Raw genomic sequence first — 72,089 nt, 5'->3', positions numbered from 1 at the left:
AATTCCAGGTAACTTCAGTCACACAATTGAAGCAGTTGAAGCTAGCATGGTTCTTCTAAATAGTTGTTCACATCTGTGGTCAGACACCTTTTGCTGTGCAGTAATTGTAATGTATGCAACTTTATAGCATAGTAATGCTGCTTGAAGCAATTATGCTAGACAGTGGTCTTCCAGAAATTTTGGTAATTATGGTGGTCTGTTGGTCCCCGAAGTGTAAAACAACTGACCCGTAGTGCTTGGGACTGTGCTTGATGAGAAGCTTTGTCATTAAAAAATGAGAATTTAGCGTATGAACTCGTGGTCTGGACAAGTGGTACTAATTTGTGAGCTTACGACATTTTTCAATGGGAGTATGTACTTTGGCACAGTGAGTTGATGCTATATAATACTCTCCCTTCATGCAGACTGACAATGAAAATTTCTGTTTGAGGACATTGTTGTAACAAAATAATACAATTTAACTTGGTAATACTCAGTAATATTGCAATTTTTTTTCTTGTTTGCGTTTTATAGGTTATCATTGATTAGTCAACAGACTGTTTTCTTTTATTATGTAGGTTTTTCTGAATGGCACATCATACAGGAGAACTTTTACACTTACAGTTGTATCCAAATAATTGTTGATTTAACTGTAAAAGATGCTGTAATTTTAACTGCTAAATGCACAGCAGATTTTTATACTTTATTTTCAGATATTTATACAGGTCTTTGCAGTTTCTTATTTGGTATAATCTTTCATACATCAATAGAAGAAAAATAATCAATCAATGCATTTTCATTGAAACAAGTTTTAAAAATGCATGCTTTAGAAAAAAACCCTCAAAAGCTCAGTATTTTGAAATCTGATTCAGGAAGCCATTGAAATTCACTTAAATGTATAGACTCCTTAATTTTAGCACAGTTTTATGTTCCACAGAATGAATTATTCATTATGGAAGTTCCGTGGCCAATTTTACTTGAGAAATTATACTGACAATAAATGTGCTTTTTTTTTCCTTCCTGTCAGGCTTTGTGAGCCAAAGAAAGATTTAATTGCCCGAGTAGTGAAAATAATTGGGAAGAGAAAAGCTATTGAACTGCTTATGGAAACAGCTGAAGTGGAACAAAATGGTGGACTGTTCATAGTGGTAAGAAAAATGTGATTTTTGTGGGGCAGGGGACACAGACAACTTTTTACTTGTAGAATATTTACATAGTACTATGGCACAGCTTCATGTTGGACAGGTTCTCCCAGAGTTTCATAGCCTTCCCTCACCATGAAACTAATGTAACCTTCCAGCGGGATTTGAGTAAATAATGAGATTAATAAACCTGGAAAATGCCCCACTTTTTGTACTGAGATAAGTATCTGATTTGCAGTTATAACATTGTATCTGTTACTCTGCCTCTCCTTGGGAGTCTCCCTGACAGACCTAAGAGAGAAGGATTATGAAGCTTGAATAAAAGCTTCTAATGTTAGAATCCAGGTGAAGCCTCTGGCACGTTTCTTCAGTAAGTCAGGTGGATGCTTGACGGCACTGACTGTTCTGCTGGGTTAATCAGCATGCCATTAGAGGTCAACACACTCAGTAGTGAGCGTTTCTAATGTGATGTTTGAAGAGTAACTTTCAAAAGGGAAGCTGTTAGCTGTGTTAGAGAATCATTGGCTTGTGTATCAGTAGAGTAAAACTGAGTACTGATTTCTGTTATAAATCATGGTAAAAGTCCTGTACTTAATGGTTAGGTTATCAATTTCTTGGTATGTTTTTGTTTTTAAATCATGAGCCTCAGTGCAAAAGTTCTGCAGAAAAAATAATTGGAAGGGAACTAGTAAGTACTTTGAGGCATTTGTTTATAAATTACATCTTTTAAGTTCCATCACTGGAAGTAGAGAGGAGGGGGAAAAAGAGGGGGGGGGTAAAAAAAAAACTAACAAAAAACCAAACCAAAAACAGAACAAAGAAAAAAACCACCTCCCCCTACACCCCTCCAAAAGCAACAACTGTCCATCTAGCGACTTGTCTTAGAAGCAGTCTATTGTCTTGAAAGATTAAAGTGCTTATTAAAGTGTTTACCAAGGAGATGAAAGGACACAACTTCAGGTGGCACAGGTTCCTTTGGCTGTATATCAGAGTATGCCATTTGAAAGGCAGATCGTACTGTTTTTCTTGGTTGGGATTTTGTGTTGATAGGATGATAAAAGTATGTGGTGTCTGCTGTTTCAAGAATATATTTGAAAATTTACCTTCTCCATTCATAGAACTTTCAGATTGTATTTTACTTTGTTATTTAGCAGAAAAGTGTCACATTTAATAAATACTGGAGCAGTGGAGTAACAGTTCAACTTGATATACTATGAATGCCAATTGAATCATAGTGTGATAATTAGTGCTTATGATTTACAGAGGTTTTGAAGCTGGGTCCCTTCATGCTTCGGTATGGTACATTGCGCGACCGTTGTTACACTCAAAGCTGCTGAAGCACGGAACTACTGTGTTGTGGGGAGAAACGTTAAAGTACATATTGTATTTCATGTGCGTTAGGCAGAAATGCAAAATCCTGCAGTGTGCAAATAAATTGTAGAACTGCTGAGCCCAATTGGAAAAAAAAAAAGAGATGTATGTAATTTTGTGAAATTAATTTTTGACATTTTGCTGGGATTATGTTAGGAATATTTAACCTTAGCATATACATTACGCAGATAGTTGTGAGAGTAGTTACAATACTATTTGTGTTTTGTTTCTTTACTTAACACAGCAGAACTTAATTTTTTTAATTCTATCTCAATACAACGCATTGTCTTAGATGGTATTTTATCAACAGTTACATATTAAGCTTGCTATTACTAATTTACTCTTTCCCTATTAAGAATGGAACTAGGAGAAGAACACCAGGGGGTGTTTATTTAAACCTGCTGAAGAACACACCTAGCATCAAAGAAGAACAAATCAAGGTAAAATTGTCAAGAACACAAATGATTGTCCAAAATAAGTTTGTTTGGGTTTTTTTCTACTACAAATGTTATGATTGACAGTCTCTTATAACTTCTAGCACATTTAACTCTATATTCTAAAGAAACCAACTTTTCCCATTCAAAATATAAGTAAAGAACCCACAAAAAAAATGATTAATTGCTATTCACCCTAGATAGAGAGAACACCTTTTACATATTGCCAGTCACAAAAACCTATTGAGGATGGTGAGACTGTAGAGTGAAGAGATAACCATTAGATTTTCCTAAATTTGTATACACTTTACAGCAATGATATCTGCAGTTGTGTTTCTCCCTTTGGAGCTCTGCGTCACTATGTATGGATTGAATGGTGTTCTTTTAATAGAATATTTTTGTCCTATATAGCTCCAGCTGTAGCAACAGGCAATATTTCCCATAAAGTCAGATACTGTTTTGAACCTAGCCTGAATTGCTCCCTGGCCTCATTTGTGGTGCTCACCGAATTAGTTTTGTCAGGTTGTAAATATTATATTGTCTTTCCTTTTGGGGTATGAAATAGGCTGAGGTGCTATTTTCTTCCATCAATTTAAACAACTTTGGGTTTTGCGTGTTATTTGCTGCTTTGTTATTTTTTTAAAAGAAACTTGGTAATTTTGCTTGTAGGTGGCTACAGCTCCGTTAACCATATTAGGATCTTGTACTGGGTTTCGAGAAACAAATCAACATAAATTGTGATTCTGTTTTATCTTTAAAAACAAACAAACAACCTTTCATAGCTTACAGTGGTCACAAAGTTGCAAGTTGGGCCACTTTACCCCATTACAAAAAAAAAAAAAAATTCTTTTCTACCCCTTTTCAAAAAAATTGTTCTTCTACCCTTCTTCCATGCCCTTGTAATTGTGTGTCTCATTCTTCTCTTGCGGATACTGGGAAGTGTTTAATGATGCAGCAGTTTTCACTCAATGAATCTGACTGATGATAAAAGACATCATTTGTCATACAAACCTGTGGGAAAAGTATATGTAATCCTGTCATCATGGAGGTTGTCATGTTTACAACTGTCACAGATTTGCATATCCTTAGCACTTGACTTGCAGCCTTTGGGGAGGAAAAAAAGCATTAATGTTTTCTGTAGACAATTTATGTTTTTTAAAAAATGAGCAGGGAAAGAAAGGCATGTAGCAGCATTTAGCTCTGCTACATGATATTCTCCCCCTTGAAATATTGGGGCATCATGCCCCACTCAGAAGAAAGGGAAGGGAGTGACTCAGATTCGCAAATCCCTGGCAGTGTGGACTAACATGAGACAACTCTCAAGGTCCATACAAAAACATTTATTAGATTTCCAGTGATTAATATATGTCTTAAGTAGGTCCACGATAATTGGTTAGGTATATAACAAATTATGGCAAGCGGTAAAACAAATTATGGCAAGCAGAACTTAGCAACAGATAAACAATGATTTATGGCAAGTGGTAAGGTATGCCTTGCATTACTTAACCTTTAAAGAAAAAAGAAACAGAGGGATAGAAAAGAAGAGACAGAGCAAGAGAGAGAGATTAAAAGATCACTGGTCCTGGTTCCAGCGTTGATCCAGCCAACTGGTGTCTCTGGTTCATAGAAGCACTCCTCCAAGGATCCCCCTTTGTGGTACTTATTTTCCCCCTTTTATGCTTGCAGTATCAGTATGACCCGCCCCACTGTTATGGTGCTCAGTTTTCTCCTAGGTGACATGTAGCGTGATTTGATTGGAGAGACACATGCTACAGTCATATATGTTTAGCATGATCTCAGTAATCTTCATTAGCATGTGCAGGGGTGTCAACTTTTAAGATGCATTTTGCAGATAATGAGGCAAAGGTCATCACTGGGCATAGTAGACCAGTGGGACTGTGTTTGACTACAGAGACTCTTGTTATCTTGTCCTTGCTGATGAAAAGTGGCGCTGTCCTGTTTCGCTCCTCCAGATTCAGGCAGCTTTCTTTCCCACCTGAGTAAGCAGGTGTCAGCCTTATCAGTTCTTTGAGCTTAAGGCCTGCATTATTCACCCCGTGGCTATAGCTATATTTCAGGGTACTTGTGTTTGAGACATTGTTCAGTGACACTCTGAGGGACTCCTTCTCCGTTTCATCTCTCACCATTTGTTTCGGGGAATTTGCAAGTTGGCTTTTACAGGGAGAACAGTCATATTTTGCAGTTAAGAAGATGTTAATGGGGTTCACAAATGTTTGACAGTAAAGATCATGATACCTGGACTCAAATTTCAATTGTGGACGAAAGTTTTCTCAAGTTGCCGTAGAACCTTTCATCATATTTTCTCTACAGGTCCCTCTGTATGGTAGCACAATCCTCTGGTCTACCAGCCATTCCTCCCAGTTTTGTATCATCAGCAAATTTGAAATTAAAATTTAGTGATACTTATTTACATATACTTTGAGATTGCTGGAAAATTGTTAGAAAATTATTTATGGGACATTTTCCGTAACTGCAGTCTATCTTCATACTTGTACTGTCAGTGGTATGTATCTTAGTTAAATGTTATTGAACAGTGTTTGTAATAATTATTTCTTTTTTTACTTCTTTATGTTTTATTTAGGACATACTAGTAAATGTTTGTTTGTTTGTTTTCTTTCAAGGAAATATTCTATCTGGAAAACCAAAAGGAGTATGAAAACAGAAAAGCTGCTAAGAAGAGGAGAATACAAGTTCTAGGAAAAAAGATGAAAAAAGCCATTAAAGGGCTTAACCTGCAAGAATATGATGATGCATCTCGTGAGACTTTCGCTAGTGATACAAACGAGGCTCTGGCTTCCCTGGATGATCTACAGGAGGTGCATCATGAGGCAAAGATGGAACCTGAAGATACTATTGAAATTGATAATGCTCATGATTTGGAGATCTTCTAGTTACTAATGTGCTTGATAACAAAGTCTCTGTAAAACATATTAAATGAGCCTTTCTTATAATCCCATGGCTTCTTGTTTTCATAAGATGCCGAAACATGGGAAATATTTGATGCTGAAGAAGACAATATAATTCTTAGCTAAATTTAACAGCATGAAATATGTTAATTGTCCTATTATTTTTTTGCTGAGTCCTCAAAAACTGTTTTAGATTTTTCTGGATAACAGCTTTGCATCACCATGTTTGTTCCTTAGGAACTTTTTTTTAGCCACTCGTTAGCTTTAGAAATATAAGCTATGTTTTAACCAAAATCATAATTTTACATTTGCTGAAGCTGACAAAGTCATCAAGTGAGCAATGCTCCTCATTACAGTTGAACAGAAAAAACAGTATAAAGTTAGTTGTTAAAGTTATTAAAGGTTGTACGTTCTTAGTATGGCGGCCAGTTGACAAGAATAGTGGTGTTTATAGGATTAAGACCTATAAAAAGAGACTGGTTTGTGAAATTAATTTCAATGGTCAGTGATCTTTTGAATAACAACCTTGTAAATAAGCACTGTTGAGTAATTTATGTTTCAAATTTCTGCAGCAGTTTAATCCTTCATATTCTAATGGTGGCTTGAGCTTCCTACCTGTTCTGTCCGGACTTTTTCCATTATTAGATGCACACTCAACTTAAACAGATCTTTTGTTTGAAAACAGATACAACTGAATGCTTTCTGAGTTAAGTAGCGAGATTTTACTAATCTGTGTTCCCCTCAAGGGTCTGTAGACTCTACGTGCAGGTATAAACCCGCTACCTTGCAATTCTTGTTTCCATGCTGCTTCTCATGTGTGTGATAGGATAAAGTAACGTGCGGCTTGCAGAAGTTCTAAAGTTTTTCTATGCTGACTCTTAACAACAGTATGCAAAAGATGATTTTTTTTTTTTTTTTACCTAAGGGAGAAGACTGTTGTGTGATTTGTAAGTTCAGTTGAATGTTATTAGTATAACCGAAGAACATATCTGACACTGATCTGTATGTCTAAAATACTTTGTCACTAATAAGTTGTGTTTTCTGTGATTAGACACTATTTTCCAGTGTAAAATATTTCTGAAATACCAATGAGCGAATTCACTTTCAAACCCAGCAACAAACTTCTGCATATAAATTTTGTTCACCTGGAGTCCTTGGATTTCAGAAGCAAAGCATATCGCTAAAACATATAATGAAGTTGTACTATTGAACAATTCAGTACTGTCAAGAGCTGGTATTTAAAGGACAGCAACCTTTGAAGAAAGAGTTCTTAAACCTATAGCACATTCCATTATATGCTTTATTAGATTTAATTAGAGTTTTGACTTTTCTGCATTTCTCTGTTCATGCGCCAGAGCTCCCTGTTGTTAAGAAGTTACTGATCAGGTGTGAAGCATGCCTTTGCATGCAGTTGCTCTTGCTGAAATAACAAGATTTTTATTTATTCATTGACTTTCTTAACAAACCTATGATGGTCAGAGTACTAAATTGATAAATCATGTAAGGGAAACGGGATTTTGTACTATTTAATTAGTTTGGGACTGTACCATTTGATCCTAGTTTGGGGAACTGCTTGGGAACGTCTTAATTTTCTGGATAGAATCAGCAAATTTTAATGGTGGTTTAAGTAATTTTTTATTGTTATATAATTTGCTGCTAATAATTTCTAATAATTTCTAAATGTAATATTTTTAATGTTAATTTCCCAGGTAAGGAGCACTGAAACAATGTATAAAGTCTTCTCCTTAAGAAATGGAAGATGATACAGAGTGCCTGTTCCTTCCTTCCGGTGTCTGACTAACTAGCCTTTGCTTATCTTCTGGTTTTTCCTCTCTTTTTCTATTTTCTTGGGCTTTTCCCAAGGGTCCTTACAAAAAGAAGCCTGTTCAAAATGGTGAGCAATTAGTCTTCATTCCTGCTACACCAGCAATTTCTTTCCTTACCTTTGGTGTAAAAAAGATTGCATTAAGCAGCACCATTTTTTCCGTAGCACTGTAGTAGCCGCAGTTGAGCTTTGGTTTGTTAGCGGAGTCGCAGGGCTGATCCTTCTCACTCTGCAGCCTGGCACAGGCCCCTGTCCTCTTCTGTGGGGTGCATCTTCTTGTGCTGTGGGTGGTGGTGGCAGCCTGGCAGTGGCCACATCATGAGTCCGTGAGTTCTTGTGTCAGCAGGCCTTGGGTTGAGCATGAGCAGCACTGGAGCTGAGGAGCTAAGGACTTTGGAAACTGGTGTGGTAGTCACCAGTTTCCATAGGGACTGATGCAGGTGTGCAAGGGTGAGAAAGAACAGGCTGTGACATTCCTGCATGTCACTATAGATCTGGCTCTTTTCCTCTGTATCTGACTGAGGTTGCCGGAAGGTGAGAAGGATACAGTGGTGGTCATTTTCATCTTCCTCATCAAAGTTTTGCTTTCCTCCTTTACTTTCTTCCCCCAAAACTACTGCAAGAGTAGGAAGCATGGGTAAGGCTAGACGTTATCTCACTCAGCTCCCGCATATTCAATTTGTTTACTCTGTCCTGACCTGATACTTGCAGAGATAGCAGCTCTGTAGTGCTTGTTAGTCAACTATGGCTTGCCCCCGAACTGGATTGTGTGGCCTGTGTTTCATCTGGGAACAGATATGCCTGGCTGTTCAGATTTTGGTAGCTGAGGTTTTACAGACAAAAACACAAATATAAGGGTTGGGTTTTGTGTTCTTAAGTTTCTCTGATGGGCAGGGGTGATAGAGGCATCATCTTTATTGCAAATGTAGGCTGCTTACCGCTGGGACAAATAACACCCACTATCCCATGAGCTATAGCAGCATAATAAGCCATCTCTGTCGTGCCTGAAGCAGACAGTGAAAATAAGGGAAACATGCTCTGGTTTGAAAACACAAAGCTTGTTTCTAACCAAAGATGTTTTTCTTCCTTGTATCCCAAATTCAAATAAGAAAACAGTGCTTTTTGGTATCACAGAGAAAATTAATGAATTATTCAGTTTTATAGTGGATCACAAAAGCATCACTTTAGGTATAATTACAATATTGCAGATTCTCCTTCCCTTTCCAAGTAGAAGATATCATTAAAATGTTTTTATGTCCTCCAGGCTTATTAACTGCTATTTTTCAAAATCCTCAAGCAAGCATGGAATGACCCAGTGCTTACTGTGATGCCTTGGAAAGACAATATGAAGAATAATTAGAATTTAAAGGTAGTGATGGTGAGATGAGAAAGTGGTTTTGTACTGTATGCAGCTTAATAGTTGTCCCATATTCCCCAAGCAGTCCCCAGCAGCACCTCGTATTGAATCCAGTTCAAAGTATCAAGCCATACAGCAATGCTTTACTATTCTCTCTGCACCATTGTCATAGTGCTACCAGGAGATTTTATCCTGAAGCTTATTACCGTCTAAAATATGTCTAAATCTTTTATTATGTTCTTCTTTATTTTGACCATAATTTTTTAAAGTGTGACTGTGACTCCATTGTTATGTTATAAGAAACAGCTAGAGACACATCCTTGGCACATGGAATTGCCAACTTCTGTTCATTCTACAGATTTGTTAAGGACTGTGTCATTTCTGAAAGATCTACAAGGAGCCAAAGAGGGAGAGGAAGGGGAAAACAGCAATAACAAGGTATAAAGGTAATGGGAAAAGTGAATGAAAAGGAGATGACTACATTAATTATGACAATCACTGTTACGGAGAAGTTTAATTCCTTGTAGTTTGTCAAGAGTTAAGGTGTGGAGTGGTAGACTGGGTAAGAAAGAAAATTATGAGTTTTTTCAAAAGATGGGGTTTTTTTAATCTATCATAAAACCTTGCTATGACAGTCCTCATTACTTATCCCCTTAACTGCTGCTGGAGTTTTGTCACTGAAAAGTCTGCCAGAGGCACTTTTTTAAAGCTCAGTTTAGTGGGTATGGTCTTACTTGGCATACCACTCCTGTAGCTGATTCTTCCTGGTCAGGAGTGTGTCAAAGACACAAGTGTATTTCTGAACTACTGTGGTACTTCAGTGGTTCTGGGAATATCCAGTCTTAGAGCCTTTCTATCATAGTTTTTTTTTAAGGGATTCAAGAACCTGGCAGAGACAATGATTGCCATCTCCTAGGACCACTTCTTGGATTCAGCAGGCAGCTGGAGACCATGTTGCACAGTGGCAACCTTCACAGCAACTTTGGCCTCATGATAATTTGGACTTACTGCATCCTGTCTCATTCGTGACCTGCCAGGCCCTAGGAAGTTCTGTCAGAACAAAGCTTCCCAATATTTAGAAAGGACATATTTGAAGCTTTCTCATCTCCTTATCTGCAGCATTGATAGATGCCACTTTTTCAGAGCTGTGGAAGGAGGAAGGAACATTCAACTGTGGTAGATTTAATATGGCCAAGCCAAACTCATTTCTAGAATCACGAACATCCAAACCTAAATACTGACAAGAAAAAGTAATACCTACCTGAAGTTATAACATACACTCTACATACAAGTTAGGTATTCCAGATAGTACCTTTTAGGTGATTTATTTTTTAATTTTTTTTTTTGCTTGAGCAGAGAGGTTATTTTTTCAGATATTGGAAAAAAAAAAAAGGCAAACCAACATTTTTGTGTCATTAATTAAATAAAGAAAAATCTTATCTTGAAAACTTTCACCCAGAAATAATTTTATTTTTTTCCCTTGAAGCTCGCTTGTGGTTCAGTATGTCAGCATTCTTTTTTAAAACATTATCCCTTTGAAAGATATTCTCATTTTTCCCCAGAAGTTGCACTTCTTTAATTTGCCCCCTGAATTTTACATTTGTTCTATCAGGTTTTTTTCAAATGATAGTAAGTAATTATTTTATATTTGTTGTTTAGTTACCACTGATGAGTTTTGCATTGACAGCCTTCAACCACTGGTATGTCTTTATTCAGCATGCAGAACTTGCTGAAATATATATTGGGGCTCTGGAAGACAGTTTCTTCTTGGAGCACCTGGAAAGACTTTGCCATAGAGATGAAAGAAATAGCCTCCAAGAATAAAATAAATGCCTTGGGAAATGTTAATTGCTGACATCCTCATCCATTCTCATGTTTCCAGATACTGGGCAGCTGTGATTGCTCTTGCATGCAGAAAACTCATGACCTGCTTTTTCCTCTTATAAACAAGCTGGAACAGTATAGCATGTGATGTTTAAATGGCATACAAAGTCGCACCAAACTGTTGTGTGGACTATTTTCTTTATAGAGAAAAGTTAAAAAAAAAAAAAAACCAAAAAAAAAACCAACCACCTTGCTTTGATGTTGACCTGCTGTCCTTGATAAAGAATATGAAAACCCAGAATTTTTTAGACTCAAGATGTTGGTGGAAAAGCAGGATGTCCATGTAGATGTACAAGAGATAGGTAGCAGCCCAGTCCTATGTTGTCTACTTCTTATAAAGTCTGGTAGCTTTCTTCTGTTCCTCCTACATCTACTGGAAATGACCCTATTAATTTTTTTTCTTGTCTTTCTGGGGATATTATTCTGATCCACTTCATTTTGTTTTCATTGGATTGTTTAAGCAGTACTCCTTTTTCTCTGCCTAACAAACATAAATAAAACACTCCTGACTCCTCTGTAGCAGGGATAAATTATTCCCAGGCTTGTCACAGGCCATTGGGGGAAACTGTGCTGAAGACCTAACTGAAGAATAAGCTGAAGTAAATGAAGGTGTAAAAAAATAAACTCCACAAATGACAGCAGTTGGTTCCAGCCATCCAAATGCCTTCCCTGTAAAGCTGTCAGCCCCAACCAGATGCATGCATCAAAGAAGAGGTGTCATTTAGTTTTCTCTTGCTATTCTCTTGCCAACTCCTCATTGTGCGAATACCAAATTGTCAAGCTGGGTGGGAAATCTAAGGAAAAAATCTTTAATTTTGCAAAGGTTTGAGTATTGTATAAGTTTTCCAGAAAGTGTTTTTAATATCCTGGATACCTGTTTGACTTTCGCCTTCCGTGATACAAGTCAGTTTGTCTATTGTGGCATTTGTCTAGATACTTTATTATTGTCTTTTAAAATATGATACACTAAAGCTTTATTTTAGGTTACTCTCTTGAAAAATGCGTTTTATTCCAAGTTACTGTATCTTCATAGTCTGTTTTGTATTGGATTAACTCTATTAATGGACAGAAGCTGGCTTCAAGGCTGTAGGTACTTATTAATAGAAATATAAAATTGCCATGGAAACAAATGAGAGCAAGGTCTTTGAAGATTTCTACTAAATACTGTCATTTTAGTTTCATGCACATAGAAACAGTGATCGTCAAATAGCGTTATCATAGAATGGTTTAGATCGGAAGGAACGTTAAAGATCATCTAGTTCTAGCCCGCCTGCCATGGGCAGGGACACCTCCCGCTAGACCAGATTGCTCAAAGCCCTATCCAACCTGGCCTTGAACACCTCCAGGGATGGGGCATTCACAACTTCTCTGGGCAACCTGCTCCAGTGCCTCACCACCCTCGGAGTGAAAAATTTCATCCTCATATCTAATCTAAATCTACTTCCTTCCACTTTGAAGCCATTCCCCCTCATCCTATCACTACACACCCTTGTAAAAAGTCCCCCTCTAGCTTTCTTGTAGGCCCCCTTCAGATACTGGAAGGCTGCTATAAGGTCTCCCTGGAGCCTTCACTTCTCCAGGCTGAATAACCCCACCTCTCTCAGCCTGTTCTCATAAGAAAGGTGCTCCACCCCTCAGATCATCTTCGTGGCCCTCTTCTGGACCTGCTCCAACAGGTCCATGTCCTTGTGCTGAGGTCTCAAAAGCTGGACACAATACTCCAGGTAGGGTCTCATGAGAGCAGAGTAGAGGGGTAGAATCATCTCCCTTGACCTGCTGGCTGCACTTCTTTTGATGCAGCCCAGGATATGGTTGGCCTTCTGGGCTGCAAGCTTACATTGCTGGCTTATGTTGAGCTTCTCATCCACCAACACCCCCAAGTCCTCCTCAGGGCTGTTCTCAATCCATTCTCCTGTATTTCTGTATTTCTGCCTGTATTTCTGCTTAGGATTGCCCCAACCCAAATGTAGGACCTTGCACTTGGCCTTGCTGAATTTCATGAGGCCCATGAGTTTGCACAGGTCCACCTCCAACCCGTCCAGGTCCCTTTCGATGACGTCCCTTCCTTCCAGCATGTTGACTGCTCCACACAGCTTGGTGTCGTCAGCAAACTTGCTGAGGGTGCACTCAACCCAACTGTCCATGTCATTGACAAAGACGTTGAACAGAACTGGTCCCAGTACTGACCCCTGAGGAAAGCCACTCATCGCTGGTTTCCACTTGGACATCAAGCTGTTGGCTGCAACTATTTGAGTGTGACCATCCAGCCAGTTCATTTTCTCCTGAGTGGTCCATCCATCAAATCCATGTCTATCAATTTAGAGACAACAATGTCACGTGAGACAGTATAAAATGCTTTGCACAAGTCCACGTAGATTATATCAGTTGCTCTCCTCTTATCCACCAATGCTGTAACCCCATCATAGATCACCAAATTTGTTAGGCATGACGTGCCCTTGGTGAAGCCTTGTTGGCTGTCACCAATCACCTCCTTATTTTCCACGTGCCTTAGCATAGATTCTAGGAGGATCTGCTCTGTGGTCTTGCCAAGCACAGAGGTGAGACTGACTGGCCTGTAGCTCCCCAGGTCTTCCTTTTTTCCCTTTTTGAAAACGGGGGTTGTGTTTCCCCTTTTCCAGTCAGTGGGGACTTCACCAGATTGCCATGTCTTTTCAAATATAATAGAAAGCAGCTTCATCCGCCAGTTCCCTCAGGACCTGTGGATGAATTTCATTAGGTCCTGTGGACTTGTGCACATTCAGGTTCCTCAGATGGTCTCATATTTGATCTTCACCTACAGTGGGCAGTTCCTCATTCTCCCAGTCCCTGCCTTTGTCTTCTGCGCCTTGGGTCATGTGGTTAGAGTCCTTGCCAGTGGCAAAAAGAGTCATTGAACATCTCAGCCTTCTCCATATCCTGTGTGACCAGGTCTCCTGTTTCCTTCCAGACAGGGCCCACATCTTCCCCAGTCTTCCTTTTATCATTGACAGACACAGAAATTTTTCTTGTCGCCCCTGATGTCCCTGGCTGGATTTAATTCTATCTGGGCTTTAGCTTGTCTAACCTGATCCCTGGCTGCTCAGGCAGTTTCTCTGTATTCCTCCCAGGCTACCTGTCCTATCTTCCACCCTCTGTAGGCTTCATTTTTGCTTTTGAGTGTGTCCGGGAGCTCCTTGTTCATCCATGCAAGCCTGGCTTTTTTGCCCAACTTCTTTGTTGGGATACATTGCTCCTGAGCCTGGAGGAGGTGTTCCTTGAATACTAAGCAGCTTCCTTGGGCCCCTCTCCCCTCCAGTGCTTTCTTCCATGGAACCCTACCAAGCACATCTCTCAAGAGGCCAAAGTCTGCTCTCCTGACATCCAGGGTAGTGAGCTTGCTGCACACCCTTTGCTGCCCTAAGGATCCTGAACTCTACCTTTGCATGATCACTGCAGCCAAGGCTACCCTTGACATTCCCCACTAGCCCTTCCTTGTTGGTAAGGACAAGGTCCAGCACAGCTCCTCTCCTCGTTGGGTGCTCTACCACTTGGAGAAGGAAGTTGTCATCGACACATTCCAAGAACTCCCTGGATTGCTTGTGTCCCACTGTGTTGTCCGTCCAAGAGATATCAGGGTGCTTGAAGTCCCCCATGAGGACCAGGGCCTGTGAATGCAATGCTGCTCCTGTCTGTCTATAGAGGACCTCATCTGCTCAGTCATCCTGGTCAGGTGGCCTTTTATTTTTCCTTAAATGGTCTCAAATCTAAGTTGCATTTGTATTTACTTAGGAAAATATATAGAATATATCTTGCACCTTGTTCTTTCTCTCTGTAGAACTGTCACAGTGGATAAAAATTATGGTTGATACCACCTTCTTTTCTACAGAAGGCAATAAAAATGAGGTAATGCATCATTGCTTTTAATGCTAAGTGAGGCTGTTTCCCTGCTCTGAAAACATGTAACATGTTGTCATGCTTTGTTTTTATTTGGTTTTGATTTTTAATGCTATTCCTCTGAGCTATTTGCTGCAAACTGCTTCATTTCTTACATTATCCAGATTTTCCCCAATGAAAGGCATTCAAGATTAGTTTCTATGCAAGGATATCTACAGTACCTTTCAAAACACTGATGCTTCAGTAAAGTCATTTGTTAATTTTAACAAAATCTTTGGAGGTAAATTGAACCTTTTATATGATTGGATTGTAATTTTGGAATGAATTGATTGTATAATGCTTTATTTTAGAGTTTTCATTTTGGGATGACTATGTCTAAAGAAATCAGAATGTGTATGTGTAGAAGGAGAATAGTACTGTCACATTCCTTTTTTTTTTTTAAGGATTAATTATAACTACTCTTGTCAAAATTCTTAGAACTTGGTGTAAGAGGATACTGAATACACTTGTGTGAAATTTCCCACAGAAATTGCCTGACAGTATCTATTTCCACAATTTAACATCTCAATCTCTTTCCTCTGAGGGTTACAAGTTGAAGAGGTTCTTAGGTTCCTTCAATTTCTGGTGCAATTGCAGGCTTGTACGCTGCCAGTTTAGCCAAAAGAGTACAGAGCAGATGAGTAATTGAGGACTACAGCAGTGAAGCTGTAATCATCTTTGCACTCTTCAGAATGATTGAATGAAAAGAAGAGGGTGCCAAGCAAGCAGGAAAAGAGGGAGCTTTAGGATTCCCTACCCTTTATAGTTGGGTAACTGAATAGATAATTTTTTCCTTGTGTTACTTTCCCTGCCCTTGCAGTCTGCCTCTACTCTCAAATATTTCTGTGCTCAGCAGCTATCTCTGGCTGTGGTAACGCCCCCGTGAGTTTCCTGTAGATTGATACAAAAGCATATACGGGATAAGCAGTATGCCAAATAGCCTGGCCTCTCAGAAAACCATTTGCTTTCCTCCCTCCCTTCCTTCTTCCGTGCTGCAGTTTTGTTTACTTTTTTGCAGAAGCCCGCAGGCACAGGAATCCTTAGCAGAGAAATTATTTCAGATGTGGAAGGGAGACATAGGCCTGCTGCAACTTTCTCTGTACAGACACCCCATAGAGAATAGAGCAGTGTATATATCAGACAAGCTTTAAAGTAATTCTAAGAGTGAGTTCACCTAAACAATTATGTAAGGAGTTAAACAGATGAGAATAAAGCAGATATGGAAGAGGTTTTTCATGTAATTAATATATCACTTTGCTGATATCTAAGAAATCATAATCCCTACCCAAGAAATTTCTAGGAGTGAAATCAACAAAGTCCTCCAGCAAGCCCTTAAAAATGTGGGAAATTAGAATAGAATAGAATAGAATAGAATAGAATAGAATAGAATAGAATAGAATAGAATAGAATAGAATAGAATAGAATAGAATAGAATAGAATAGAATAGAATAGAATAGAAATAGTTCCCATTGGCAGGGACCTGTAACAATCATCTAGTCCAACTGCCTGACCACTCCAGGGCTGACCAAAAGTTAAAGCCTGCTATCGTCCAAATGCCTCTTTTTAAGGCACTGATAGGCTTGGGGCATCAACCACCTCTCTAGGAAGCCTGTTCCAGTGTTTGACCACCCTCTTGGCAAAGAAATGTGTCCTAATGTCCAGTTTAAACCTCCCCTGGTGCAACTTTGAACCATTCCCACGCCTCCCGTCACTGGATCCCAGGGAGAAGAGATCAGCACCTCCTCTCCTCTTCCCCTCCACAAGAAGCTGTAGAGAGCAATGGGGTCACCCCTCAGCCTCCTTTTCTCCAACCTAGACAAACCCAGGTCCTCAGCTGCTCCTCACAGCACATGCCTTACAGCCCTATCACCAGCTTTGTTGCCCTCCTCTGGATGCATTCAGAACCTTCACATCCTTAAATTGTGGGGCCCAGAACTGCATACAGAACAGCTCCCAGTACTCCTTTGGACTTTCTGGAGCTTCTGGAAGCTGCCTATTTTGTCTAGGGAATCTTAAGTGTTCAGGTGTGAACTGGAACTAATAATACTACTAAGCCATCTCTGTAAAATTACTTGATATGAGGAATAGATTTAAAATACTTTATTCCTATGAGGAAATGAGTTTCCATGGGCAAAACCAGAAAAGTTTTCCCTAAAGATGTAATTACATGCGATTTCAAAACTGCCGCATATACACCGTGGTTCAGAAACTCCTAAAAATGACAGATAGTAGATGCGTGTGCCTTGACCTTTCAGATCAAGATAAAATGGTTAGGTGTTAACAGTTTAACATGCAATACTTTTAGCCTTTTAGTTGAGAACACCATGCAGTATGGTTTAATGAACCTCTTTCAAAAGCCTGTAAAGTATCTGTAGTCTGCACGTCTGAGTTTGCAAGGCAGTATGCACAAGTGGCCTGAGAAAGATGTTCATTGCTGTGTATGTACCAGGTCATATCACAGGAAACAAGGCTGCACTACTGCTGTCATTTATTTATCAGTCTTTGATCTTGCACTAGGAAGAAAAGCAAGAAAAAACATTTCCAGTGAAACAAAATGAGATGAATAAACTGGTTGACTGCTATGCTTTCTATTCTCGTTCAGAAGAATTTTAGAGTTCAAAATGTTGGCATTTGTGAAGTTGTACTGAGGCTTTTTGAGAGAGCTATTTTCTGAAATAGTTGGGGTTTGGTTTATTTTCATAACGCAGTGATTGAACTTCCTTATCTATAGAGTTGTGTTGGGAAGAGTAATTTTCTTTGAGAGATTTCACTACTACTGGGGGGAGGAGAAGAGGCCTTCAAGATTGATAAGTGAGAAAATCTCACCTCTGTGTAACCTGAGCCACTTGTATGGCTGTTCCTGCATTCCTGTATGCTTTCGACTCTCTTCATACCATTGCTATTCATGCAGCATTGCGACTGGCTGTTGTTCCTCTTCCCCACACAAGTACAACCAAGTGTTTGCTCCAGTTATCCCTAAAGGTGATCAGACTTCACCTGCAGAATGTAGACTCCTGGGACATCTTGAAATGTTTCAAATCAATCAGACCAATAGTTTCTACCCTGTTTATTGTAGAGTATGTCAGAGAGAGGGTTGGACCTTCAAGGAGGTGGAGCTCAGCCTCACCTGGGATTGAGGTTACTGCTCCTTGCTGGAGAAAAGGAAAAATGTTCAGGGTCACAAAGCTAAGAGTATTTGAAAGCTGCCAGAGGTCATTCAGGAGACCTGAGGGAAATTGGTTGTATTTTGTTAAACTGAAAAGACATATAGGAAAGAGTTATGTTCATTGTGTTCAGTGACTATGGAGTTTCAGACAGAAGATGTAGGAATGATACTGAAGTGACCAGTTGCATCCCAGAAGGAAGTCCTCTCCAGATGCCGGATAACGACTCTGAATCACGAATGTGAGGCAGCTAGGAGGAAATCTGGAACTGGTGTGTGCCGGGAGGCCAAACTTCCCCAGGGGAAGACTAATTGAGGAAACAGCACTCGTCTTAAATCTGTTGAGGTGTTAGCAGCAGGACCTGGAGCCAAACTCAGTAAGCCCTGCTTTAATGTGATGCTGGGGGCTCACTGAAATCCAAATAGGGGCACTCATCATACCCTTGGCTCAACATCGACAGGAAAATGAAAAAAAAAAAATTATATATATATAGCCAAGCCTAATTTTAAAAAATGCTGACAAGGTGTGTCATTTCTCCCCTCCTCTTAGTGTCGCTCCTGCCCCAAGCATTTCCTAGCAAAGGACAGGCATGAAAACAGCTTTTTCCCAAAGGGAGCTGGCTGTGGGGTTAATTTTGTGCAGGTTGTGTGTGCTTATCAGAGACCAACAGTAATCCTATTTACTTTTAAAAATAATAATAATAATAAAAAATGTAATGCATTCTCTTGCTTCATGATTCCAAGCCAGTTCTTTGAAAAGAGTTTTATGATGTTTGGCTGTAGAGCTATATTTTTTAACCTTTAAAGCTTAGTCAGGTAGTTATGCATTCATTACCAGGGGAGGAGGAACAAATAACAAGTTTTTTGTCCTAAGGAATGCAGATGGAGCTTTCAAGTTTAAAGATTATTATTATTATTATTATTATTATTATTATTATTATTATTATTATTATTATTATTATTATTAATAATAATAATAATAATAATAATAAGTAAAAGTAACAATTCATTAGATTTTTAAGGTATCTGTGTCTAGGGTAGTCCCTTTCTGATGCTTGGCAGTTGATTCAAAGTGAAGCATGCATTTTATCCCACAAACTGAATAAAAAATAAATTACTTCCTTGTTACTTCTTGGTTGTTACTATCCACCATATTTCTCTAGCGTAATATTCTGAGATATTGGCATACAGAAGAGGAGGGGGTGTTTTGCAGTGGCATATGTAGGATCACAGGCAAGAAAAATAAGCTAACCCTAAAAAGAAAGGCTGCGGAGAAAGCAACAGATTTTGTTGCTTTAGGACTCTAGCCCAGAACTTTGCAGAGGGTATCTTGCAGGTTCACTATTGTCTGGCTGTACGCATATTTTCAGAACTAAGTCATCTCTGCAAGATATTGAAGCAATTTTTGGCACAAGGCCTGAAAGAATTATTCAGATGTCTTTGAACTTTTTGAACCAGTTCAGCAACTATTTGAGCCTTGAAGAAGGTCAGAAGATGAACAGATTCTTGGAGTTTGCAAGTGTAGTTCTAGAAAGTCACAGAAGTTTTCTTTTGCAGCCAGCACATCAACATCTTAGCTATTACCTTATTTGTATTACACTACTTTCTTTACAGGAACCTATAGGAAGTATGTTATTTTTTAAAAAGACTTTGTTATCTGAAACTGGTTTTCCCACTCACATGCTACTACCAAGCATAGCACCATTTATAAGATTTCTGTCTACTAATTCTAAAATGTTTTTTTATCAGTAAGAGTATTAGCTCAAGTTCTTTTTCAGTACTCTTGTCCTCTTTGCAGCAGTTAACATTGTTTGCTGTTTCAATAATATTTCAAGAGTACAGTATTTACTTTTGCAAATGGGTGCAGGATCAAATCAGAGCCTTTTATAAAATCCTGTCCTCTGCTAAGCAGAGCAGATCCCATTAAAGTTGGCGTGGATGAGCAGTCATTGATCCCTGGATGGAATTTGGCCCTTTGTGAGATGCCATTTGGAATTAATACTCAAATCTCTTAAACCATGAGGAACTAAGCTTTAGGATTCCAAAAATTCTTATTGTGCAAGGCAGCCAATGATGGGTGTCAAAGAATTTCACCATGATCCAAGTAAAAATAGTGCCCAGGAGAAAATTAACAGAGTACATGAAACTTAGAAAGGTGTGACTTCAAACACTGATTACCTACCTGTCTTCTCAGAGAAATTTCTAAAGGTAATGTAATTCTAAATGTAATTTCTAGAGGTTAAGCAGGAAACACTGTAGTGGTACGTGTAAGAACCCCGTGTACACTCAGTGTATTCAGTGCAAAAATGAAACTGATTTGGGGAAATTAGTGCAACTGGTGCCTACGCATTTGGGACTGCTAAGGCCCAAATTCCCAATGAGACACACACGGAGATCACAATAGTCATAAACTCAGAGTCTTATTTGACAGAAAACAAAATACAGGAGTGTGAATCTACATGTATACATAGAGGGCTTGTTGAAAAAAATTGCTGGTAAAAAAAATTGCTGGTAAAATAAAAAGAAGACTTTCCATTACAGAACAAATAATCCTATCTTTAGTCAGTCCTTTGTTTGTTAATCTAGCAGCTGAGGGGAGTCATAGATGGCTGTTTCTCCTGGGAAAAAAACAGAGGTTCCAGAGAGCCATTACCTTGGAACTCCCACCCAGAGCACAGTCCTCAAGAGCTAATAATTTTTTCAAGAGATAACACCTCTTCCTAGCTCTCTCTAGGTACTGGGAGTTGTCCACAGAGGAGACTGTATGACCACACCTGGGAGCAGAACTGCATGAAGATGCCTTCCTCTCCTGTGCCCACCATACGTACTGTGATCCTTGAGTGGCATGGGAGACTGTCCAGTTGATTCAGAAACATATGAAATTCACTGTCGACCAAGCCCATCCACTCTTCTTTCTTGCTAACAGCTCCTTGTCCGACTGCCCTTAGGCATGGCTACACAAACCTTACTGTTTAATCCTTGCGTCTTTGGATCTGGCCGCCTACTTCAAGCCAGCATGGCTATGAGTTGCTTGGGCACAAGCTGGAGGCTCTGCCTTATGTGAGGATACACCTCCTGGCAGAGGGACGCACACCTGCGTAGGAAGATCAGATTTGTGTTGTTGATTCTTGGTTTATTTCATCTTAATTGCTCGTTCATGCTGCGGTAGTGAGCTGATTTTTCAGAGAACTTGCTTGCTGGGTACTAGAGGCAAAAACAAAACATGATTTCAGTCATTGAAGCCAAACGGAAATAAACAAGTCTTAATTTTCTGTAGTATACTTCAGGCACTCTTGCATCATTTAGTGTGGATGCCAATGAAGGGAAAACTTCAAGAAGCGTTATTTTATAAGCATCATTGTTCTGTGAAAGGCAGTTATTAATAAAAATTATAGGGTCAGATCACTTCTACTGAAGTACAGAGGATCTGTACAATAAAGCTCAGCATACTTGTATACGTCCTTCTTTCTGAATGATTTGTCTTGTGCATACCAATGCAAACAAAGAAGCACATGTGGTTCTGAGAAGGTTCATCAAGAAGTCACTGCAGGTAAAAGATTCCTTATGCCCTCTTACTTTCTGCTGGCACACAAAAGAAGAATATTTATAATTATGTTGCTGGCAATTTAAAAGGTAAAAATCTGATAGTAAATTCTGCACCTAATTCAAGCTCTACTTCTATGCCCTTTCAATACATGAAGTAAATCTTAGTTTATAGTGAATCCTTGACCAGAAAGGTGTATTACCTACATACACCTCAGTATTAACTTTCTCAGCCAACAAAAATTTATATACCTTCATATGTAACAGTAACTATTTATTGCAACACATTTTTTAAAGTACGAGCCTTTGTATGCATGTGGTGATAGATGTACACAGGGGCTCAGTAACTGCTGAAATCTCTACTGGCAATCCACTAGCTCACAGTAATGATTTCAGAGCGAGAGGGACTGTGTGGGCTCTGCTCCTGTACTTCTGGGAAGATTGCCTCTTACCTCTGCTTTAATACAGGTAACAAAATCCATTGTGAATGGTTTCATACCCTGGTGAGGCACACCACCCCTATGCCATTTAGAACCCACAGCTCTGTGAATTAAAGGGTTTTCTGGAGTGCTGAGTTTGGCTTTGATGTGTCACCAACAGCGCTCCTGCGCTCCAAGTCCTCTGCTCACGGATGTGTCCGGTCTTCTCCATTCAGACCTCTGCATGCAGCTTAGCTGAGTGATGCAAGGTGCACAGTCTTCTGCATCACTCTTCCACTAACCCAGAGGGTTAGAATCTGCATGCAGTTTGAGGTTTTTATTAGAATATAGTTCTACCTATTAATTACCACTATGAGCCAGGTGAAATTAAACAATACTTCAAGTACCAGCAGAGCCTGCTCAGTAGATTCAACTTCTGACTTTTAAATAACAACGAAAAATAAAATAGTAAAATCTAGGAATGTTTGTATCTGCATTGCTTTCAGGAAGTAAGATGCAGCACACCAAAGTTAAATACTGCCATAGTAAAAAACCAAAACCCTCTTAAACTTGCAAAACTGAAATTCTTGTATAGTCACTAGTAGTTATACTGTGGTATTCGTAGAGTCACAGAACTAGCAACTTAGTAGGCAACATGCTGCATCTTCTTTATAAATATTTGGTGAATCTTTTCTTTTGTTCTCAAAAGATTTTTTTTAAAATGGCTACTTGAGTGGTCATACAATTTTCTTGGCAGCCATAATCCCTTCTGCTTCATAACTCAGGGCTAGAAATAGCTGGACTCTGTGTTATGGCTTGAGAAACCCATAACAATTTATTGTCGTTTAGACATTCTATCACCCAATGACCCCTCCCCACCCGGGGAGGGTGTCAGGAAGGGGAATTGGGAAAAAAAAAAGGAAATCAGGGAGTTGAAATATAAACAGATTTAACAGAATAAGATTAGAAAACTAACATTAACAGTACTAAAGAACCAATATTGGTCCCGATACCAATATAAAATACACAAGGATTATACTCAGCCAATTCTATCAGTAGGAAGCTGTGCAGTCCCAGCAGTGGACAGCAAATGTCAGACACTGTGAGCATGACAGCTTCAGGAGGAAGGGGAGGCCTCAGGGGTCTGGCACTGGGGCGCAAAGTTCTTGGGATGGCAGCCACCAAGGGAGAGAGAGCACTTCGCAGCAAACATTCTAATTTATACTGAATGTGACATTCATGGTGTGAAACAATCCTGTTGGCCAGCTTGGGTCAAGTGCTCAGGTCTCAATCCTCCTCATCCCTGCACCTGGCGAGCTCAAAAACACTGAGACCTTGAAACCCACACACCATAGCTGGCTATGAAGTAAATATTTTCACAAATTCAGACACTAGAGGCTTCTAAAAGTGTGTTTTTCCCAAGTATTAGAAGGGAAATTGTTCCTCTTTTGATCAAACCAGGACATTCCACCTCTTATTTCACACCATAAATATGTCACACTCAAGTTACTGTTATATTTGTCTTCCAATACACACACACACACACACAAATATAATTCTCTAAAGCTATAAACTATTCCTTTAAGGGGTCCATTGAATCTCTTTAGTTCAAAACTAGGAGTCCCATCTATCATAATAGTCTTTTAGGGTAGGAGCAAGTGATGCGGTATTTACTCAGATGTTGGATCAGGAGCTGGCCTCAATACAGGCCCCAACGTATTCTTTATATGCACCACAGGGACCTTATCCCCTTCTACAGTAGGTAAAAGCTCTGACTGAGTAGGACCATCTCGGTCAACAGTTCCCCTGGTGGTGTTCCCATGGTGTTGACTAACCAGGTGGCTGTTGCTAAATGCTCATCCCACTTTTTAAATGTTCCAGCACTCACTGCTTTCAAGGTAGTCTTCAGTAGTCCATTGCATTATTCAACCTTCCAGGCGGCTGGTGCGCGATAGGAGATGTGATATATCGACCCAATACCACGTTCTTTAGCCCAGGCATCTGTAAGATTATTTTGGAAATGAGTCCTATTGTCTGACTCAATTCCCTCTGGAGTACCGTGTCACCACATTTGTCTTTCAAGGCCTAAAACAGTCTTACGGGCAGTGGCATGAGACACAGCACATGTTTCCAGCCATCCAGTGGCTGCTTCCGCCATTGTAAGCACATAGCATTTGCTCTGGTGGGTTCACAGAAGGGAGATACAATCAATGTGTATTCAATCAAGTATTAGAAGAGAAATTATTCCTGTGTTGCTCAAACTGGGCCACTGTGAAAAGACACTGCTATGACAGTTTTGAAGATTGCAATTTTTTTCCTCTGCTGAGGATGATTGGGGACAATTTGACAGATATAGCTAAAGCAACACTTAAAAATGGAAGAGGTTATCACCATCAACTTGAGGAGTCTGAAGCAAGCCTCCCCTTTTCAGAATTTTCAGAAGTATAGAAAACACATACTGAGTTTCCATTAGAGAGAGTACACTATCAGAAAATTTTACACAGCTAAGAAATTGTGTTTATTCTGGATTCTGCTAGCTGCAATTATGCCAGTGCAAGAAATCCTAACTGGAAAAAGAATACTATTGCTGTTGTTGGATTTATGTTTATGCGTATATCTCAAAATGCTGTCTGTATCTCCCTCAATATCAGATCAAAATATGCAGTACTTCTCTGCACTTCCATGTATGCTAAAAATACAGGACTTAAAATGAAATATTGAAAATTATATTTTCTAGTGAATTACATTTTAAGTACGTGATTATCTGGCTGTAAGACAGTTTTAACATTATGGTTTGCTGTCCTATGGTTTACAGGATTTTATTAGACTTTTGCCTAATACCAAGTTTTAATAGTCGGTCAAACCAACTAACTCTCAGACCTACATCTTTCTGGCCTTGTAAGTGAAGTGAACACAGGTGACCTTTTTTCCATATTTTATTATCATGTTATTACAGCTTATAACAGTGATTAAATCGAGATTGTATCAACACACTAATCACACAAACACTTATAAAGCAAATCTTAAAACAACACAAACAACAAGATTGTGATTTACCAATGCAACCTCTTTGTTACTCCGTTGGTCGGCCAAATCCTGCTGCTGTTGAATATACTGGCTTCAGCTGAAGCAGAGTTGGGCTGTGGGGAAGAAAAAGCTTACTATTCGATTTTATTTTCAGTGAATATCAAGGTTTTGTGTTGGATATTTTTCCTTATAGAAAAATGCAAAATGCTTAGGAGGAAGACTAGACTTAATTGCATTGAAAATGTCTTGCGGTTTACTGTATCTTCCTTATGCCAGCACTCTATATTAGAAATCTCTTCACACGTTGAGGTAATCACAGTTCCCAACTCTGAAATATAGTACAGTTTTTATAGGACTTCTTTATGAATAAGACTTTTAAAGAATAACTCTACAACCTAGACGCCAAACATTAAAATCATAATTACTACCTTGCTAATTAATTTGAAAAAAATCATAAGGCTTTCACACGCTGCTGTCCTCAACTGTATAGTGTGAAAACTGGTATTTCCAATGCCTGTAACACCCTTAGAACAAACACTGGCATTCCTTATCTTCCCAGCCACATAAAGGAGGCTATTGGTATAAAACTAAATATAAGGGCATGTCTGCACCTGAAATCTACAGCATGTTTATTATATTTGCACTATCATTCACAGCAACTACTGTAGGAGCAGACAGACTTTCAATATTCCAAGATTTCAATGTTTTCACTGAAGGTCTCAAAAAGCACTCTGTCATAACGCTATTGTTAGGGAGTCTGGAGCTAAGTTTCTGGTGGGAGCAAAGAAATCCTAATACTGCACATCAGTCTGAGTCACTCTTTTTCATTCATCCCATCACCACTGCACATGGGTTGTGGTATCTGGGTTTTCTTGCGTTTTGTTTTTTTTTTCTGTAAGCTAGCACTGTTGTTCTTATGCTCAGGCAGTATGGAGGAGCCAGGCCAGTGATTCATGGTGTCAGATAGCATAAGGTTAGGTATTGCTCCCATGGCTTTTCCAGGTGTCCATTCTCTTGAGGAAAGGAGCTCTGACTGGCAAGAGAGCAGCATATGTGCAAGTCAAACAGACTGTTAAAATCCAGCTTTCTGAAATTCTGTGCTAAACTTGCTCCCTGATGTGGAGCACATGAACTATATATACGCTCACCTTAGTGCAGAGAAACTGGGAAACTCATTATGCTTAGTATTACCTGTCAGATCCTAGTTTACATTTAGAACAAGCATTTAATTTTCTTCAAGATGTTTATTTTTGCATAGACTCCCACTTTCAACAATTTTTTTTCTCTAAGGGGACAAAATTCTTTTAACTAAAACTTTGAGTTGTGACTAATCAGAGGAATTAATATACATAGTCTTTGAAAACACCGGTTTTATAAAACTAATGACAAAGTCACAGAAGTTGGCAACAATTGATGTATTCTCTAACCATACCAATAACAAGTGAATCAGAGTTGTTCTGTTGTCACCAGCTACAGCAAAGCACTCTCATGTACTAGTAGGGTTAAGACCTCTTTAATTTCTTAGCAAAAAGTTTTTCCCTAAAACTAGTACTTTTGTATAAACATAAGGCATCTGTGCTAAGGATTGTGTTCTTGGCAAGGAGATTCTGCATTTGTAATTGGTTTATAGCCTGTTCTACAGAAATGCAACGTTTCTAGTTTTGCACAGTCGTTTTTAAAGTGAGCTTAACCAGATCTCCATGTGGAGCCATACAACTATCAGTGCCTGCTTCTCCTTTACCATCTGCAGTTTCTTTCTCTCTCCTTTGGGATTTTGCAATCACTGTGAGAAGTGACTTCAAGTACGACTAACAGTCATATCACTGTATCTCCCCTGTGGGCACCTCAGCAGTGCTGGTAGACTATTCCCTGGATTTTATCTCAGCCAAAATCAACCACCCACCCCCATGTGTGCATTCCTTTAAACATACATCCCTACATGTTTTAGGATCTGCTTAAGCACAGCAGACTGAAGAGCAGTGGTTGCAATACCGAGGAGCACTGCAGTTCTTGCAACATTTCTTTTTGCTTCTGTCTTTCCTGCGCCGTTTCTCCAGGATACGTTCCTTTCGCCTCCCCCTGCTCTCATCAGTCTCGCAGCCTGTCATAGGCATGAGCATCCCAAATAAGTTTATTCATCCTATTTTGGCTTCTCCTGGAGAAAGAGATCCCACAGAACACTAAATAAAGTTTTCTAAGAAAAATTTCGGTGTGAAAGATTCAGCAGAAATGAAAAAATCAGCTTCTATTGTACCTTGAACAGTAATTCTAAAAAATCATGAAAATTATTTTGCTCTCATTTAATTTGCATGCAGGTGATATTGATAGCTTTGCTTGAATCCTGGTGAGCTACAGTGTAAAGTTAATATTTTAAAAGTCATTTTTAGGCAAGGCTTTCAAGTTATGCATGAGGGGACCTATTAAGAGTAATGTAGTCATACATGAGTTATTAATACACAGAGGAGGGATTAGAAACACATGGACCATGCAGCACTTACAGTTATCTAACTGGTATCATTTTTGCATTACTGAAGCCAAAAAAACATGGAGGAGTATTACTACTATTCCATCTGCTCACGTGAGGAGTCTCCAGATTTTGCTGTTTTTCTGAACAGCTGCGGACACCTCCCTGCTCCCCCCTCCTGCCGCAGCAACATCCCAAGGGAAAAATAAGATTCTGTTTCCTAGTGGCTTTTTTCCCAGAAATGGTCTCTACTCAGTACTAGATAAGCAAGGAAACAAACACTTTGGTTGACTTGCCAGAATTACACACTGTAGTATTTATCATGTATATATAATATCACAGAAAAAAATGGAATCTTCTGAAAGGGAGTTTTTTCAGCACTGAAGTGTAAACTTAATTGGACTTTGGATCAGGGCTAGCACGGTGTCATGTATGTACAAGCTTGTTTCATGCTCTGACATTACTGACTGAAGTCATTGCATGGAGCTAACAGGAACAACAACCCTGGTAGGCATTACAGAGAAAACAGTTACCGTCCTGCAACTTGCTGTTACAGAAAAACATTTGTATTCATTTTTTTTTGTTTTGTTCTGCTTCTTGAAAGCTCAGACCGCAGCCTTTGCTATGTTTGACTCTTCTTTAGCAGAAATGCCCCAAGTGGAAACAGTCGGGTTTTTTTTCTGATAAATACTCAGATTAGGTAATGTAAAGTTAAAATATTTGTCCATTTCTTCTTTAGAAGAGACATATTTGACTCCCTGATGTAACCCCTGGAGTACTGACACTGTTGCAGAATGTATTCACCTTGATTCTTGTCCACTTTAAAAGTAAATATGGTATAAATACAAATGATTGTATATCTAAAAAAAACCCAAACATTTTAACAATACAAAGTTGGCAACAGCAAAGATGGCTCATTTACTAGAAATTACAGAATCTATGCTAATCTCCCACAAACTTTTCCAGATTCTAGAAGTCTGTTTATTTAAATATAAATTGTACAAAGAAAACAGTTGCTATTAACTGGTGCATGTTGAAAGACTTGTCTTCAAAAATGTCTCAGTCAGTGGAATACCTTCCATGCTTAGGGCAGGCAAGTCTAAATGTAGCGTAGTCTGCTGTGTCTATCAGATGTGCACTTGCCGATATATACAATTTATGCTGACTGTAAAGGCATTAAATTGTAGCTGCAGTGTTATTTTGAAGCTGTGTTGAAGTACTTGTGATGTATTTCAGAGATCAGCTCTAAAAGCGGTAAAGTGTATCAGAGTCATACTTCATAAGGTGAGAGTATTTTGAGTGGAGTCGCCAGCCACACGGGTAAACATCACATTCCTTTGTTTTGGTTTGGTTTTCTGAGGTAGAGAAAAGACTCTTGGTTCCCTGGGGCAGCAGTCTGGAGGCATGGGAGTGTCAGCACTCAGTCCTTTAGGGCTGCCTTGTGCCTCTGAGCAGTGACCCCTCTGGCTGATTTCATACTGGCACTTACAGGCTTTTCTATACAAAGGAAGTATATCACATATGCAAGCTGCATCAGGCCCAAGCTGCCAAGAGCAAAGAGGAACAATGTTGATATTCAGTTTCACAAGTAAAGTGTCTGACATCAGCCGAGGCACAATTTGAAGGCTGATTCTTTTCTTACTTTCTTTTTCAGCCTAGTAGAGCAAGATGAACTCACAAGTAACAGCAAGAAATCTCAGATGTAAGCAACTGGCAGAGAAATCCCATGGAGTGATTACTGAAGATTAACTTGTTTCAATATGGAACTTAATATTGCCATTGAAACCACACAAAAGATTATATTTTTAACAATGAGATTTTAGTAGATTCCACTATTCTTTTTTTTTAAAGTACATAGGAAATGCAACATCAATATTAATTTTTTAATTAGATAGAAGCAACAATCTAAAAACACAGACTGGTGGAAAGTAAGCGTGGAATTGACAAGATAAAGGTTTTGTTTTTCACTGGGTAATTATAATAAGCAAACTGGTCTGGCCAGCCCCTACTACTACAGTTTGCATCTAATTTTTTCAGTAGTAGCCAACCTAGCCTGCTAAGTGAGCCCCATCTAATTTCATCTTGTGGTAAGCTGGGAAGCTAAAATGCAATAGTTTCAACCAAAAAAAAAAAAAATTAAAGCTTGAGGCTTCTGAGGAGAAAGGAAGGCCTCCTTACAAACAGTTTGGATTTTCAATACATACTTTTAATTTGGGAAGTGAAATGAAGCACATCCCACCCATAACTCTTTTGGAAAAAAAAAAAAAAAACAAAAAACAAAAAAGCTTTGCTTCAGGCACACTAACTGCAAAACAAATACTGGGGGTGTGTGTGAAGGGAAGGAATAATCATATATATTTTTATAACGAAATGAAAACTCAATGATTTAAAATCCAGCACTAAATTAAACACTGGAAGTAAACAGAATCAAAGTCAGCACTAAACATCTGCAGAGGGCTCGGTTTGTACAACAATAGAATCTCCCAAACTTTACTTATCTCTTGTACTGCCTGTGAATACAGACCCTTTCACTGTAGTGCCAGCTGCAGTGTAAAACTACCTTGGGCTATAATCCTACTTTGTTGACAATTTTATTTTGCAGCAGGTGCTATAGAGATTTTTTTTTTCCCCAGCTGCTACCACTCTTTTTAGCCAGCTTTGCTATTTTTTCCAACTGGCTGGAAAAGAGCAAATTGTAATAACAGGCAGATATGGAAAATGGAGAAACAGACAATAGTTTGTTGTCAACAAAGGCACCATGTGGGAAAAGGCAGGAGCTCCCCCACAACGGCTAAATTACCTTTAGCTAGATATACCCCTGTGACTGGAATACTTTTACTTTCTTTGAGGGGATGTCACTTTACAGCTACATTTGCAAAAAAATTGTTTTGCTAAGCTAACTGAAGTGAGAATGAACATCCAGGAACTGAGAAGGGGCACCCAGCTCCGATGGGAGCAATCTCACATCCAGTGGAAAACTACTAGGTTTCTGCAATCTTGTCATGGCTCACTCTAGAAGGAACCTTACTAAAAGACTTTAAAGAGATGTAAGTAGGGGGAAATCTTAGTGTTTTCCCGCGGACAAGCTCTCTCTACAGGAATTTCTGTGAGAAACTGAGTTTACAATCCAGACTTTGAACTGCTGTTCCTCTTTCCAATTTCTACTTTCTATCACTCAGCTCCCAATAGCCAGTGATCCTGATGTAAACCAACCTCCAGAAGATGCAGCCTACTTAATTGCTTGTGAGGGGATAATGCCAATTTAAAAGCCATAAACCAGACCGTCAGCAGGTTCAGTTCCACACGGATGAATGTGTTTTTTTCATCCGTTGCGCTCCCAGCACTCAAGGATTCATGCTTTTCCTGAAGAACTCATGTCCAATTTGTAACTAAGTACAGGACATCTCACTCGCAATGAGGTGTCAGGAGCCAGACTAACATCAGACAAGGAATATTCAAATGCTAACACCAAAACCTGGGTTGAGCTGAATCTGAATAATTGCATTTTGAATACTGGGAGTACTCATCTGAGGCAGCTTAAAACCAGGCACTCAGGCACTTGCAGGATCAGCAGTCAATCTGAGAAACACTCGCTCACAGATAAAAATGTAAAGAGGACAAAGTCTTTGCAGCAAAAATAAAAAAATAATCAAGAACAAAACAAACGAGTTGGCTGTCATGTGCATCTCAAAAAACTTCACATATTTATGCCTTCCCTCGATTGCCCAAGATCTGTCCCATTTTCCCATTGGTTTGGTACTTTAGGGCGCAGATTCTTTCACGACCAGTTAGCCTATCACAAACTCGATTCACATTTTTCTCCTTTTAAGGAGTTGTTTTTCTAAGTTACATAGCCCTGCTAGTGCCGTCGACAAACAAAATGGCTGTTTATAGCTTTGCTCGTGTCGTCGACATACAAAATGGCGGAAGCAAACCAATCCCTGAGTTCATCTCTCACAGTCAAGCATCGTTTTCAAATTACAGCCCGCAACCTACAGACGAGGGAAGCGTAAACTGGGGATAGGAAATGTCTGGCGCCGCAAAATCACTTTGTTTCTCATAAGCACAAGAGGCGGTGCCGAATGAGACCCTCTCCTCCGGGCCGAGCAATGGCAGGCGGGCTAAGGGCGCAGGCCGGCGGCCTTGGGGAACCCCGAAGGGACCCACCAGGCGCAGAGACGGGGGGGGGGGGGGGGGGACGAGGGACTGAAAGCGCCCGCCCCGAGCCGGGGTCCGGCTCCCTTTGTCCGGAGCCGGAGGCAGCAACAAAGGACGGGGCCGCCGGGCCGGGGCCGCCTCAGCTGCGCGGCGGGGCGGAGCCTCCCCCCCCTCGCGCGCCGGCTGACAGATGCGGGCGATGGCGGGGTTTGAATTGAGTCTCCAGCCGGCGGCGGGGCGCGGCGCCCGGCCCGCCGCGGGTCGCGATTGGCCGGCGGCCGGTCACGTGGGCGGCGGTCGGCGGCGGGTCGGGGGCGCGGGGCTAGCGGGAGCCGGCCATATTGGAGAGCGGCGCAGAGCGCGCCGGTGCGGCAGAGGTGTGGGAGACGGCGGTTGGCTTGATGGCCCCCCTCGCCCCGCCAGCTTGGTTCTCCTGTTAAGTGCCGCTGTGCGGAGCCCGCCGGTGCGGCGGAGGTGGGGGTGGCAGCGGCCGGCCGGCCGGCTGGCTGGCTCGCGGGCGGGCGGCCGGCTGGCTCGGCACCCTCCGCCCCGCCCCCTTGGTTCTCCTGTTAAGTGCCGCGGCACCTCCCGCCCGGTTGTTCCTCTCTGTCTGCAGGCGCGCTTGTCCTTCCCGCCGGCTCCGCCATGGAGGCCGGTACGCCGCCGGGGCTGCGGAGACAGGGCGCCGCGGGCGCCCCGCTGCTGAGCCCCACGCGCATTTCCTGGCTGCAGGAGAAGGAACAGCTGCGGCAGCTGAACGACCGCCTGGTCGTGTACATCGATAAGGTGCGGAGCCTGGAGACGGAGAACAGCGCCCTGCACCAGCAGGTCACCGTGCGGGAGGAGGTGCGCGGCCGCGAGGTCAGCAACCTGAAGGCGGTCTACGAGGCCGAGCTGGCTGACGTTCGCCGGGCGCTGGACGACACGGCTCAGGAGCGGGCCATGCTGCAGATCGAGCTGGGCAAGATCCGCGCCGAGCACGAGCAGCTGCTGGCAAGGTGAGCGGGGACACGCGTGGGGTGGGGGGGGAACACGGCGGGGCTGGGGGCCGGCGGGCCGGGCTGAGCTGAGCGGTTCCCGCCGTGGCGGCCCGTTCCCGCCCGCCGGGAGCGCCGCCTCGGCTTTGAATGAATGACCGAGAGGCAGCGCTGCCTCGCTGCGCTCCGCCCCGGCGGGAAGCGGCGGCCCGGCCCCCCGCGGCGGTACGGCCCGATCCCACGGAGCGTTGCCTGCGTCGCCGCCACTGACACACCCCCACACCCCCACTCCCCCCCCCCCCCCCCCCAAGCTGCTGAGCCAGTGGGGAAGGCGGCGGTTGGCGGCTGGAGAGCCGCCGCCGTGTGCCCATCGCGGCGGAGAATAAACTCTCCGTCCGAAGCGGTGTTGGCGGCACCCTCCAAACTTCGCCCGAGTTCACCCTCCGCATCACTGAGATGGGAGGGCTGCGGGGTCCGAGTCAGGGTGATCCTTCGCCGCCACCACCACCATCCCCCCTCCCCGTACAGACAGGTGACTCTGTCCGTAAGGCATAAGCTGCTTCAGGCTGCAAAACGCAACGTGATGACCGTCGGTATAGTGGCTGTTGCAGGTCTAAGCTTTCTCAGTGTCCTTTAGGAACGATGTTAGCTTCGCGATATGAAAATGCACAAGTAGATAATAAGTAGGGTTTACTCAAACCAAAAAAATAACTAATTTCTGTTCATTTTGCTGTACGTTCAGATGTTAAAAAAGGTAGATTTGTGACCAGATGTTCTCAAGATCGCAAGCTTTATGGTGCAGCGCCAAGATACCCAGTTTTGCAATGAACTGATTTGTGCCACTAGATTTTTTTCTTCTTAGACACTTGACTTGATTCAGTTGTTTCTTTATTTGCTTCCTTGTTTGTATTTACCTTGAATTTGATTTCTGTGACTGCTCTAGTTTTCCATTAGCAAAAGAGAATCTTCTGTTTGGGCTTTTTTCACTAGTTAGGCCCGCTTACCATTCTAACTTTTTAGTCTTGAGATCACAAATTTTGTCAATGGATTGATATTGGGGAAAAAAACCCAGAGTTGTTAATCTGGCTTTAACGTGGTATAACCTGTTAACTCTCATTTTCATTTAAATATGCTCTCAGCCCTAATTTTTCACAATAAAAAGATACTTCATGTGTGAACCAGCGTATTGATGTTTTCACGTGTCTGCAGACAGCTCCAAGATCTCTTGGGCTCTTAACTTGTTATTTAAAAAACAAAAGCAAACCAGGAGCTTCTAATTAGTGAGTCTGGTTGTTCTTGTGGTTACTTCTTGGTGCCCGTGAAGGTCTTGCATCAAAGAGATTATTGAGAGTGACAGGGAAAGCAAGGTGTAGCTGCAGATAGGCACCAAAATCATTTGACTTGAAAGTCAAACTAGAAATTTCCATCTCTTAGTGACTTTATGGAGGAAGGTAAACTCTTCTGGGAAGCTGACAGAAGAGCGTATGTGGAGGATGGGGCTCAAGATGCAATCTACAGAAGGTTGCCTTTCTTTGGGTGTAATCAGGACACTTAATAATGTGAACATGGACGTTCTTCATATTCTCTTTTACATTTTCCTGTTATGTGATACTTAGCAAAATCCTCATGACTGGGGCTGTGAGGGTGTGTGTGAAACCAGGTGGTTGCCTGTAAATAGCTGGATTTTCAGCCAAAGTGTGTGGTGATGCAATTAGCACCAAACTTCTAGCTGTTAATTTTAGGTAGAGTGCCCTTCCTACAACAGAGTAGTGTGACCTTGGCTGGAACTTCAGAAGATGCAGTTTTCAATTTCTTGAGAAAAGAGCTAAATAAACAGTGAAAAGTAGTGAAAGACATGATCCTTAGGTATTTCATGATGCCATCATTTAAGTCGCAGATAGAAGAGTAGAGCTCTGAATTGCTCCATCACTCCAGCATCCTACAGACTGGATTAAGTTTCTGATATAAGTGTATCATGCTTTCATGATTTGCAATGGCTGCAAACCAGGGAGAACTGCAAAGCCAAGATGGTGGAGGAAAAATCCTGATGTGTAACTTGATCAATTACCATAACAACAGTTTACATAGTAGAGTTAGACATAGCTTTGTTACCTAGTAATGTTGAATAAGGACAGTTTAGTAAGTTAGACTTACTGGTACTATTGTGTTACTGTGGTCTGCTTTTGGGTCAAGTTTCAGGATATATTTCCCTTGGTGAGGTGAATGTTTGTTATGGGAACTTATTTAAGTGTATAGCATGTCAAAATCCCTATCTGGACTTGTCTGTATCCTGATTTGTCATGGGAGGTAATCACACTGTTTAGGAAGCATGAGCTGGTGTTAATGCTAGTTCATTTAGGAAACTCCTTGTTTACATTTCTTTGGCAGGCTGAGATTTCGCTGTGGCAGTTTTCCAATGCTGAAGTACATCTGCTCTCTTGTAAAAGAAGATAATGTGGTAAAAGTAACTTTGAAGGAAATTATGGAGTTTATTGAAGATATTGATAAAGGATATAATAATGGTCATTGATTGTCATTAAGTGTTTATAGTAAATGTAATTATGGCAGAACTAGTTTTATGCATTTTTAATACTTAAGAGATTATTTCTCTGTCTTGTGCTTTACATCTTCAATTGGTCTTCCTTCTCATCTGTATTCTGAAATGAATTTCTACAGCGGGATTAGGCAATAAACTAAACACCAGTAATAGCTTGGTATCAGCCTATGGCTTGAATTACTGCACACGTGTGTGGCACTCTGCAGCTGGTACCCGGAGCAACTATGCAGAAGAGCCATGTTGTGTGAATGCAAGCAAAGTTGTAACAGCTGTTCCAGGGCTTCCTGTGGTGTGTATGTAGTGTGCTCTAATGAGCTAGAGGAACTGTTTCAAGGAAGCTGACTTAAAACTTTTTGAAATACATTTTCATTATTGTAGGTGATCTCAGGAGGTGAGGTGAATATTGGTGGCTGGGGAACTGCTGAGCTTGAACCTGAAATCTGTCTCTGGTCTGATGTGTAGCGTAGAGAGAGCACCCAGAGAAGTAAGGAGGGGAGTGATTAACTTGTGGCACAATAATTTAAGCAATTGAAATGTAAGAGTATAACTTAAGTTATCTAAGAGTGTCTTTCATGCAGTGTAGGACATAACAATGCAAGGACTGATTTGCTGTAGCATCAAAGGTGGTCTCAAACATGTGGATGCATAATGGTAACACAGTAACAGGCAGTGACTTGATGTGTGTACACTGCACGTGTAAAGTTCTGCCTAGAATGCTGGTCAGAGTAGTGGGATTCACATGTTTGAGCTCTTCAGGAAGGGTCACTGTTGAGTAATAAGTGGCTAGAGATGATGTATATTTAGTGTTGGTTTCAAACACTGAGCAGCTGTCTCCAGTTAAATAAAATGAGTGACATGAGACAAGTTGAAACTGAGTTACATATATTTATTCACAGGAAATGCAAGCTTGTCCAATTACTCTTATTGTCATGTTGATCTATATACAGAAAACTTGAATGCTTTTAGACAGAGGTTTCTTATGTTATTGTAAATCGCTTCCTTGCAAAACATAGCCTTACTGTTTTGTCTACTGCAGGGGGAAAAACATGGAAAACTGACTGCTAGTTACATGAAACATAAAGCATTAATCAGCATAGTTTGTTTTTTGATTTTCATATTTCACTACAACTGGAGTGGAAAGCCAGCTCAATGTGGAATACCCTGTAATTTTATATGGATGTAAATGCATTATCATGAATTACAGCACTTATGTAGCTATGTCATGAGTTGGCTGAAACCCAGTGTTTTTTGAAGAGGGTTTGGTTACTGTTGGTAGTGTTTAGCTTTGTGATCTGACTTTTAGTGGTGGGCGTTGGAGGCGAGAAAAATCCTGGAGGGTGGTGGCATTTTGCACTGGATCAGTTTCAAAGGAACTTTAAATTACACCTGAGATCTGGCTACTGACTGAAAGGAGCAGTCTTCCTGCTTACCTTGCATTAGGCGTGTGGTTTTTCTGGCTCCTGAAAGCCAATTCAACTTATTAAACTGGTAGAAAGTTATTATTTTTCTTGCTTCCTGTGTGGCTTTTCTATTAATTTAGCAAGAAATTTAAGGAGATTACAGGGAATTCAAGGTTATTTTGTGAACCTCAGGGCTGAGGGAAGAAGGGTTGATTGCACAAGACATGAAAGGGAGCCTGCCTCTTCCAGTGAGCTATTCAGTGACTTTTCTGTTTTACTGAGCTGCAAACCAGGTGGTCCTGGTAATTTCACCAAAGCACTGATTGTCCCTTGGAATCTCTATTTGAGAGCTTTGAATTAGCTTTAAATGAGCTAGTGTGGGTAACCAGACACAACTTAACCACAGTACCTCATAGTTGTGTTTGAGTTGATTTACTCTGCTTTACAAGTTATTAAAGTTTGGGAATGGTGAGGGAATTAACCTGCTTAGAAATATGTGCCTCAGCTAGACTGCATCTGGTATGAGAAATGAGCTTGTTTAAATGTGAACTGGGCAGATGTACTGCAGCTGTCAGGGTTATTTCTACTCCTGAGAGTGGCACTGTGGAATGCTTACTGCTGTCAGGTTGCTTGAGTGTTTGCAGTGTATTGGAGAAAACAGATGACATTATTTTCTTGTGGTGTCTGCTGAGCTGTTTCTAAAGTATAGGTGGCTGCAGCTCTGTTGGTGGGAGCTGTCCTGGTGGAAGGAGTGAGACTGACTTCTTTACTCTTCCTAGTGTCTATGTGAGTTAAATGTTGTGGGTTAAATTTCTGATGTGCAAGTTTTCCCTGAAGTACAGCAAAAAATGAATGGGAACTAGCTGTTTTGGGGCAGGTCCTAGTTCTACACTACTTTAAAATAAATTACAATTCCACAGATGATAAGATCCACACACTTTGAAGTCAAAAGAGAGAAACAAGCTGCTGCTTTGAAGAAAGTGCGAGTCAGCAATTATTTGTTTGCTTTTGTTTTTCTTTCATGAGCCAAACTGCTCGAAGGAGTACAGTTCTGGCTAATTCCTCAACACTATAACAGGAAGGAGTTTTTTTATTTCTTGTTTTGAGATGTACTTTTGGCTTTCTGTGGAGGAAAAAGCTGGCTATTGTTGAGAAGTTGAAGTTCTTCCTGGTAAAAATTGCTAGGTGTAAGGGTGATGTATATGTTGTATACATTTGGTGTTTGTTTTTATAATTCACAGAGGCTTTTCTGATCTTGTTTCACTTCTTTGCCATATTCCTTTAGGGCTGGGATGACACTGTTGAGTTAATGAGATTTCATCTGGTTTTCGGTGTTTGAAGTGTTGAGATCCAGTTTCTGTGTTCTTTCTGAGAATGTGTTCGGATGAGCTGTCTTGCAACTGGACAAATCATAACACTAACAACTAACAGTGCTTAATTTTAGTTCTTCTCCCCATCCCCCCCCCCCCCCCCCCCCCCTTGTGTGACTTCAGTTGTATTAAATTACAGGATGGCTTCACAGCCAATCTTGTTGCAAACAAGCAAGGAAAGTGCTTTGGGCTGATGTAACTGGTAATACCTAATTTGGTGGTACATGTAGTGCATTGGGTTTTAGTCATATTGTTGTTGCTAGTCCATATCATACATCTTTTTCTCTGCCACCTCAATTGCAAGAGCTCTCTTCTCAGCTGTCTAGCAGTTTGTAATTGGTAGACATATTTGCATTAAAAAAAAAATAAAAAAAAACAAAGACATTTTTAAGGTATGTGGTGAGTCTTCCCGTTTCGGAGTCCAGGATAATTCAGGGCAGAGTGGGGCGTGGCACACTATGGCCCCATGTATGTGCGACTTCCTAGTTTCAGGATCCAAAACCAGTTGGAAAACAGTGAAACAGTTTCTCCACATTTTGAATAAAGCTTTCTCCAGCAGTGATCAAACAACAAAGGCCTTATGTGGGCCTTCATACATCCCATTAGACGATGGAGAGATTTTTATTACAGGTGTACCGTAGCAAGATACTTTTCCCTTTTTTTTCCTTCTCTGCTCTACAGCTTCCTTGGGTGCTGAAGTTCCTACGGTCCTGGGTGGGAGGGGAGGGGCAGGACAGAGGCCTCCAGTGAATAGCGCAGAGAGCTGGAAGTAGGAACCCATGTGGCCAAAACAGAAATTATGTGTTTTGTCTGATCTGTTGCATCTCAGAAGTGGTACGTAAAATGCCATGGAGGGGTTGAGCAGCAGAAATGAAAAGAGGGAGAAAGAAAAAAGAAAAAGGTTGAGAGCAGGAGAGTCTGTGTGTGTCGCAGGCTCTTGCAGTCTGCCACTTCGGTGAGTGTGGTGTTACTCAATGGGAGTGGGATTAGTTAGTGCGAAGTCTGTTACTTAAAGCCTGACATCTTGTGGCTGTAGCGCTGAAACATCCAAACATTAATTTTATTTCTACAGATGTTTTTCTGCAAGCCCTTGTGCACATACCTCTCTTGAGCATGATGTTAATTGCATATGCTTGCATGTGATCTTCCGGAAGCATCTTCTAAATTTGGTAGTCTCTCCTTTTAAAATTGTGTGTTGATTTTATGTTACTCTCATTTTGCTGAGAAGCAATGCTGTTGTTTCTTATAAGCAGTATGGTGATTTAAAAAAGCAGTGAATGTCTTAATGCTTTAACACTCTTGAATCTTGTTCTTAAGAATCTGTCCAGTTTTTAGTCTCGTCAGTTAAGTGTTGTGAATTCTGATTTTTTTTTTTTCTTCACTTCTTCTAAGAGAAGTGTGAAACCTGAAGAATGTGCTAGCTGTTGTCTTATTGAACCTGAATCTGTCCATTCCTGTAAAATGTTCGTAGTTTGATTATAAACGTCTAAAACTTCTATATGTTACTGTCCTTGCTAGAGGAATGTGGGTATCCCACAGACACAAATAATCAAGGTGGGAGAACTTGTGTTACACATCTAAACACAGTTGCTTGCACCATCTAAAGGTCAACAGTCATTTTGATTCTTAAGTATGGTTTTATTTCTGCTATTTTTGATAGTACCTCATTGTAGCATTATTGGTGAATGATTAATTTAGGCTGAAGAGTGTAGGGTTTTGTGGCATTACTTTACTTTTCTCATTTAACTTTGTTTGCATATGCCGTTTTAGGAAATAAACCCCTATAAACTGTTTGACTACTTGGGTAGATGCTAAAACTAATTTGATTGGTAATTTGAAAAGGTTGTGTGTTTGCTTTTGTAAAGAAAAAGACACTTGTACCTCCGCACCATTGCCGTTTCGGTGATGGCACAGACTATTGTATAGACAGGATTTGGGTATCTTTCCTCAGATCTGTGGAACTTTGCCATTATGTATGATTAGAAAGTTGCTGCAAAACAGTTCACTATGGTACAGCTTCTGCTTATGGGGGACTGGCTTATACATAGTGAACACCAATTTTCATGAAGATGTTTGTCTGTTAATTGTAAATGGGCTGTTTGCAGCCCAGACACAGTGGATCTGCACAAGTTCCTGCGTGGATAAAAGGTAATGAAGGTGATTTCTTTCCACCCTATGGAAAGAGCCTTCTAATGGGAGAACTTATTTCTCCCTTTTAAGATTCTAATGAAGGTAGGACATTTTTACAGAGACTAGCTAAAGAGAAAACAAGAAGTGCCTTTGATAAACATAGTTATCCCTTTTCTATGTATGCCTCTCAGACTTGTTTGACACTATGAGTTTCCCCTATGTTTAGCTTTCTACAGGCCAAGCAAAACATTAAGCTACTGTTGTATCAGATGAGAAAGCAGAATGAAGGAGTTGATTTAAATTAGAGTAAATTAAGCCAAGGCAAATTTTTTTTGTTGCGTGTCTCTCAATTTAAGATTCAGATTGCACCTTATTTTATTAGTCAGCAGTCTATTTTGGGGGGCACTTCTAGGCTTTCTTACAGCTTTCTCTGATTTATTCTAGCTATGCAAAAAGGGAATCTGATCTTCAAGGAATCCAAGTCAAACTTCGAGGGCATGAAGCAGCCCTCAATTCTAAAGAAGCTGCACTGGCCACAGCCCTTGGTGATAAGAAAAGTCTGGAGGGAGAAATTGAGAATTTAAAAGATCAAATTATGCAGGTAAAAAGAAGAAATACTTAACCATCAAGCTTCTGTCAGCAAATGAGATGTTTTTATATATAATACATCAATAATAAGAGCTGGCATTCTGGTAACATGCAACTTTGTAGGCAAAAAATGGATGCAAACCTGTCGTTGAGTCACAACTAGAACAAACTGTGGTTTACTGTCAACATTGGAAGTAGTACTGAATAGGTTTCTGTGTCTGGTACTGTTCAGTTTATTAATATGAATGGTGGAATAGAGTCCTTTTAAAATTGCAAACTCTGCAATTGCAAGGGATGGTACTTCTGTTGTAGAAAGCAGGTCAAGAGTCAAAATAAACTTGACAAATTGTAGAACTACTTTGGGGGAGAGACTGACTTCAGAAATAAAGATAATGAATAACTGACAAGTACCAGTGTGTCATTCTCTCTGCTCTCCTTTTGATTATGCCTGTGGTTCTTCATCTTCTGGACATCTGATAGAACAAAGGAAAAAAAATGTTTTATGCTAGTTTTGTTAACCCATCGAAACACATGATTTGTGATCTTAAGCAACACCGCCTCAAGAGAATGAGTTGAGGATACCAGGAGACTCGTGTTTGCTGTGTAGAAAAAGTGTAGTTTTGTAAGCAAAATTGGCAAGTAGCATTTTAATGCTAGTTACCAATGTGAAATACCTAGAACTCACTTGTGCAAGTGATTGCAGAAGAGGGGAAGGAAAAGACATTAGTGCTGTAAATACTGGATTTGATTATCAAGTTCAACCATAAAATGTAGTTAGTTGTACTCTAGGTAGCTGAGGTCATTGTGTTATGTGAGTTCTGCCACATAATCAGTGTTGTGTTGATTGTTTTATTTCTTAAAGCTTGAAGTTTCTTCAGCTGCTGCCAGAGAACAGCTAGCAAATGAAACTTTACTGAAGGTGGATCTTGAAAACCGTTGTCAGAGTCTCATTGAGGACTTGGAATTCCGTAAAAGCGTGTATGAGCAGGTAAATGCTTTAGTCTCAATAATTCACATTTTTAAAGGGAAGAAGACAACGGGAGGGTACTTCCAGAATACTATAATGATTCAGGTTGGGAGGGACCTCAGCAAATTAATCTGGTCTGAATTCCCACTCAGAGCAGGGTTTACCTCTGTTCTAGCTGGGAGTTTTCCAACTTTTTTTTTTTTTTTTCTAGGAGAAATGTTAACTTAGAGCTCTCGTGATAAGATAGCTTCATGTATCACGTTGTTTCGTGTTAAATTCTGCCCATGATATTGCAATGTACACGACTCTTCATAGTAATGAGAAAGTAGGTTAATAATGTCTCACATAATCCCTTTATGAGAAATAAAGTGAAGAGGGACAGTCAAACAATGGAAATAGAAGTTGATGTATATTTGTCTTTGAGAGCTTTTTCTTGCTTCTCTCCTTTTCACTTGTAGTACTTGAGGCTTTCCAGGAAGAACCTTAGAGCAGTAACAAATGTACCAAACCATACTGTCTTTTGTTCTGTGTGCATATTTCCTTGCTAATTGTATTTTCAGCTTTGTTCATGTTGTTGGAATCCTTTTTTCCAGATACCATGGGCAAATATACAAATGCATGGGAAAATGCTGGTTAGTGAAAGTGACTGTTGATTTTCACAGTACTTTCATTTTGTACAAGCATAGAAGACACCTAAAGAAAGGAGGCGTGTATTTCTAACATGTAATAATATTGAGGTGTACCTGTTGAAAATGCAGACAACTTTCAGGAGGAAATGTGACTTCTTATGTTGATGGTATCCTAGCTCTTATTTCAATGACTGGCTATTGAAAAAAAGGTACTATGCATATCAGAGTGAGGAAATGGCCCTGTGTTTCTACTGAAAGTTTCAATGTAAAACAAACTTATGAACTGCTCATCCACAAAGCAATGCAGATTTTAGCTTGCCATCTGCTCAGCTCAGTGAATAGTCTTCTAAAACTTTTGTCTCATATTTACTGAATGTTGTTTTATTTTTCTGTTTTTCTTAGGAAATCGATGAAGCAAGAAGGAAATATGAAACGCGCTTAGTTGAAGTTGATTCTGGGCGTCAAGTTGAGTATGAACGTAGACTGGCCCAAGCTCTTCATGAAATAAGAGAGCAGCATGATGCACAAGTGAAGCTCTACCAAGAAGAGCTTGAACAGACTTACCATGCCAGAGTGAGAACATTACTTTCTTTTTATTTAATGGAAAGATACCCTGATTACTTGCATTTCAGGGGATTTTATTATGGAGCTTGGTTTAAAATTATTGTGAGAAACACGCTCACTGTATTGAATTTTAGTCAGGGGCAAATTCGGTGGAGCAAAGAATATTTATTACAGCACTGGGAGGTACACAGGGGATTTCTCCTCCTGTGGCTCATTTTTCTTTTACAAAACGCTCATTTTTATTTCGTATTCCTCATACTTATTCATGTTTTTTCTTAGAACATAGTTTGCATAATCAATGAGTTCTTGGAATGCAACCCACTCCCGAACATGCCCCCTCCCTTCTAGCCGCACAGGCGCTGTGCTTTCTCAGGAGTCTTCCTGGTGGTCGTCGGAGGGAGGCTCGAAGTCTTTATCACCATGTCCTTCTTTGTAGCTTTTCCATTCCTTACACTTCTGTGGTTATCTTATCTAACCACGCCACCCTTTTTTTTGCAATGGTTTGGTACTTCCAACTGTTGCTTTTGTCTGATATCCTATCTAACACTATCCCTTTCCCAAACGCATAGCCAGCATGTACCTATCTTTAGCTGAAGCCATAGCAAGCACATATCTATTAACTGCATGGCCAGCACACACCCATCTTAGCTGAAGTCATAGCAAGCACACATGTATTTTAGCTGAAGCAAAATTCTTTTGCTAAATTACTTATTACAATTCCACCCTTTTTCTTTTTATCATCTAATTTTGCTGAAGTGTTTTACATTCATCCTGCAGGATTCTTCCATTTTAGCAAGAATTTGAGTGGCTTCTTTGAGGTTTTCTTTTTTCTTGGGTTTTTTAAGACCATGATTTTCTGAGGCCCTGATGCTGCCATCTTTGGATCTATAGACGTGACCATTACCTGCATTCTTTGGACTACACTGTTGATTAATCTTAGGAAACGAGGTATTAAACAAGGCAGAAATAAGAAACTTGCCAAGGCACACAGCAAAACCAGTCCTGTGGGTGATTTGTTTTTTTTGTTTGTTTTTTTTTTTTTTTGTGGTGTTTTTTTTTTTTTTTACCTAAATGACCCCTAGCAATCCATCCCACCAAATGGCGTCTGCTATTGATTTCCATTTTTGCACTGGTACATGCGGTATTTTCTGGATAACAGTAGCGATTTCTCCTACTGCTTCTCTATTATCATCATCAATTTTTAAACAACAATCAGATATGTTAAATTTTCCACACACACCCTCTTCTACTGCTGGCAGGTAGTCTAGTGCGAACCGATTCTGGTAGACTGCCGCCCTTGTCTGAGTTTGGTGAGCTAACAGTTCTAGTCCTGAAGCCGTTTTGTTAGTGATCAGCTCATCTATCGCTTGTAGTCTTATAATCCAGTTCAGCATATAGATGGGGGTTCTATATCCCCAGCTACTGTCTTGAGCCCACGTTGCCGGTCCGTATGTCTCTATGATTCGTTGAGGGGGCTACTCATCTTCTCCCCGCCTTTGATGTCTTCCTTTTATGTCCTGCTTCTGTCTCTTTAAGCTTTCATATACCGGTAGTCCTAGCTTGTCACCATCTTTAGAAGGCAGTAAGAAAAATCCTGGTTGAATTACTCCTAAGGTGCAGGTCCCTCCCCAGTTAGGTGGTAATGTCGGGAATGCCTGGTTTCCACTATCCTCTATATTTTCCCAATATTGTGAGATGTCTTTAATTCCTGAGAATGGATTCATACCCTCCTTCTTACATCTAAAGAGACTACTGTTTGTTACCCAGGTGCAACTTCTGGTCTCATTTTGAAACGCTAGATATGACCTTGGTTTTCAAGGAAACCAAGTTTGGGTGAAATTTGAATCTATCTTTAAGACTTTTTTACATAGGGTCTCCCCCATTTGATTTGTAAAGTTCTCCCCTTCCCGGGTCAAACAGATTTTTCCAATTACTGTGGAACTTAACACCCACCCGCCAGGTCTCCTTTTTCCTCTCATGGTGAGAGTATAATTCCATTCCAGGATTTCAGTTGGACCCAAACTTGTGCCTCTGCACAGTCACTCTTCAGTCATTGAAGGTCCTCCACAGACCCAGCAGTCAGTCACGTTTAATTCTTTAGCTATGTCTGTTGCTAGATTTAAAAACAAGTTTTGCCCAAGAGTGGGGAATCCTAACTCTTTTTGTAACTGTTTTTGCAGCTTCTGGTATGTGCTCTCGTTTTGTACTGTTAACTTTTCTCTTCTCTTCTCTGTTTTATAACCTTTGTCATGCTCTTTACTAGTACTTCTTTTACCATATCTTGTACTCCCCCTCTGTCTGGAATATCCCAGTGACCTGCCTTAATGAAGCAGAGCCATTTTTCCCCTCTAGGACATCCTGCTCCTAATCTCGTTCTGCCTATTCCTAAGTTCTGTCTGACCCAATACTTTTGTCCGCTGTATTTGCACACTCTTAAACTCTCACAGGTATAACATTGGTGATTGGTATGCGTGTGCATGGTCACAGTATAAAAGGATCATCTACCCCAGGAGACTGTCTGGTAGCACTTTCTGCATTCATCACCAGATACTAGAGATATCACTAGTGATAATAACACTAGAAGTGGAGGTCTAGTATGGCTTATACTCCTACCTCTCGTGCCTATTGGGGTGCCTCTAACAGCCGAGAAATATTTCTTCTTGGCAGCAAGTACAGAGGCCAACCTGGTCTTGCCCTCCATCCTCTTTAGTTTGGTATCTCTGGTTCTTGTGGCACGATAGGGTTCTATCATTGGTCCTGGAACTTGTATTGGAGTTGATATTTCAAGGATCTATAAACATTCTGGTTGGGTCGGTCCACATTAAATAATTCTCTGTGGGTTCTGCAACAATAATACACTTATCTATTGGGGTTTTATACTCACATCAGATAACACTAAAAATCGAGGACTTGGGAGAGGTACTGCTTCTGTCTGCCACGGGGACCTAAAATGACCTTATTACAATTCTTACACTTAACCCATATATACATGCAACAATTACAATAGCAGCAAAGTAGGGTTGAAGGGGTTGGATGTCACCGTAGTCTGAAGGCACTCTTGAGGCTTTAGCTGTCTGTTGTTTCCATGCAGCAGCGCTGACTCTTACGTGCCTTCTGAAAGCTCTCCAGGGCTTTTTCCTGTCAAAGCAGAAACATGAGACTTCCTTCTCATGGTTAATTTCAAGAGGTCTTTGTGTGTCTCTACCACCCAATCTTCTGGTGGCTTTACTGGTCCTTTTACCTGTGTTATGTGAGTCCACCCTTTTTCTTTTGTTCGAATTGCTGTTTCAGCAGTTAGCAGCACTTGTATGTCTTAAAGTTTCTTCCTTCGATATTTTCACTAATACCCAATCTCCTATCTGAATATTGTGTATTTTAAAGTCTAATGGGGTGCTCTGTGGGAGTTTCCCCTTCTCTCGGAGTTGCTCTAATGTCGTTACGATGGGCAAAACATACTTACAAGCATAGGACTCTTAGTTCTGGGACTAGAATCCTTTTCCTGTTGCCCATGTAGGGGAGCCCAAACATCATTTCATATGGAGAGATCCCCAAGTCTCTTCTTGGGGCCGCTGTGATCCTCAGTAGTGCTAGGGGCAAGCATTTTGTCCATGGCATCTGTGTCTCTGGATAATTTAGTCAGAGTTAGTTTTAGTGTCTGGTTCATTCTTTCTACTTGTCCTGAACTCTGGGGATGCCATGGAGTATGTAAGTCCCATTCTATTCTTAATGCGTTTGTCAAGCCCGATATTATTTTCAACGTAAAGTGAGTCCCTCAATCTGAATCAATCCTTTCACAAATCCCATACCTAGGGATTATTTGTTCGAGCAAAACTTTGGACACATTATTGGCAGTAGCTTTTAGAACAGGGTATGCTTCAACCCAGTGAGTTAGATGGTCCACTATTACTAGTAAATATTTCCATCGTTGAACTGGTGGTAACTCGGTGAAATCTACCTGCATTGCTTGGAAGGGTCTTAGAGCTAGTTTTTTCCCACTGCTCACCTGTTTCCTCATTACCTTTTTGTTTACTTTCTGACAGATTAAACACCGATCTACTAATGGTTTAGCTAGTATATATATTCCTATACACCCATAATTCCTCAAAAATTGGTCACATAAAGCTTGGGTTCCCCAATGGGTACTCTGATGCAGTTGCGTTACTGCTTCTCTACATAAAGCTTTATTCAGCATTTGTCTCCCATCCAGGAGTAACCAAATGCCGTCAGAAGCTTCTGTTCCTCCTATTTTAATTCATCTTTTTATTTCTGTGTGAACTTTGGAATCTGCTTTGGGGGCTCTTCCGTCAGTATTAAAGCTAACACGGTTATTGGTCCTTTCTGTGCTGCCAATTTTGCCCACTCATGTGCTAATCGGTTTCCCTGTATTTCGAAAAATGTCCGCCTCTGTCCTTTGTATGTGCACGATAGCAATCTCATTTGGTTTCATTAATGCTTCTGATACTTCAGTGATTAGTTTTTCATGTGTTAGCCCCTTCTCTCAGGAATTTATTATTCCCCTCTCTTTCCAAATTTTTCCAAAGGTATGCACTATTCCATATGCATACTTCGAGTCCGTATAGATAGTGCCGCCTTTTCCCTGAAGATAATCTGAAGCTCTCTTTAGAGTGTATAGTTCACAACTCTGGCTAGCCAATTTGCTGGTAATTCTCCCTCTTTGATTACTGCCTTTTCTTCTCCATCAATGACTGCATAACCACTTGCTCTCTTTCCATCTATACATTGGGAGGAACCATCTATAAAAAGCCTTCTTCCATAGGGCATCGGTGTGTCTATTAGGTCCTCCCTTACCCTGGTTTGGTAATCTAGAAAGTCTAAACAATCATGTTCCGGCTCTCTGCTTTCTTGTCCATACAGGAATTGTGAGGGATTCAGGTTTCCGTCTACTACAAGGGTCAAATCATTCCTTTCCATTAAAATGGTTTCATATTTCAAAATTCTGGAATCTGTTAACCACCGGCCAGACTTCTGAGATAAGATAGTTCTTACAGTGTGGGGTGTATGTACGATTAGGGTTCCCCCAAAGGTTAATTTTCGTTTTTTCTACTAATATTGCTGTGGCTGCCACTGTCTGTATGCATGTGGGCCACCTGCGACATACTGGGTCCATTAATTTGGATAGGTATGCCACCAGTTTCCTTTCTCTGCCCCATTCCTGCGTTAAGACTCCACATGCTATCCCTTCTTCCGTGTTTACAAAAAGGTGAAAAGTTTTTTCTAGGGAGGGGAGGGCTAAAACTGGGGCATTTATTAGCTTCTGCTTCAATTCTTTAAATTGCCTTGTTCATCTTCTGTCCACTGTATTGGACCTTTTTTCCTAGTTTGTCATACAGAAATTTTACTGATTGAGTGTATCCCTCAACCCATAGTCTACAGTACCCTAGTAACCCTAAAATCTTCCTTATTTCTCTTTTCGTTCTTGGGACACTTAATGCTGTAATCCCAGAAATTTGTTCTGGATTGATTTTTCTTTTTCCTTCACTAATTAAATGCCTTAAATACCTTACTTGCTTTTGTACAAACTGCAGTTTTGCCTTTGAGACTCTTAATCCTTGTTCTCCTAAAAAATTCAGCAAACATATTGATGTCTCTCTTGACTTTCTGCTCTTTCTCTCCCGATACCAACAGATCATCTACATATTGCAAGATTCTTACTCCGGGTTCTGCCTGGAACTCCCCTAAAATTTTCTCTAGCATCTGTCCAAACAGATTTGGGGATTCTGTGAACCCTTGAGGCAGGGAGGTTCAGCAGAGTTGCTGCTTCCTCCCAGTGTCCGGATCTTCCCATTCAAAGGCAAATAAGTTTCTACTCTCCTCTGCTAATGGACGGGCCCAAAAGGCGTCTTTAAGGTCTGTTACACTAAATGATTTATGATTATGCAATATTTTACTCAGGAGGGTATATGGGTTCCAAAACGAGTACAGACTCTGCACCCTGTGCTTATTAACTTCTCATAGGTCTTGAACTAATCTGTGTGTCCCATCAGCCTTCTTGACCAGTAGAATTGGACTATCGTAAGGTGACATACATGGTTCGGACAATCCATCCTTCAACAATGAATCAATTACTGGTTTTAGACCTTTCCTGCCCTCATAAGAGATGGAATATTGTTTTATTCTTACTGGCTGGTCCTCTTTAACTTCTGTTTTCATAGGGGGTATCTTTAGACCCCCTCTATTTCCTTCTTTAACCCATACTTGAGGCATAATTTGCTTTTCATCCTCTTGGGTTAATTCAAAAATTTTGACTACAATCTTTCCATTTTCCGGGGCAGTACCTATCCCTAACTTGACTTGTAAATCTCTACCAGAAGCAGGAGTACGCTTGCTGGGTACTAATAAGACATCTGTTCTTATTGTGCTTTCATCGTCTTGTATTTCTACTTGTTGTACTATTGGTACTTTAAAACTTTCTCCCTTTGCCCCTACCACAGTAGTTTGTCTCTTACTGACTTCACATCCATAAGGCAATTTCATAATACAAGACTTCTCCACTCCTGAGTCTACTAAAAAGGTGTAAATTTCCTCCTGGGGGCCTAATTTTAAGTTTATCAAGGGCTCACTAATTCTTTTTTCCCCCAGGAGGCAGAGCCTCTGACACCCCTAAGCAGTAGCGTATTCTTCTTGTTGACATATTTTAAACACTCATTGATCTCTCTCTCGCCTGGGACATTCTTTCTTAAAATGTCCTTCTTGCTCACAATAGTAATACCTTCTGCCGTCTGGGGCTTCTGGTTTCATCCATATGGGCTTTTTGAGTGGCAGCAGATGGGCTCTCTGTATGTTGTATGGTCTCATCCCTAGCCTTAGATTCTGGGACGCTTTATCTTTAGTCTTTGTTATCTCGTTTACAGTTGCTACCATTAGTTTTGCTTTTGCCCTCTGCTTTTCCTCATCGTGCCTCACGTATATTTTTTGTGCTTCTCGTTACAACTCATTGATTCCTCTCTCATGCCAGTCTTCCATCTCTTCCTAATACCTGGCCAGGCATGGGTGGCAAAATTTACTTTTAATAATTCTTTGCTAGCGACAGTCTCTGGGTCAGTCCCCGAAAACTGCTGAATGTTCCTTCAGAGCCTCTCCAACCATTCCATCAGAGATTCCTCTTTCCCTTGTTTACTATCAAAGGCTTTGCTCACGTTTGACCCCCTTGGGGCTGCTTCTTTAATTCCCCTTATAATTAATGTCTGATAATCAGACATGTTTCTTGTCCTTGTGGGGTCATTTTGATTCCAATCAGGTCTTCATAGGGGTAACTTTTGGTCCCCTGCCACTCTATGAAGGCTTTCTCTTTCTTATATTCTCATTCCTGCTACACGAATCATTGGTCTTTCCTCAGGGGAGAACAAAGTTCCTATGATGGATTGCATTTCTTCCCAAGCTTATATATTTGGACATAAAAATTGGTCTAATTGTTCTGACAAACCTAGGGGATATTCCAATAATTTCTTAAAGTTCTTGACTTCTGTACTGGTTAGGGGCATGTTCACAAATCCTACCTCATTTTGAACTCCTGGCATCGGGACTTCCTGTAAAGGATGCAGCCCGATTGGTTCCATCATCTCCTCATTTTCTTCCACTGTGGACCTCCCCACTTCCCGCCTTCGTCTCCTCTGGCTTTCCCTTCTAACAGGGGCCTGAGGCTCTCTTGTGCCTTCCAGAGGGTCCGGTTTATATGGGGGAGGTAAGTATTCAAGAGGATCCCAGACTGGTCTCTGGCCTTCCTCCTTCTTCTTTTGTATCTCCAATTTAAAAACCCCTGCAGCTCTTTTCCAACGTGCTGCTCTCTTCTTGATTGAGTGATTCTTTAGAGTTAATGTATACATTTAGTGCTTGACACAGCCATCCCTCTATAGAATTGTACTTTGGCCAATACAGCTTGTCTGGCCTTACGGGCTCTTTGGTCCATTTAAACATACAATAATTAATCATCTTTGCTTTATCCTTATCTCGGGTTCAGGACTCTCCTTCCTGCCCCCATTGTAACAACATCCTCCCTAATGGGCTGTGTGGCGGTATTCCTGGAATTCCCTGATCAGCTTTTCCTTTAAATTGCTTTTTACTTTCCCCTTGTCCCTTTTTTTTCCCTGGGGGATCTCTCAACTCCAGCATTTCACTTCATCTCTTCACCGGCTGGTCTCCTTGTGGAGATACAGAACCGCAGTTAGAAAGACTCTGCACTCGATTTGCAGATCCAGTCTGCGTCTCATTCACACCACTCTCAATCCCCCGTCACCCAGCCGCCTGAGTAGTACTTAACAGTCAATTTTCTTACCTGGGTCTCGTGCACAAGTACTATTGGCTGCTGCAGTTATCCCTGGGACCCCTCTTTGGTCCATGAGCCCCTTCGCCAGGCTGTTGCTGCTGGTCTGTCACCATGGGCAGGGATAACCCGAGGATTGCTGAAATCAGCAGTGGCGCGCCGTCCCAGTCTACTTACCTGTCCAAGGCTCCCAATCTAGGCTTCAGATCTCCCGGACGAGCCCCCAGACTGTGAGAAATATGCTCACTGTGTTGAATTTTAGTCAGGGGCAAATTCGGTGGAGCAAAGAATATTTATTACAGCACTGGAAGGTACACAGGGGATTTCTCCTCCTGTGGCTCATTTTTCTTTTACAAAACGCTCGTTTTTATTTCGTATTCCTCATACTTATTCATGTTTTTTCTTAGAACATAGTTTGCATAATCAATGAGTTCTTGGAATGCAACCCACTCCCGAACATGCCCCCTCCCTTCTAGCCGCACAGGCACTGTGCTTCCTCAGGAGTCTTCCTGGTGGTCGTTGGAGGGAGGCTCGAAGTCTTTATCACCATGTCCTTCTTGTAGCTTTTCCATTCCTTACACTTCTGTGGTTATCTTATCTAACCACGCCACCCTTTTTTTTGCAATGGTTCGGTACTTCCAACTGTTGCTTTTGTCTGATATCCTATCTAACACTATCCCTTTCCCAAACGCATAGCCAGCATGTACCTATCTTTAGCTGAAGCCATAGCAAGCACATATCTATTAACTGCATGGCCAGCACACACCCATCTTAGCTGAAGTCATAGCAAGCACACATGTATTTTAGCTGAAGCAAAATTCTTTTGCTAAATTACTTATTACGTTATCATCCTGTTGAACATGAATTTGCATTTTCAGGTCTCATTTTGGGAGCAGGTTTTATCTCCAAAGTACAATAATATAAGAGTAGGAAGCACGTGTGAAGGTGAGCGGTGGGGGTAAAAGTGATTTCAAAAAGCCTGAATGCGGCATGCTGGCACTAGACCCGGAAAAGATAGGGGATGTAACTGGGCCCCTTAGGAATAAGTCTGGGGGTGGCAGAATTTTGGCTCCCTCCAGTAAGAAGGAGAAAGGACCAATAGCCCAGCTGAAGTGCTTATACACTAATGCACGTAGCATGGGCAATAAACAGGAGGAGCTGGAAGCCATTGTACAGCAGGATACTTATGATGTAGTCACCATCACAGAAACGTGGTGGGATGACTCGCATAGCTATAGTGCTGCCATGGATGGCTATAGGCTCTTCAGGAAGTATAGGCAAGCAAGGAGAGGTGGAGGGGTGGCCCTGTATGTCAGGGAGTGTTATGAATGCTTTGAACTAAATGATGGAGATAATGGGGTTGAGTGTTTATGGGTAAGAATCAGGGGGAGAGCTAAGAAAGCAGATACCATAGTAGGAGTCTTATAGACCACCCAGCCAGGATGAGGAGGCAGATGAAATAGTCTATAAATGGCTGGGAGAAGTCTCAAGATTGCGAGCTCTAGTCCTCGTGGGGGACTTCAATTTGCCAGACATCTGATGGGAATACAATACAGCAGGGAGGGAACAGTCTAGAAGGTTCCTGGACTGTACTGGGGATAACTTCCTGACACAGCTGGTGAGAGAGCCAACTAGGGAAGGTGCCCTGCTGGATCTGTTGTTTGTAAACAGGGAAGGTCTTGTGGAGCATATGATGGTTGGAGGCTGTCTTGGGAACAGCCATCATGAAATGATAGAGTTTTTGATTCTGGGAGACGCAAGGAGGGGGGGTCAGCAGAACTGCTACCTTGGACTTCTGGAGGGCGGACTTTGGGCTTTTCAAGAGCCTGGTTGACAAAGTCCCCTGGGAGGCAGTCTGCCAGGGCAAAGGAGCCCAGGAAGCCTGGATGTTTTTCAAGAAGGAAGTCTTAAAGGCGCAGGAGCAGGCTGTCCCTGTGTGTCAAAAGACAAGCCGCTGGGGAAAAAGACTGGCCTGGCTAAACAGGGAGCTAGTGTTGCGACTTAGGGAATAAAAGAGGATTTATGGCCTCTGGAAGGAAAGGGCAGGCCAGGCCACTCAAGAGGAGTACAAAGAGGTAGTAAAGCTATGTAGGGAAAAAATCAGAAGGGCCAAAGCTCAGTTAGAACTAAACCTGGCTTCTGTTGTCAAGGACAACAAAAAAAGTTTCTATAAATACATTAGCAATAAAAAGAGGACTAAGGATAATCTCTGTCCTCTAGTAGGTGGAGCTGGTAACATAGTGACCAAGGATGAGGAAGAGGCTGAGGTACTTAATGCTGCCTTTGCCTCAGTCTTCAGCAGTAGGACCAGTTGTTCCCTGAGTACCCAGACCACTGAGCTAGAAGACAAGGATGGGGAGCAGAATGAAGCCCCTGTAATCCACAGGGAAATGGTGAGGCACCTGCTTTAGCACCTGGAGGCGCACACATCTATGGGACCAGATGGAATCCACCCAAGGGTACTGAAGGGCTGGTGGAAGTGCTCACCAGACCACTTTGCATCATTTATGAGCAGTCCTGGATAACTGGGAAGGTCCCAGCTGACTGGAGGTTGGCAAATGTGACACCCATCCACAAGAAGGGCCAGAAGGAGGATCCAGGGAACTACAGGCCAGTCAGTCTGACCTCGGTGCCTGGGAAGGTCACGGAACAGATCATCCTCAGTGCCATTACACGGCACATGCAGCAGAATAGGGTGATCAGGCCCAGTCAGCATGGGTTTGTGAAAGGCCGGTCATGCCCGACAAACCTTATCTCCTTCTATGATAAGGTGACCTGCTTAGTGGATGAGGGAAAAGATGTGGATGTTATCTACCTGGATATTGGCAAAGCTTTTGACACCGTTTCCCACAGCATTCTCCTGGAGAAACTGGCTGTTCATGGCCTGGACAGGTGTACTCTTTGATGGGTAAAAAACTGGCTGGATGGCCATGCCCAGAGAGTGGTGGTGAATGGAGTTAAATCCAGTTGGTGTCCAGTCACAAGTGGCATCCCCCAGGCCTTGGTGCGGGGGCCGGTTCTCTTTAATATCTTTATCAATGACCTGGATGAGGGGATCGAATGCACCCTCAGTAAGTTTGCAGATGACACTAAGCTAGGCGGGCGTGTTGATCTGCTGAGGGTAGGTTGGCTCTGCAGAGGGATCTGGACAGGCTGGACCGATGGGCCGAGGCCAATGGTATGAGGTTCAACAAGGCCAAGTGCCAGGTCCTGCACTTGGGTCACAACAACCCCATGCAACACTACAGGATTGGGGCAGAGTGGCTTGAAAGCTGCCCGGCAGAAAAGGACCTGGGGGTGTTGGACAGCCAGCTGAATATGAGCCAGCAGTGTGCCCAGGTGGCCAAGAAGGCCAACAGCATCCTGGCCTGTATCAGGAATGGTGTGGTGAGCAGGACTAGGGAAGTGATCATTCCCCTGTACTGGGCAGTGGTGAGGCCCCACCTCAAGTACTGCGTTCAGTCTTGGGCCCCTCACTACAAGAAGGACATTGAGGTGTTGGAGTGTGTCCAGAGAAGGGCTACAAAGCTGGTGAGGGGTCTGGAGGACAAACCTTATGAGGAACAACTGAGGGAACTGGGGTTGTTTAGCCTGGAGAAGAGGAGGCTGAGGGGAGACCTTATCACCCTCTACAACTACCTGAAAGGAGGGTGTAGAGAGGTGGGGGCTGACCTCTTCTCCCTGGTGACAAGTGATAGGACAAGAGGAAATGGGCTTAGGTTATGCCAGGGGAGGTTTAGATTGGACATGAGGAAACACTTTTTCACTGGAAGGGTTATTAAACATTGGAACAGGCTGCCCAGGGAGGTGGTGGATTCACCATCCCTGGAGGTGTTTTAAAAAAGGGTAGATGTGGTACTTGGGGACATGGGTTAGAAGTGTTTTTTGTCAGGGTAGGTTTAATGGTTGGACTTGATGATCTTAAAGGTCCCTTCCAACCTCAGCAATTCTGTGATTCTATGATTAGTACTGGGCTTACTATGAATTCAAGGAAATTTCATGTGCTATTACTTATCAGCTGTAACATAGTCTTGATGATCCATAGGGTGTCCCATATTTTGTATAAAACTTGCTTCGTAACAGGGTTTGCAGAGAAGACAATGTCCTGAGTCCTCTGACCTTGTGCAAAATGTGGAAGTTCCATCATACCCAATGATTGCTGTTTTTCACTCTTCTAGAGAGGAAGCGTAAACAAGCTGAAATTGGTTATACTTCATAATTTCCTTCCTCTACTATGATTCATCATTTGTGTCAGTAGGGATCCTGATGTCTTACCTGAAACTGTTTTCTGTGGCTATACTTGTTGCAGTTAGTATTTTTAAAAACAAGGTGGCATGGTACAGCAGAAAAGTTGATACACACTGAATTTATTAGCATAGTTTTCAGTCTTCAGTCTTTACAGTCTTAACAGTATGCAGTTGCTCATCTTCAGGCCTTCTGTTTGACTTAGAAAAAATTAAAGATCTAGTGAAAAATATTTTTCATATTTTTTTTATTGTAAACATCTTTTCATAACTGAGACTTTCTTGTTCTCTCTCTTCAGGTATACTCTTTCTGTATTTTTGGACTCCTGTTATTTTAAAAAAAATTTTTTTTAGATTCCATTTCATCTGTACCTACAAGTTCAATAGGTCTGCGGTGCTGCCCAAGTGGATGTGATAGTGTTCGGCAGGCATGATGTAGCTAGTTTCAAAAAATTAAATTACTTGAGCTTGAAGTTGTGATACAATGAAGCAGTAGTGTCTTATGGCACTGGTACTGTAATCTGAAGGCACATTACCAATTTGCTTATGTTGGCTGAAAATTAACATAAACTTGCTTGTTTTTAGAGAATTGGTATTTTCAGTTTAGCTTCTATTTAAGCACACTCAAAACTATTATATATATAATTACAATACAATACAGTACAATATTAATTGCAATACAGTAATTAAATATATAAAGCTAAGCATTGGCCAGCATGAAAATTGAAGTTAGCAGTTTGACTTCAGTAATGTTTACAAGGGAGACTTAAGTTTTTAATCCTAGAATAAATATTCAGAGGATTGTGATTTCAGGTAGCGCAATCCAGCATAGTAAATGACGCACCATATTCAACCCCTAAAGAAAGAGATGTTTCATTACGTTAGAGCCGCAGAGAGGAACTATGTGGCGTAGTGTTGGGTGTGGTTTTTAGTGTCTTATTTTTCTTTTACTAAAAGTTACTTTGAAACTGATGTCTCAACTTGATCTACTGCAGCTTGAGAATGCTAGACTGTCCTCTGAGATGAGCAATTCTGCAGCCAACTCCGTAAGAGAAGAACTGAACGAAAGTCACATACGACTTGATAATCTGTCTTCCCTTCTCACCAGCCTTCAGAAAGAGGTAACAAGCTGTTTGTGAATCTTCAGTCTGGCTAATTATAGTTGTTGATTTTTATATTAAAGGACTTTGTTTCCCTTAACTAGTGAGTATGTTCAGCATCATGACTGGAATTTGCCTTCTGTTCTACTGTTCTGTACTTTTCAAATTCTTTAATGTCTCCTTTCAGAAAAGTTGATTTTTTTTTTTTTTTTTATTTTGTGCAATATCCTGCTACAGAGTGAGAATTTGAAAGGTAGTACTGTTAACTGACTTTTGCAATTATACAGGACAATTTTAGACAAGAGCTCTGTATTTAAAAGTTCTTGACATTCTAAGCAATTTAGTTAGGTTCTGTAGTAATTGGACAGCCTAGCTTAGGATTCCTCAAACCAACATTCAAAGCTAGAGCTGGAATATTCAGTCTCTCTCTACTTGGTATCTTTTTTCGTCCTTGATCCAGTTTGCATCTAGAACTCTAAAAAAGAAAACAAAAAATAAATTAAGTGATCCTACCAGGATTAGGATGAAATATGAGACTGAGAAAACAGATAACTGTACTTGAGCATTTGTAGGGCAGGGCCTTGAGTAGAAACTAATTATACTTAGTCAGAGCACAGAGCAAGTAGATGGCAACCGAAGAAGTATGGCAAAATGTATGACAAACCTATTTTATTTGATGTGCACTGCAGTGGATAATCTAGAGTGAAAATGAGAAAAGCTAGGAGTTGGTTCTGGAGTGGGCTTTTGTAACTTACTGCATTTCCAACTGATTAGTAAAACATCTATTTTTTTGAAAAATATAAAATATTAATGATATTTGGCTTTGATCCTTTTTGTGATACATTTTGAATTGTATTCCTCCTGTACAGTATACTCTTGTAGGACTTCAAAGTTCTGTGTATTTCAAGTGAAGAATATAAATGCCGTGGATGTTATTTCAGAATTTTCCAAATAACTTGGCAGATACTAGTATGAGTTGTCCCAGTTTTCCTGTTATAGAGGCAAGTTAGTCTCTGGAAGAGATAAGGTGATGTAATGAATGTGCATGAGGCTACACAAGAATTGGATTGAGAGTTTTGTCTACTTAGATCTTACTTCTGCCTGTAGATTACCATCATCTTTCTTTTGGTGGTTCAGTCAACAGGCATTTCTGAGGGTTTTTTCTTTCTTACTTTAGTTAACTACCTGTGTTCTGTTGCTTACGTGGGAGTGACAGCTAGATTCAGAAAACTTGCTTCTGAATTTGCAGGGGTGTTAGTTGTTAACTTCAAAGCTATCAAAGTCAACTTCTGCCAGTTTGACTGTAATTGTCCACCAAGCACCTCATTTTGCTGCTATGGGATTTTTTTTTTTTTTGGTCTAGTGATGTCAACCAGTAGTTTTGTTTTCCATTTGCTAGCACTAACTTTAGCTTTGTTCTCTTAGAAGAGATCTCTTATGCTAGTCTGGTTTGAGTTACCAGCACTGAGCTCTGTAGCAGTTTCCACTGGGATCTTCCATGGGACACTCAACTCCTTTTGTTACATTCCTTATCTGACTTTTAACATTTACAACCAGTTACACTGGTCCTCTGTGTCAACCCTTTTAGGCTGCCTGTTTTCATTGTCTCTGGACTATGATGACTTCTTAAGTAGAGTGCCTGCATAGCAAACTCAGTGACTTAACCAGACAAGGTGACTGTGGGGCATTAGTTCCTGTGTCTGTCCTTTAGTTAAAAAAAAAAAATAAATCTCAAGACACTATCAGACAGAAGAAAGTATGCTCAGGGAAAGTAAACCTTAAATCTGTCATGATTTGGCCTTTCTTTGATAAGCATTTCATTCTGTATATGCAATATTAAGTTATACTGGCTTTATGTGATTTTTAAAATATGGGAGAAATTAGCTTGCTTCATGGAACACTTGCCACTCTACTCTCAGCAAGCTGTGAAGGCTTTGATAACAGGCAGACAGGCTTTCACTGACAACAACCCCTATTCCTTTAGACTAATTTCCTCCTGGAATTCAGATTCGTCAGCAGTAAACTGAAGCAGGAAGTAGACATCTGAAAGCTAAAGAGCGGTTACTTACCACAGCCTATGAAGTACACTGAGCTGCGCTTCGATTCTGTGTCCTGTTCAGCATGCCTTAAAATGGTTTGACTCTTACACTCAATTTTTCTCAACTGAGTACATTCAGGTGTAGTAACATATCTTCAGATCACAGGAAAATGGAGCAGGCAGTTGTTTTCCAAAGCATGTTGTAAGTTTTATTGGAACTTAAGGTGTTATGTTTGTAATAGATGAGGTGGAGAACAGGAAGCTGAATATGGGCAAGTTTGAATTCAGATGTCTTCCATGTCGGCTGAATAGCAGAGTGTATGGAGGTTTGGGTGAGCTTTGCTTCACACCACTGATGTTTTCAATGCTTTCTAGTCTAGAGTATGGCAAGATAGAGTGCAAGAGCTTGAGGCAAGCTTGGCCAAGGAACGGGAAAACTATTGCAAAATACTGTCCGAGAAAGAGAAGGAAATGGCAGACGTAAGAAATCAGATGCAGGAGCAGCTGAGTGACTACGAACAACTTCTGGATGTTAAACTGGCACTTGATATGGAAATCAATGCATACCGGAAATTGCTGGAGGGTGAAGAGGAGAGGTATGAAAGAAAGTAACAACAAATGCTGGTATCTGTGTGCTTCTCTTACTTGTCTCATTCTCTGGTAAAAGGCAGTTCTTACTGGGAATGCATTAGGTGCCTTACTACAGTTTCCAAGGCACTGTTTGTTTTTGCCCCCTCCTGTCTGACATACTTGCTTCTACTTGGTCTCCGTGAGACCAAGCTGCTTGAGTATCAGACCAATAGCTCTGAAGGGGAATAAATACCATTTTTCTATTAAGATTCGGCACTGAGGACATGATGAATTGCCATTTGTAGGTCTATTTAGTACTATGGTTAATGTTCTCTTTCAGAGTTAATTTACAGGGTTATTTAATTGTTAGTCAAATTTTGTTAAGTATAGACTAATTTTAATAAAGTAATAGCTTTTACAATTGCCCAGCTTATCAGCTAGCTGTATGACCTCAGAGTTCAGCAATACTTAGAATTTGTGCCTGATCAGTCACAGCTGTTACTTAAATGAGTTTGATACTTCACTGTTTTCTGAATGACATCCTACTGGTGCTGGCTGATTCCTCTCAAGCTTGGAGATGAAAGAGCAAAAACTCTTGTGCCATTGTTTTTTTTGCATAAGTTTCCTACAATGGCTTAAATCCCCATAAGATTTTTTTTTTTACTTGTTCGATCTATCCAGAAATGCTTTAACAAATGCATAGAGATGCCTTTTATGATCTTAATGTAGCAGTTCATTAGTATTCTGCGCTTCAAAAGTATTAATCAGCAGCTTGACAATATTTTGTCCAATTCTTCAAAAAGTACCTAAGGCTTCACTTTTTCAAATAACATGCTTTGGTAACTGTATTCCTGTAACTTTTTGCTCTATAATTCTATGGGAAGAAGAGAAGAATGGAAGAAAGGTTATTTAAAAAAAAAGTGTGATGTAAGTGTGATGCATGCATATTCCTTCCTTTCTTCAATATAGGTTGCAACTTTCTCCAAGCCCATCTTCCCGAGTGACAGTTTCACGGGCTTCATCAAGCCATAGTGTGTGTACAACCAGAGCGAAGAGGAGGAGGATTGATGTGGAGGAATCTGAAGCCAGCAGTAGTGTTAGCATTTCCCACTCAGCTTCTGCCACTGGAAATGTCACTATTGAGGAGATAGATGTTGATGGAAAATTCATCCGCTTGAAGAACGCCTCTGAACAGGTTTGAAAATGCACACATATCATGACTTTACAATGGGCTGATTAGAGGTAGAAGGCATCCTCAGCACCTTTCAGCCCTTAGGCTTCATGTTGACCCTGGAGCTATAACACACTGTGTAGGAGATGGCACTAAGAAACTAGTGTGTCACAAAATAAGCTTTCATACAGTATTCTGGATTGATGATGACTTCCTAATGTTATTTAATGCTTTTCACAACAATTGCTTTAATGCTATGTTGCCCACCCACCAAAGCGTTACATCACCCTTCAAAGTTCTGCCTTGCAACCAATCTGCATGTAAAGTTTTACAGATAACATTGTCACTGATAGTAAGTAGTACAAGCAGATATTAAGCTACTTTAGAAGCCTTTTAAGAACTTTCTCTGCCTTAAAAAGCCCCAAAAGAAATACATACTGATGCAAAGTAAATGTCTACATGTAATTAATTGCCTGTGTCCCTTGTACTTGCATATAGCTTCTATAAATCATAGTTTTCCTTCTTCCTTGGATGCATCCACAGGTTTTAGGAGCCCTCAGTTCCCATGCCAAACCCACCTTTATGATGGATTATTTCATTCTATGAATAGGTTGGAGTTTGTATTGGGGGGAACACACATACCTGTTCATCAAAGGGTACTTCATTTGCATGATAATCAAAACTTTTCCTTATGTTGCCCCCAGAATGATGCTGTTATATTCAGTACAATTCCCCCTTATCCCCTCTTCCCCTTCCAATATTACTTGAAATTTCTGCTTAAGAAAAAAAAAGTCCTATGCTATATACAGTTTTATGAGTCATCACTGGAGGATTTGGAGACTGGGGATTATAATTTCTTAAATCCTTTGTCTGGGAGAAGAGAGAATTGAGCATTGTCTCATTAGGACACTAGAATTACAAGAGCTGATTTCTTTCAGCCTTGATTTCAGAGGAGGTCTAAGTAATTCTTGTCTTCTCCTATGCTGTCTGGGCCTCTGGTGTGCATAGAAGAGTGTTAGCTGCATTCTTTGTTTTTGGTGACACATGGCTGTGTCTAATGTCATCAGATCCTTTACCTTCACTAAAAGGCAGCTCATCTTCATGTTTTAGATGACGAAGATTAGTCTAGTTCCAAGTGTCTCAATCCCTCTCTAATCAATGAAGAAATGGACAGACTCCTCCAGATGGTGTTACATATGTATCTTAATTACCTGCCTGGAGTGTTGGCTGACAGTGCTGACTTTGTTTACTGAATAGAAGAAACCTTGACAACTGTCTTGGTCTAGATATCTAGGCATTTAGATGACTAAATTCAGACAAATCAAAGACTACTTCTAGTGACTCGGGATCTACCATTTTTTACCTTTTTAAGTTTTTCAGGCTTATGGGATTTTTTTTCCCCCCATGCTTTGTGTACCACATGGGTCATGTTCCACCGCCCCCCTTATTTAATTTAACTGCACATTCACTGTTCCATCAGTTCTGTTACCAGTAGCCATGGATGGGTCATGATTATAGCACTTTGCCAGGGGTCTAGATTTGAGCTACTGTAGTTGCAGTGTAATAAGCTGTAGTTACAGAATTTTCACAAGTATTTTGACAGTTATTATATTTATTTACATATACAATATAAAAATATAAGATTATAATAATATACAAATGTATAAAATACATTTGTATATTATACATATCTATAAAACCAGATAGAAAATAGATAAAATCCTCATTAAGTGTGGTATGGTTTGTTACAATGACCAACTGCATGTGTCAGCATCCATTAAGATAATCTAAAATGAGATGTTATTTATCTTTACTGTCTGTTTTCAGGCTCCAGTGGCAACTGTTTAATGTTTGGACACTGTTGGTGGGAGAACTTAAAGATTTAGTCTTGTTTTGAAATAGTCATTCTGTAATGATGACTTGTATATGTTTTCCTATTAGATCTGCTAGTACTTTTCAAGTAGTTGATAGGCAAAAAATAATTGAAAGGAAAAATAATGTAGGTCTTGCGAAGGAGTGGAAACACATTTTGAGAAGACTGACAGGAATATTTTGTTTTTGAAGGAGTTTGCTTGTCATTCTGTGCTTCTGTGCTCCAGAAAATGTATTATATATTTGTAAGGGTTTTTTAATATTTATTTATGTATTTTTCTGGACCAGGCTATAACAAAACTGATGCAAATTGTAAACATCAGTTAATAGAACATCAGAACTGAAAAGCAGGAGGTATTAAGCTTTAACTTGAAATAAGAGGTAAGACAAATTTTAACTACAATTATTCTAATTGCAGGCTGAAAATCAAGTGATAAACATTTCTACTGAAAATTTTATGTGCTTCACGGCCTTATGTGTAAAATACCCTACACATGTAACAGAAAATGACTGCTGATGGGAAAATTTTTTTCTTCTTTTTATTAGGATCAGCCTATGGGAGGTTGGGAGATGATCCGAAAAATAGGGGACACTACTGCTAGTTACAAATATACCTCAAGATATATACTAAAGGCAGGCCAAACTGTTACAGTAAGTTGTCAAGCTTCAGCTGTTCAGTTGAAATGGGCTTTAGGCCAACTTGTGTGTGTGTGTCAATGAGATGCACGGTTTTTAGTTTTTGTCCTTTCTACATGTGTTCAGAAAACAATCACCTGTATGTGTATTGGGCATTAGTTATATGTATTGCTGGGAAGAAGTTGGACAGAACCACATTTTTCAGAAACTTACTTTCTATGTGGAACAATAATTTTGACCATAAGCAGGTGTATTTACATGTTCAAAAGTCTCTGCATTAAAAAACAGGGGTGTTTTATTGTAAACACCTTTGGAAGTAGGTAGACACAGACATGTCTTTTCTTAACTGGAGGAGATTCACTGGTGTCACTTAAATGGAATAAATTAACTTAGTAAATAACATGGAAATGTGTAAGACTAACAAATAATGCTCATGTGTGACTTCTTTTAACAGATCTGGGCTGCAAATGCTGGAGTAACTGCTAACCCTCCCACTGACCTCATCTGGAAGAACCAGAATTCTTGGGGCACTAGTAAAGATGTGAAAGTTGTGCTGAAAAATTCTCAGGGAGAGGTAAAGTACCTCAGATGTGCTTAAACTTTTCTTTCTATGGTGCCATCCCCTATAAAGATGCAGGTAGAACCATTGTTAGGACTTTACACATGAATGCACATGAGTGTTTACTAAAGTTTTCTCTTTTTTCTTTCCAACCAAGCATACTGTACCCCTTGACTGCAGTGTACTCTATTGAAGCATGTGAATTTTTTTCCCTATGTTGAGTAGAAGTAGCTGACGAATGACTTGTTCAGGCACTGCCCTCATGCCAGGAATTGGGCAGTGCCTTAGCATATGCTTTGAAAAGAAAAGATTTTAGTAAAATCTTCAGTGATTTGTCCCTTTAATTAGTTTTCCTTACAACTATGTGTTTATGGGGGGTGGTGAATGTTACAGTGAAACTCACTTTAAACAATGAGGCATCAGTTCTGGTGAGATTTAAAACTTTGGGTAGGACAGTTGCTATGACATCTTGCAATTGAAAAAATATTTAAATGTATTAAAATATTTAAATGTATTAAAAAGGCAGGTTTTGGAAGAATTGATGAGTGTCTCTTTTTTACTATTAACAGATCTAAAACAAAGGTGTTATGAATACTGTTAATGCACAGCAGTACATGAAAAGCTGATAGACAGAATCAGTACAAGTAGCTTTCCCAACAGCTGGAACTCCTGTTTCTCAAAATCTAAGTTGATTAGCACCAGGTCTTTAGAGTATTCAAGTCTTAAAAATAAAACTCTGTTGCAGGAGGTTGCTCAAAGAAGCACTGTCTTTAAGACAACTGTCCATGAAGGGGAAGAGGAAGAAGTTGAGGAAGAAGTAGCCGAAGCTCTGGAGGAAGAAGGCCTTCACCACCAGCAGGTATCTTGTTTTTAGGCTAACAAGATTATTTAGGTTGGAAAAATGGATAGATATGTCATGAATTTTTTGAAAATTCATACCTGTTTGGGTGTGGGTGCTCTTTTATTTTTGTTTTGTTTAATCAGTAATTTAATGAAAGCATAAGCCTGTGTTACTAAAACCAGTATAAAAAAATATTACTTCATGTATTCCCTAGAAGGAGATGAGTAGATTTTTCTTAAAACAAGATTTTAAAGCTTAAAGATTTGGTTTTGTTTGTTGTTTTTTTTTTTCTTAAACTCTGTTCCTGATAAGATTTCTTCCAGGCCAATTGTTCATGGTAAAGTTTGGCTTAAGCAGGTACACCTAAATTTTCCTAAAGTTTTTAGAACTTAAATCTCTTATTTTCTCTGATAGAGTTTTTCTCTGATAAGGGAAATAAGAGATTTGAAGACACTATCAGAGAAAATGTCGCATGCAAGCTGAAGAAATGCAATTCTGAAAGCAGTGGAAAGGTGTGAACTTGCTGTAACAATATAAAATGTTTTTAAATATAAGGGAAAATACTGTGATAAACATACTTGATTGTTCGCATTCTGACTTCTATCCATTAGCTTACTGTTTTTACCAGTTCTTAAAAAAAAAAAAAAAAAAAAAAAAAATGCCAAAACAAAAAAAAAACTCAAAGCGTAACAAACATAAGATCCTGTACTGCAATGTTCAGGTTTGCTACTTTGCCTAAAACTTTGCTATGTTTTAGTTAATCTTTTCTAACAGACTTTTAAGATATATACTATATAGAACAGTAGTTAAGTGTGCTTTTGTAAGCAGACAAAAAATGGAAAGAGTTGGCTGTGTTGGAAACTTTTTTGGCAATCCTGGTGTTTGGCTTATAACTGAATCTTAACTTTGTGGCATTTAATATAGAGTCAGGTTTTTATTGCAGTTATGCAAAAGTACTGAAGTGCATCCAGTTGCCTTTGTGGTTTCTGCACTGTGTAGGTCTGCTGAAGTGTGTGTCTTAGTAGCTTTACTTACAAAAATGTTATAGAGAGTTTAGATTTCTTTAGATAAAAACTCTCAAGGTACTTTTATATGCTCCCTGCAGTACTCACCACCTGTCTAAACTCAGTGGTACTTTTTGACTTGAGATTCAAATGCAGTAATTTGTGTTTTTCTGGTACCTGTCTTCTGTTACCTCTCACAGGAAAGGATATCTAGCATTTGTTTACTTATAGGGAGTAAAAGGTTGTTCAGCTTTGCATTCTGACTCTTGCTTAGACCATGCTAGGCTAATAATTTCATATATTAACAATGCACAGTATATTATTTTGAGTTGCTAAATCTTACTGATGGATTTTTTTTTTTCAAAGATGACTCTTTCTGTTCATAACAGGTGAGCACAAGGGCATCTAACAGAAGCTGCGTGGTCATGTAAACTTCCAGTCAGCCAGGTTCCTCCTTGCCTACGGAACAGAGCCTTCTCATAAGCACAACGTATTTTTCTATTTTCTGTATGTGAATTTTTAAGCTGCGAGTCTGATGGCCTTAATTTCCTTTGCCACTGAAAAGTTTTTGAGGAAGTATCTGTAACTTTATCGCAGGATGTGAGGTGTTGACACTGAACAACATACTGTTTGAAAAATGTCCCTCTCCTTCAGATTTATATGCCAGTCTTTTTACTGAAACCTTGCTGGAATAGAAATGTTCCACTGTTTTGGGGATCGATTTTTTTATTGAAACCTTGCTGGAATAGAAATGTTCCACTGTGTTTTGGGGATTGATTTTATTGGACTACACCATTCTAGACTAGCCAGTTGCTGTTGACCTCTTTATATTTAGGTGCTGTTGAAGAAGGGGAAGGCATTTTCGATACTATGAACTCTTTTATACTGTAGACTTTTTTTTTTTTCCTACAGCACAGTCAAGGCTATAAAACTTTTTATAGAAACGAATAGCTTTGTTAAAAAAACAAACCAAACTTAAACAAAACAACAACAAAAAAAACCAAAACAAAACAAAATGAAAACAAAAAAAAACACACACAAAAAAAAAAAAGAACGTAGCCCAGCTGATCCTGTAAGAACTCAGAACATGAAGGATACAGTAAAACTCCTTATTGGTACTCTTTTCCTTTATTTAGATTTCTTACTATGGAGGAGGATTCATGTTAAACGTGTTAGTTGTGTTGTTAAGATAGTGTAACCATCTTAAATTTTCTTACCTGCTTTTTTTTAACCAATAGAAAGCTGTTTTAATATGGATTGTCTTGCTTGTTACAATTTGTAGGGAAAAAAAAAACACTTCTAGAGGTCTAGTCTACATTTGTATGGAAAACAATCGTAATTTTGTCAATGTGGAAAGTTTTTCTGTCTTTCCTGCATTAATCTAATGTCTGCAAAATCTTTGAATAAAGTCTCTCTGTTTAAGATGTTACCAAGTAAAGCTTTTTAAATTTATTTCTTCCTAGAACTGAGGTAAAAGTTGAATGAGTGTTGAATACTTGGAACTTACAGGCTTTGAGGCTGGTGAAATGTCTGTGTAAATGGAATGGTGGGAATTGACTTGTAAATACTTATTCTAAATGATGGATAACAAGTTTCCTGTTTAGAAAATTAATTCTTTAGAGCTTTATTCAAATTCTGTTGCATAACTTTCTGCATCGTATTTGCTCATATGTTAATTCTTACTTGACTAGCTTTTACTACATCATATAACTGCCAGGCTGAGTAGTCTAAGCATGGCACAATAACAAACAGAAATTTACAAATACTGTAAACGGTTATCTTCATCTTAGTCTGGAAGTATTTTTAAATGCATGGCCAGAATTTTAGAAGTTGATTTGGGCTTTTTTCTAGCATGAGTCCCATGACAAGTTTAAGACCTTTTAACATGAATTTCATCTTGGATAAATTCCATTTTCTGGTGAACTACATGGTCACGTTGCAACCTTGTGCCAGCAGAAGGTGACCGGGGGACCGCCAACGGTTATGCAGATGGATGAGGACTAGGGAGACTGCTTCTTTTGACAGTAATGCTGGCTTAAACAGCTGCATTAAACCACAATGTAATAATTGATTTTAATTTTCTGTTTATATTTGAATGTTTACATAGTATAAATATTTCCACATCTTTTAAGCATTACTCTGTATCCTGTAACATTCTGAACACTTTTCAATTTGATCTATAAAGATAAGGGCTTTCTATTCATTGTAGTCTCAGATATCTGTAGGCAGACACCATATAAATGAATGCATATGTTGTAGGAAATGGTTAATTCCATTCCTTGTTTGTTGTTGTCAAAACTAATAGCAAAAGCTAGCAATGTATTCCAGTAACGACTTGATTGGGCCAGTTAGATAGGATTGTTAATCTCTCTAGTCAGTAGTAAAGAAACATACTTTGGATGTAGGCATTGGGTATCTAATTCTTAATTCGTAGTATGAACCTGCCAGTATCATCAAGCATTCTTGGTTATAGGTCTTGTGGAGCCTGGTTTTTGTCAACAGGATGATGAATAGTGCTGTAACTCTCTTACCTGAATGTGTAGCTAGGAACGGCTACTTGAAGCTTACTTTCTCTATAGAGAGAGCTTTTACATGAATCTTGTGAATATTCTGGTAAATCAGCACTCTTGTGATGGATGACAATGGGATAAATGCTGATTTATTTTTTTATTATTATTTTTAGAAATATTGTTCTATAAGTATTTCCGTAAACTAGCATAAAGAGTGTTGGGAAACACAAATGGCCCTTCTGGGGAGCGTGTGTGCATATGTGTTTGCTCTAACCTTTAGAGAGAACATCCCACCACCAGGTGGAGATCTTACTATTGAAATACTAAGAAAAGCAACCCAAACTTCCTATGCTTCCCTGCGAGTTCCATAATAACTTTTGAAAGTTTCTGCTTTATTGAACAGGACAGCTTCTGTTCTCCTGCCTCTTCCCATCTCTCCACACTAAAGTCCAGAAGTGCATTTTAATTACTGCAAGGTAGCGTGGGCCTTCCATTGCTATACTGAAACCAGCCTCAAGCTTGTGGAGGGGTATGCATTGTGCCACTGTATGCAGCAAATGCAATTTTTTTTTATGGAAATGCTAACTATTTTTTTTCTCCTTTGTCACACCATCTCTATGAGAGCTTTTGTTCCTGTTAGTTTGGACCTGCATTTAAAATACACCACATCAGCTGTTGTGGTTACTGCCGTAATCTATACCAGTTGAGGTGAGAGAAGGCACGATGATGGATTTCGTAAAGGTACTTCTGACCAATGAAAAATGAGCTAATTGGCTATATGCAACATTATGTGAAATGTGTTCACGTCTTCTTTAAGTTGTTAGTCAGGTAATGAGCCAGAGAAGAAGCAAATAATATCCTAGTTAGCTCTGTAGATGTGTTCAACTTTGCTAGGTCTTTTTATTACTACTGTTATAGTAGCATGTAAAGATTATTTTTAGGTAAATTCAGTCCTTTCTAGAGGTGGCAACAGATAATGGGTTATCATTAGCTGATACTGATCAGTTGACACAGTTGACAAGAGATACAAACTGCATCATCCTGGCATGTGACAAGTATTTAGTAACCTACTGTTTGCAACTAGTAAAATACCTTACCAGAAATGTACCTGCTCAAATACATTCAGTTCTGTGAAAACCAGAAAAAGAGTCTGTTTAGGAAACAAGTGGTTTGACATGTACAGCACTAGTATTTTATGATGAATGCTCTTGAGGCAAGGTATGTATTCTTGTCAGCTGGTTGTGTTTCTACAGAAGTTTGATTTTTGGCTCTGTTCACAGGACAAGCAGCAAACCTGTAAACTGCATTCTTTGTTTATAGTGGACAAGTTCATTAATAAGCCCCAGTGTAATCGATTGTAGCCTTGTGGTACAAATCGTTTTCCACAATGTAGTCAATTGTAGCTCTATGCTACAAATTGTTGTATGCCTCTGACTTCTTTATCTGCTGCATATAATAACTTTGCATTTGCCCAAGCAGACAGCAAAATATAGAAAGAGAAATTAATATGTAAATAATGTAAATACCTTTTCTGTTCAATAGATGCCAATTATTCATTTGTCTGCTTCTGTAAAAGAAGCAATTTTAAATGCTGATCTTAAGTTGTCATGGATAAACTTAACTCTCTTATCAGTGTATCATTTTGATACTAACTTGAGGGTTTCTGGAGAGAAAGGGGTGTTTTATGGGGAAACTCCAAATCTGTGAAACAGTGCCTTTTATATTTAATACTGCACTGTAAGCAGTATAAGTACTTCTAGTAGAAAAAAAAAGATTGCTGCTTTTGCAGAAATGGCTACATAGTAATTGACTATGAAGTATTTTTCTTCAGGCAAAGAAAGTAAGTAGTTGATGGGGAATAAAAGCTTTTACAGCTTTGTCCCAAATACAACAACTACTACTAACTGGTGATTTTTATAAAGCAAATGGAGGCTATGTATGATGGATGTGAATGCTTATTTAGTCTTTCCTGGTATATGTTGGTTAACCTCAAGGAAACACTGTGACACATAATTATAAATATCAACTAGATCCATCATAGGATTATAGCAAAAGTTAGCTATTTTATCTTAGGTTTTGCTTAGTATGCATTTATTGCTCCAAGTCCTCTGCTGCTCTCCTCTGGTTTCTTTTTATAGGTTTGCATAAATACAGGACTTGTTCTCTGTGTGATTAACCCTGCAGAAAGAAAAGTTACATTTGGTGGCATCAATAAAGGCACATTTCTTAAGCAGATTGTTTGATAGGATTTTGCTACAGTTATCAATTAACTTTTGGATGTGAATTTTCATAGCTGGTTTGACTGTTGCATTTTATGAATAGAAAAGATTATTGGCAAGCAAGTCTGACCTTCTCCATAATGAAGTCATAGATAGATGTCAACATTGAGTCTGTACTTTAACAAGTTTTATTGGGACAGTATTTTGTACACTTATGATAGAGGTGAAGAAAAGTTACAATCCGTTCTATAACCTTTTAACATCAAAAGGAGGAAAAAATGTTTTGTAGCAATGCCACAATGAGGTGTAAGAGGCTGTCAACAAAATATGTAAGAACTGAAAGCAATCACAAGTACTAACAAGCTTGGCAGCTGTTGAGAGACATAACTTGATTTTTGAAAAAGCTTTCTTATGTGGAAATGCATGTGGAAATTAAATTGGAAGTGTGGAATAACAGCAATGATTGCGGTGTGGTGTCATCATCAGTTACATTACATACTGTATACCCATACTGTAGGCTTGCTTGTTTTATGGGCCTGCTAGGTATTTATAAAGCTAGGGGCCTCTGTTGTACATTTTCCATTGTCTAGTAGTTTTTAAAGATGCTTTTGAATATCCCAAAGCAGTACTTGGCAGTAAATAGGCAATACTCAGTTCGGCTTGCAAGGAAAATGCTTTTTAATTAACCAGCTGTGTGTTAAATGGAGCTTGGTCTCATAAACAATAACAGATGAAGAGCTTATTTATTAACAGCTATTTTTTTAAACTTACCTTAATTTGAAATTGAGAGGTTTTTTAAGTCTTAGTGCATAAGTGTTTTTCCTAGTAGCTTTTCATATCTCTTTCTGATGGTATCAATCACATCAAAGGCCACTGATTCCCTTTATGTACCAAGTTGCCACATTGCCCTGTGTGAATTCCTACTGTGAAACTGATGCAAAGCTGGTTTTAATAATTGAAATGTAAATGACAATTTGAAGTCTCAGTCTGGTAGAACTATACAGTTGATTAAAAGGAAAAAAAAAAACCAAACCAAAAAACCTAAAGTATCTTTAATCCTATTTATTCCGTGACTTCCTTCCAGTTGAACAGGAGGTTATGGTATTTCTAAAGCTTCAGTTACATCCTTGTGTATCAGTTTATCTTGTTTGTCATTTTATGTAACGTGATAGCCTTTTCCCTGCAAGACTAGTCTATGTAGAGGAAGTAAAGTTTCCTCACTTTGCATTGCACGCATCATTAATACTGAATTATAGCAGACTCTCTGTGGGTTTAACTCTGTACACTTAGGACGGTAATCTCTATTGTCAGCAAGCAGGATGTGAAAGGAAGGAACAAAATTGTATTATGTCTGCAGCTTCTTAGGAGTCTTTTTGGGTGGCTTAAGTTGCTGTTGCTTTTCTCACTTGCAGCTCAAAATACTGATTTGAATAATACTCCTATGTAATTTCTTACATGGAAAAGGACTGTAAATGGCAAGGCCAGCTGCATGAGAAGAAAGCATAATGTTGCTGAGAAGGAAACTGAATGACTTTATTTAAAAAAAAAAAAAAAAAGAAAAAAAGACTCTCCCCATCCTTTCATTAGTTAACTTTTTTTTTTCTTAACTTGAAACTCTTTAAGGATAGCGTAACAGAGATGTCATTGTACTGCTTTGCTAGCTGTAGCTACTGCTGCACTTAATTTTGTCTTACTCATTTTTGTCTGAATAGATGTGAATTGCTGCTGTTGTAGAATATTTGCTCTAATGATCCAGTTTTAAAATTGTTAATCAAAATCTGGATGTGGCAACAACAGCCTCTACTAGTGGAAGAAAAAGCAAAGCTCGTCAGGAGGAGCCTTCTGTCTGCTAGTCTTTAGTTCAGAACAGAAGTGGGAATAAGAATGAGTATCACCTACCAGAATTCTGAAGAAAGCTTACCTAAAGCAAATGTGTAGGCATAAAAACGCTGTCCTGACAGTGTCCTGACCCAACTAGACTTTCTTTATTTTTGTGCCCCTGGCTAGCAGGTTTTCTTTTAACCTGGAACTCTCTGCTTAGGTGTGTATTCAGTCTTCTATCTGGATAGTTAGTTGCTTTTGGGAAGAGGGTTTAAAAGAACACAGTACAGAATTCAGGCCATCACAGAGTTCGTGATATCCATGTCTTCAGAATCTTGTATAGTTTTCTCTGGAAGAGAAGCAGGTATTCACTGCCAAACATATCACCAACCCCTGACCTTATTTTCAGATTAATGAGTATAGATATGCAGGTTCA

The 72,089-nt window shown here is 40.0% G+C and overlaps 2 protein-coding genes across 2 annotated transcripts in view; both read left to right on the top strand.

The window, feature by feature from the left end:
- PHAX (phosphorylated adaptor for RNA export) overlaps window positions 1-7,717 on the top strand; it is a 12,199-nt gene extending 4,482 nt beyond the window's left edge. Inside the window, exons 3-5 of the mRNA XM_082497623.1 lie at window positions 1,007-1,127; window positions 2,849-2,932; window positions 5,569-7,717. Coding sequence (XP_082353749.1) covers window positions 1,007-1,127; window positions 2,849-2,932; window positions 5,569-5,838 — 475 coding nt within the window. The 3' untranslated portion in view covers window positions 5,839-7,717. The remainder of the gene's footprint in view (window positions 1-1,006; window positions 1,128-2,848; window positions 2,933-5,568) is intronic.
- Window positions 7,718-32,250: 24,533 nt separating this feature from the next.
- LMNB1 (lamin B1) lies at window positions 32,251-66,532 on the top strand (the record flags this gene model as incomplete). Its single annotated transcript, XM_082497973.1, has 11 exons — window positions 32,251-32,603; window positions 40,484-40,640; window positions 41,490-41,615; window positions 42,626-42,796; window positions 56,308-56,433; window positions 58,826-59,046; window positions 59,990-60,215; window positions 62,610-62,714; window positions 63,154-63,273; window positions 64,004-64,117; window positions 65,493-66,532. The coding sequence occupies 11 exons, from the start codon at window positions 32,251-32,253 to the stop codon at window positions 65,532-65,534; spliced, it is 1,761 nt and encodes a 586-aa protein (XP_082354099.1). The 3' UTR covers window positions 65,535-66,532.
- Window positions 66,533-72,089: the final 5,557 nt, after the last annotated feature.

Source organism: Vanellus vanellus (genome assembly GCF_965231255.1).
Source record: "Vanellus vanellus genome assembly, chromosome: Z".
Classification (NCBI taxonomy): Eukaryota; Metazoa; Chordata; class Aves; order Charadriiformes; family Charadriidae; genus Vanellus; species Vanellus vanellus.
This window is presented reverse-complemented; position numbering and strand designations above follow the sequence as displayed.